The 72,089-nt window shown below is 38.7% G+C and overlaps 1 protein-coding gene and 1 pseudogene across 1 annotated transcript; both read left to right on the top strand.

The window, feature by feature from the left end:
- The first annotated feature begins 16,624 nt into the window (after window positions 1-16,624).
- On the top strand, window positions 16,625-48,538 carry LOC149161941 (uncharacterized; annotated as a pseudogene).
- A 106-nt stretch (window positions 48,539-48,644) lies between these two features.
- On the top strand, window positions 48,645-51,676 carry LOC149161940 (uncharacterized). The gene is made up of 4 exons (XM_089435049.1): window positions 48,645-50,071; window positions 50,258-51,068; window positions 51,322-51,501; window positions 51,635-51,676. The coding sequence occupies exons 1-4, from the start codon at window positions 48,645-48,647 to the stop codon at window positions 51,674-51,676; spliced, it is 2,460 nt and encodes an 819-aa protein (XP_089291175.1).
- Window positions 51,677-72,089: the final 20,413 nt, after the last annotated feature.

Raw genomic sequence — 72,089 nt, 5'->3', positions numbered from 1 at the left:
TAACTGACCTTTTCACTTTTTAAAACAATTATTAGTATAATATTATTTAATAAAACTCAAAAACCTCTTCTTAGTTCCAATACCAATTCCTTAATTCCTAACGTTGGTATTATCGTAATAAGTGTTAGAAAAATAAATTAATATAAATGAATGTTACACAATAAAGGATTCCCAATGTATTATCATAGCCCTTTAAAAAGGGAAGCTCCTTTATAAAGGGATGCTAACCTTCTAAAAGCGAGAGTATTTAAGTAGGCGTCGTCAGTCTCTACATAATATTATAAAAATCGTAGGAAATGCATGGTTTATAAACATATTGTCTCACATAAGCATCCTACAAATGGAAGGGAACACGTGTTTCGTAAACACGGAAAATGCGGTAAAATGGAACTAGAGTATTTAAAATTAGGAAATTGCTAATTTTAACTTTTTCAAAGTCTCTTTTTTTATATGAATTCGTATTTAATGGCCTGGAGTATGCCGTAAAATTGCTTTTGTTTGGTTAAGAGTTTGTCTTCCTCGGACGTAAGGAAATAGGTTAACGACCCAAGATCCAGAGGCATTTAGTAGGAGTGAGAGCCTGCTCCCCTACAGACCACCAGCAGGGTTAATACATGTGGCATAGTTTTCCTATTTAACAGTGATGAGTCAACCAGCATTCGCGGATAGCAACCAGAGATGGTTGTCCTCACTGTTGGTTTGACCCCTGAGTTGATAGGTTTTTCCACTCTCGTGTAACAAAAAAAAAAAAAAAGAATTTGCATTTATAATATATATTTTTATTTTTTTATTATTTTAAGTTAAGTTTAGGTTGGGATTAGTTTATAGGTTGGATTGAAGAATTATTTGTCTAACAACGATATGATATTAACAAGATTGTAAGATTTGTATGAAATTGGGTTAAGATGTTCCTTGAGACAATATAACCCCACAATTGGCTTTCATTTTCAATCATCCCCACAAGATTTGAACCTAAAACTTAATAGAGATTAAACCCTAATAAGACTAACTAGTTTACACCTCCTAAGTTTTTAATTTTATTTTCTTACATACAAGTCCATTCAAGTATTTGTAGTCTAATTGAAGCAAATATTTGATTCAATTACTTGTAGCCACAACATTTGGAGTAAATTTTCACAAAGGTGAACTTTCTTCTATGGTCCTCTTAAGTATCGAGTTGAGGTAATTTCAATTTATTTTTTTGCAACTTATTTATAAGTAAGCTATCTCTCAAAGCAATTATGGAATGCCATCACTTTCATTATTGTAGTGATCACTACCCTACGATGAAGACTTTTCCATTGTTGTGTTAGTCAACACAACTTTTGTTGTTGTGGTGTGAACCTTATGCTATATGCCACACTTGCACACAATAGGGATTTATATGGTGACGATCTAGTTTTGGGATTTTATTTATGGTGAAAACCTCCCCCATTCTAATCGTTTGTCCAAGGTGGCATCATTAATAGTGAAACATTGGGGATTAGTTTACCTTTTTTATTGCATAAATTTTCCTTCAAAAAATATGTGCTTGATTTTGTTGTCTATTTTTTAAGAGGGGGTTTCTTCCATGACTTACATGAATATATAAGTTTGCTGCTAGTTTTACATTTTTTATAGTATTAAGTTAAAAAAACATAAAATCTACGAACCAAGGCATTAATTAAGCTTACAGGTCTTTCTCTCTTTTTGCAATAGGTTGAGGATGACCTATTTTCTGTTTTGTATGTCCTTTGCTTGGGCTATGCAATAAGAGCATTTCAAAATTTAAATAAGAAAAAAGAAAATGCCATATAGGATCAATTGTGCTTAGGTCCTTAGCAATTAAGGGTTTGTTGGGGGCAATGATGTTAGGTTTTGGGGATGAGATAAAAACAAAGTTATAATATATCATGAGATTTTCTTTTTAACTAATCTTTATATAAATGATTGTATTTTTAATTTAATGGAGGTGGATAAATTCAGTGGAGCCTAGAATGAATGAGAGATGAGATATAAAGCTTCGCAATAGAGGATTAATTTTCTATAGGCCCTCTTTCCTCTTCCCTATTTGGTGGAATGATAGACCATGTTAGATATATGGAATCATTGCATTGATAGTAGTGAGGTAATGTACAACCTAGTATGACATGGTTGTTGTCACATACATAGGTATGCAACAACATTTAAAAAAAAACCAATGCAAATACATCTTATACCTGGATTTATCAAGCACCAAGAAGGATCACATTTATTGAGATCTAAATTTTTGTATCATTTAAATTTGAAGGAATACGTGATATAGATTTAAATGAGATACAATTCTACACCCTAAGAGATTTAATCCCTCTTGGTGCTTGATAAATCCTAGTTTAAGATGGATTTACACTAGTGTTTACATATATTTCAGATCATTGTAGCAAGTCGACTATACGGTCTATATAAATTTATTCACGACATTGAAATGCCTCACAATTTACTGGCTAGGCCTTAGCCTTAGCCCCTTAGTAGGAATCTATACAAACATATTTACCTCATTTATGTATGGAGTCATGTCAAATGCTAAGCATTATATTATAATTCACCATAAGTATACTAATGATCAAAATGGAAACGAATCCATAAATTATGAATAAGACTTGGGGAACAAAAATTGCTTAGAGTTTGGTATTGAGTAATTTTCAAAAGTATTTTTTTAATGGAGACTAAAGAAGAATCCTTTATATAAAAGCATAAGAAAACCATCTTGCTAATTTATATCTATGTTTTTGTAGAAAAATAAATAAATAAATAAATTTAGACCTCTTAGCAAGAGGAAAATCCTTTGGTTCTCTTTATAACTCCATAGAAAAGGAAATCCTTTAGATCTCTTTTTTACTTGCCATATTACAAGGAACTAATGGACAATTTCCTTAATAAGGTAATTGCAGTCAATGCCTTGTGCAATCTACTATAGTTGTTTCCTTGTGAAATTTGCATAGCTCAAGAAGTGTCATCAATGTGGCAATATGCATGCACACCTCTTTACGCTCCTCCACCTACTTCACTAATCTAACACCATTTTCATTCCTTGACTTGAAACTCATACCCACATCTAACAACAAATCCCAATAGTGTTAGAGATACAAATAACAGTCAGGAGGATAGACAGATAAAATATTGTCACTGATTCCTTGCTACCACTCTCATCCAAAAGGTCATCAACTCTTGCACCACATAGGAGCACATCAATAATTAGAGATACACTTGTATGAGTCTAATTTAGCTAGCTAGAGAGTTATGAGTTCTCCCAAATTCCCTACTTGGCTTAGTCATAGTAGGAGCATTATGAAATATAAAGGGATTTAAGTAATAGAGATGCTAAGGATGTATAAATATAAAATAATCACCTAAAAGAAGAAGAAGATAAAAATGAGCGCATAGGGGGGCATAAATACCATCTCAATAAAGGCACAAGTGCACCAAAGAATAATATATTTTCCCAAAAATCTGATATGTATATCCTAGAAATGAGTAGGCTTTGAAACCATGCATGCTAACTAAACAACCATTTATTGATTCAAAAATCAAGGAACAAGGGAAAGAGTTATGCAAGAAAAACGTACATATTGAAACCTAGGCTACAATTATAAAACCCCTAGTAGAGAACAATTTTACATAGCTTCATTTCACTCCATCTACTACAACTTCATCCTATAAATCTTATACCTCATTGATCTTCTTCTCACTATATTTTCAACTTTCAATGCCAGAACATTAAGATATTTTTAAGTGATATGGCTCCATTTCTAATTCTCAAGTGAAATTATGCAAGCAAGAACATGTTCCTCCAAACTAAAGCAATCATGATTTGTTAGTGAGGGAGTTATTAGTGTAAAATACTTGTTCATGTCGAGAAAGACAATGAGTGTGTAGGATGAATTCCTAAACATATATAATGTGATTTAAATGAATGATATTGTTTAACAAAAGAGGAGAAAGGAGTATTTTTACCTTTTCCATACACACTCATAGTAAACTAAGTGCTTCATAAAATATTTACTAGGTTAGCAAATTTTGATAAACAAAATGTCAACTAACACTACATACCATAATGCCTTTTTCCTTTAATATCATGTCTTGAAAGAACCCTTGCAAAAACAACTTATCACTTTTTTATTTATACCACAAATATTATGCTCAACTCAAAATATTAGTCATGGTGAAAACGATTCTCTATTGAATTATTGGTCTAATTTGAACACAGATGCGTCAATTTTCAAAATATTAGTTATAGTGAAAACGATTCTTGGCCTAATTTGAACACACATGCCCCAATTTGTTTCACAACAATGGTTTAACGATTCTTGGCCTAATTTGGACACACATGCCCCAATTTGTTTCACAACAATGGTTTAACATCAAATTTGTATTTGAAGACCTTTACTATATAGAAGTGTTGTCTATATCAATGACTCCAAAATATCTCATATTGTGTGTTTACTAAAATGAAGTGTATTTTTGAAATTTTTATTTCAATTTTTTACAATGTTAAAGAGTTTACCTATACCCTCATTATCCCAAGATTACCCTCATCATCAAAGATTCTTTGGAGCCTCCAGCGATTTCTTTTATAAAGCACAGGTCAATTTCCTTCACAACAATGATTTAGTATCCAATCATACAATTTTAGTTTTTCTTGAGATTTTTGCAATTTATCCTTAGGCTGAGGAGTTCGCATATACCCTGACCATCAATTTTTTTTGGATTGCGTGGATATTTGTTTGGGATTGCAAAGGTTAGTAGTTCAAAAGTAATTAAAAAAACTTAAAAGAAAATAGTAATACAAACCTCAGCTAATGTTGAAATATAAAGTTGACAACACACAAGAAATATTGATAGATGAGCACTTTTTAATTATTAAAACCCTTTATATTTTAATGAATTTGGAAAAGGGGAAAAATCAAAAGTGTTTTGAGCCTAACAATATGATACATGAAACAATGGATGAAACTTTTTCGAGAGAAACTCTCACAATGCAGGGGAGGGTGACGTCAACTTATATCACCACTAGCGTGTTGGGCAAGCGTTGTCCGTCAAACCTTGCACTGCATACTTTGCTTAGCACGTAAAATACTAATGCTAATAGAAAAAGAGGCACATCTTCTCTCAAAAACAGAATACGTACGTAGGCGACTTGGGTGCATTGAAAGCTGAGCGCATGACTTCGTATGCCGATTTTGTTGACGGTTTATTAAGTTATTATAGTAATTGATTTGTCTATTGATAATTATTATTTCAGCTTTTATGAATTTAAGTTATATATTGGAAATTTTACTTTTCAAATATTTGATTAGACCATAATGTTGAAGGTATAATTTTTGTGCCATGTAATTTTTTTCCTATAATTTTTGGATGTAATATATTGTTTTTTCTATAATTTTTGGATGTAATATATTGTTATAATTTTTGGATGTAATTATAATATTTATGTTATGATTTTTTAATATTAGTACAATAATTTTTCATTGTTAAAATTTTAGAAAATAACTTATACTTAATTTGAGCAAATATTTTCATAAAAAAAATGAATAAAAATAAAAATAAAATAAATATACTTACAAAATAAATTACCCCACTATTATTTATGTTTTTTCAATACTTTAATGATTAAGAGAGAATGTTGCCTACCAAAAACTGAGAGTGTTGTTCCAATGAGGGCGGCATTTAAAGGATTTGTAAAGGTCAACGGTTGTTTAGCTTTGTGTACAGAGACGACTCCTAGTGGAGGCAATTTTGTTGCGTTTGGCTTCATGTTTGCAAGTTTTTATGCCCTAATGGTTCATAGCCTGAAAGTCCTTCGGTAGGTTTTCTTTTTTTTAACAATGTCGTCTAATCGGGCTTAAACCTACAAAAACTTGGTCATTACTTTTAATTTCACTGGAATTTTAAAGTTAAAAGACTTGTGTTTCCATTGTAGTGTTCATTCAGGTTGTGTTGGCCAATAAAAAGTTTGACACTAATAAATTGTAGTGATTTGGCTTTTTGTTTTTAAAATAAATTTGTTTTTGAAATTGATTTGCAAGTAGTTTTACTCAGGTTCTAAAAATATTGTAATTCACTTTTTTAAAATATTAAATTAAAAGTATTAAATTAATAAATTTTAAATACTTTTAATATATATAGATATATTAAAAAATACACTTTGGATATGGAAAAATCACAATTTTAGTTTAAATTGTACTACTCAATTTCCAAAAACAACCAAAACTTCCCATTAATATAACATTATTTTATAATTATTAAAAAAAATCATTCAAAGTTTTTAAATGGTCAAAACATTATATTTTTTAAACAAATTTTTATTAATTCTAAGTTAACACGATAAATCTATTTCATTTGATGTATGTAAAATGTATATCGTTAATAATAAAAATATTTGTTATTTATATTAATTTGTGATAGATGAAAAGTGAATAGATTTTTAAATAAATATAATAAATATTTTATGAGTAATTCTATTTTATAGAATAGTATAGAAGTTTTATAATAATATTAATAAAAATTAAATCTATATTCATAATAATAAATGCAGATTGAGCATCAACCTCAACTGTATCAATTTTTTTAAGGCCTCCAAAGGGGATATGTAAATTCTAAATAGAGTTTTATTTTCTCATTTTATTTAAAGATTGTAATGGGCCAATTGTCTTGATTCTAGAGAAATCTAGACGGTAAGCTTTTTAAGCAATTTTGAGATGTTTTTGTAAATTTTGACAAATGTTTAGTTTAAGTGTAGATAGTTTTGGACAAGTGTCTAATTTCTTGTTCTGGAGAGATATTTTCCCACCATTAGGAATGGTAGGAATTGTATATGCAGGAAATGTATAGCTGGATAGTTCAAAAAAAGGTTTTTGTAAATGAGAGACTAGGACACAAATCCAAGAAGCTCGAACAGTGAGCCTTTGTATTGTTCCTTTGTAAATATGATTCTTCTGTAATTACACTTTCAAATAAATAGAATTATATTACTGTGTATTATCCCCTGTCTAATTAGATGTTTGATCTCTGACAAAGATAGAACATAACTCTATCTCAATCATCGAAATAAACAATGTTTACTTGAGGGAATTTAGAGGATTTCGTCTCAAGGAGGAATTCAGATTCGAAGGGTAGCCCTTCAATGCTAGTGGAGATATACTTCATGACCGATGAGAAAGAAAAAGTTGTTTGGATTAAGTTTGTATCGTTATTTTTTTTAGTGCATTTAAGTTTTTGTGTATAGTTTTTTTCCAGAGTTTTTGCATCTATAATTGTTTGAATCGACGTTTTGAACCATTCACTGTGGCTCATCATCAAGTCATTTCGAGCAATCCATTGTGGCTCATCATCAAGACGTTTTGAGCAATCCACTGTGGCTCATCATCAGGGTAGATCAGTGGGTGTGTAGGACAGATCTCATCGGAATGAATAAATAGAGTTAAGAGATGGAATGGGAATGGTAGTCGACCCTCCTATGATTCCTGATAATTTACTAATGATATTTAGTAATTTATAATATTTGGAATTAATTTAATTACAGATTAAGAATAAAAATGATTTTAATTAATTTTAATTTTTCTGAAATCTATTGAGAATAAAAATAAAAATAAATTTAAAAGTTTTTATTTTAATTTTAATTGACTTTAATTTATAATTAATTTTAATTTGGAATTGTTCGAATAAATTAATTGGATTGATTTTAATATTAATCTAAATTAATTGGATTTATTTTAATATTAATCTAGAATAAATGATTAAGAATTAATCTCAATATTAATGTTAATTAATCCTAAATTTTAATATTAGTGTTGATCCTAGAAATTTTTAAATAATTTTATTAATTTTTATTTTATTTAAAAACATATGAAAGTTATATATTTTAGGTTGAAATCAATTATGATCTATAAATTAATTTTAATTTTAACTTAGAATCCTATCAATCTTCTTAAAATGAAGTTTTTTAAAAATTCCTCTATTTTAAAATTAATTTTAGAATGAATGTATTTGAATTGGTTTTTAATTCTAATGATTTAAGAATTAATATCCATATTAGTATTATTTGTTAATACTTAAGTCTTGTTGTTTGGAGGAAGTGCATTTACACCTGCCTAGTAGAGTGATGGTCCCTCTACCATATAATCAAATACATCATTGTAGCGAGAAAGGGGACTTAAAGGGTTTGGGTAAAAGTTTGATCCTCCCCTACGTTGACGAGAGCATACGGGTAAGTCATTTTGACATTGTATGTGTTTACTTAAATAGAGAACCATTGGAGAAGTGATCAGAGAATTGAGGGAAGAAATGTTGAAAAATGTGCAACAAGAAATGTTAAATTTAGAATGTGCTAAAAATAGACCTACTAAAAATAGCATGTCTAAAAATAGCAATTTGGCCAATGAGGTCATTGGCCACCTTGGGTGAGAGGTGAAATTGTTAAAAATAGAAAGTTCTAAAAATAGCATTTCTGGGTCCCTTCCTATTTATAGCAGTCTCTAGTCTATCTATAGGAAGTAAAATTAATTTTGGTCTTAACTGCAGTTTAAAATATTAATTAATTACTCTCCATGAGTTAATTAGTTATGGAAAATTAAACTTGAAGTCTTTGTGAGATCATGCAATTATTTTCTCTCTTGATTTAGGAATTTATCCCTTGATTAAAGGAGATAAGGTTCAATTCTATATTGAGAGGATCAGTTGACTTAGTTCTAACTAGTCAAGTCCAGTTAGATTATTTAACAAGTTGTTAAATTTTCTATGTTCAGTTTGTTGATGCTTGCATGCATATGACAACTGATAGCTGAGTATTTTCTCATGAATAACTGATGCATGGAAGTTCAGACAAAGACCCAGTTGAGATCAGATGCGGGATAGTGTACTATCAGATGCTAGGATATTTCTAGTAAGTATTCCTTGCATGAGGAAGAAATATATTTTCTTCTATGACTACATAGGTGGACCTGAGGTGACAGCAGGTATGATTAGGCGAATTTTCAGCCTATATAATGAGGCCTAGGTAGCCCATGATTTTCATCTTCTAATTGAAGATCATTAGAGTACAGAGAGAGCAGGATAGCTATTGAGCTGATTCTTTTTGTATGTTGAAGAGGATTTCCACTTGATTGATAATACAGTGTTGGGGTTTTATCCTGGTGCTTTCCCCAGTGATATATTCTGTGTTATGTGTGATTGATTTCTCTTGATCAGTTATGCATGTTTCTACTTGATGTTGCTCATGAATTCGATTATGCTTCCGCTTAATGTTTTGTAGAAGTAGAACAAGTATTATGCTTTAGGACATTGCATATATCGGTTTTTTCTACAGGTGAAATTTCTACAAGAAAAAGGTGAAAAGAGTAGGGACCTGGAACTCGACTAGCTCTCTCAAAGGGGAACATGATGTCGACCTTGGTGGGACCAATTATTTAGTCGACATTTGGACAAGTCAGAGGTGCGTAAGAAATTGTAATAGAGGAATAAAGATCGACCCCAACCTCGCATTGTGGGCCATTTGTTAGTCATTGTATTTGGCATAAGTCCCAGTCGAATAGAGAGAGGCAACCATGACCTTTTGTCAGGTCCGACCACTTGATTTGGTTCCAAAAACATAGAAGTCAGGTGACACAATTCTAGTGGATAATAACAAGGCCCTATACCTCGACATGGTTATGACCTCCACCTATCAAATTAGCAGCAAAAGAAGTTGGTTGGTGGGCCAATGTGCCATTGAGGTTGTCAAGGTGGATGTGGATCAGTATAGCAAATTAACGCGTGAAAAAAATTTACCACTATAGAGTTCATTGGGATAAATATCATGATAGAGAGGCAAGAGTTATAAGGTGAAGACCACCCTCGAGCAGTCACTTCGATTTTTAGGGAGAGCGCCGAAAATTGAAGATGGGCTAGGGTGTAGTTTATTGAGAAGATAAAAGGTGTGGAAAGAATAGAGAAGGCCATTAGAGTGCCCGTTATCATTTTGGTAACAGAGCATTAAATATTTCAGCTAGCAACAGAATGCACTAGATCGAAGTGGTAATAATTTCTCTATTTATTTTAATGGTGACTCACAGTTTAATAATTTTGTAAAGATGGGATTGAGAAGGCAGGGTATAGAAGTGAGACAAAGGGGCAAAAGATAGGAAAAGGAAGTTGCCCAAGAGGAGGAACACAGTACCCGATTCTAAAAATGAATGAACCTGGGAGCAGATACCAAGAGAACTGCTCAAATGAGGAAGTAGCATAGAGGAAGAAATTTCCAGCAAGGAGAAGAGCTGGAAGGACTGGAAGAAGACCCTAGCCAAGTGAAGGACTAGAAGATATATTGAGGAAAAACCCTGATAGGTAAATCGTATGTTATTTCATTTAAATTTTCACAAGCAAATAATTACAAGTAGCAATAGTTGTGGATAATGTAATTATAGCCAATAGTGATCCATAAAGAGTTAACAGAGTTTTCAGAAGAGTAGCAAAGAACCCTTGTAGCAAGAGGTGATGCTAAAGAAGAAAACCCAATTGTTGTTGGAGAGTAAAAGGGACAAAGGAGGTCCTCAAGAGAAGAGAACCAGAGGAGTTCTCCAAACATGAGCAAGGTGTAATAGAAGTTAGAGAAGAGAAAGGAGTGCTCAAGAGGTTCTAGAGGGGGGAACCAAGAGACACCAATAGCTAGGAGGATGCAAGGTGTTCAAGTAACATGCAATGGAGAAGACCTATTACAGGGGCTTGTCTACAACTCATAGTGTGTAGGTGAAATCTTACAAGAAGGGAAGAAAAGAGATGGCTACTAATGGCCATCATCACGGTTCAACAAAAAGCCATAGTAGAGGAGAATGAGATGCCAAGAGGAATGGAATGTAGAAGAAATTAAGCCAAGAGGAAATTGATAAGGAGATGGTTGAGCTAAAAGAGAGGCTCAAATTTTTGGAGTTGATGCTGGAACGAGAAGACCAAAGACATAGATTAGACCTCAGGAGGAGGTTCAAGTTTCTTGTCAGATGGAAGGGTTTCAATAAGAAGATCCCTAAAAGACTAGGGAATAAATTGAAGCAATTGTTTAATGTTTCAATAAGAGAGGAAGAGCTCAGAGCTACTGAGATTAAGGCTGGAGCAGTTCATACTTGTGAATGAGTGAGAGGTGACATCCTTAGATAAGAGGGTAATGAAATATTATCTAAAAGTCTCATGGACTACATGCAAATTCAAATGCAGAAAAGGGAGATGCAAAAGGAGGAGGTTGATGAGACACATATCAAATGTGTTAGGGATCATGGACAAAGTCTCATGGAAGAGTTGGTAACATAATTACTAGAGGTGGCTAGATGGCCTTTTGTCTTTAAGGTGGGTGAGTTTTATGTAAATGTAGGGTAGAGGGATGGTGATGCAGGAGCATGAGGCATGGAGGCAAAAGGCTTCGAACCTGTTATCACCTAGAACTACAGTCACATGTATATAATTTTTGTCCAAAGTTCACTGTCAAAAAATGGGTGTCAAATGGTTTTTGTCCTATGTTTCTTACTTAGGGGTCATGTTTCTAAAGGGTTTTGATGTGAATCATTCTCAAATACTGTTGGTCATCCTCCATCATGATTGCATAAGCCATGTCTTATCTTGTACATGTCACTGGTCCTTTCCGTATTTTCGCAGCGCAGTCTTATTGGTTGATTTTGCAGCGCAATTATGTTTTAGCCATTTCGCAGCACGTCAGCATCCAGCCGTTTCGCAGCGCATTTTGCTAATTTATAACTATTTGCGCTACGAAATCGCGGATTCGGGCATTTTGCAGCACAGATTCTTAAAGGGTCACGTCTGGGGGATGAGTCATTGTGTCCGTCCGGTTATTGTCAGTTGGCGTACCTCCCAAACACTTATGAGCCATCACTCCACCAATAGATTCGTAGGCATGCACATAAAAATCATTCAAACGGTTTTATCATGCATGGGTGTTTTATGATGTTTGTTAATGATGCATAAAGTGGCCAGCTTGTGTGAAAAAATATTTGAATTGCAAACGAGCCCGAGTTTCTTTTTCAAGAGAGCCTGATTACAAGCGAGCCTGATTACAAGCAAGCCTGCGTTTTAAAAAAAAATTGAATTTGCCATTTGAGTTGAAGCTGGTGGTGATTCTCTGTGCAAAAAATTTCGAAAGCGGAATGGAGAGGAAGGAGCATCGGTCTGGAAGATGTCAGAGAACAGAGCCTGAAGGATTGGACCTTGCATTGAGAGATGAAGGTGTGAGGAAAGCTTTCAAGGATGCTGGCTGTTGGAATTTCTGTGAGAAGCTGCAGGGTGGCCATGCTCAGGTAACAAAAGAGTTTGCCTTGAACTTTACAGGTTTAAATTCTAAAGTATCTATGTTAGAATTTCAAGTATCTCCAGAGGCAATTGCTAATGTAACTGAGATTCCAAGAGGGGGGCAGGAGTGGTTTAAAAACTTCAAATTTGATATGAACCCCTGCAAAGAGTTCTTGAAAGAGGCATATGTGAATGAAGATCTAACAAAGGCTGTGCCTAGAAATTATGTTAAGGAGCACTATGCCCTTCTTCTTACCTGTATTCAAAAGTATTTAACCTGTGAGGGGAGATATAATAAGGTTTACTCCTATCATTTTAAGTTGTTGTTGCATTTTACGGGTAAGGCATCTATAGATATTCCATTTTACTTGTTTCGTAGTCTCAGCAAGATGTGTGACAAAGTTCAATTAAGGAGGGATGACTGTGAGACATCATTATTTCACCATGGTTTAGTGAAACTGTTAGTGCTGGATGGTCTTCAGAAAATTGGTAGGGATTGGAACTCTTTCATCTTTATGGCTGGTTTCCAGAGTAAAACATGCCTTACTCCACAGCCGGTTAGAGAAAGAGAAGAATCAGTTGAGGAACCCACAATAGCTGAGCTTAGAAAGGAGGCAAGGGATAAAAAGAAGACCAAGTCTAAATTGAAAAAATCAGTGAAGCCCTTGGTTATTAAAGAGCCACCTCAGCCATCATCAAAAGAAGAGGTCAAGCACAAGAAAGATGTACCTGGATCAAGTGGGTCTGAAAAAGTATCAAGAGTTAAGACAAGGAGTCAATTAAGCAAAGAGAAGGGCAAATCAGTAGCTGTTGAGGAAAGTCCAATATCTAAGGCCAGTTTGAGTGATTTTCTTGAGGCAATTGAGTTTGAGCAGGTTGAACCAGTGCATATTGAACCAATGCACATTGATTTGACTCAATCATCACCGGAGAACACTAAAAAGTCCAAAGCTTCAAAGAGACTAAGGTTTGATGAACCTGGTGAGGAATTTATTTTCAAACCACGAAGGCCGGTTACAAGGAAACAAGTAAGGGAAGCTGAGAAGCTGCATAAAGGAGAGAAAGTTATAAAAATGCCCAGAACAGAGGTAGTTGAAGAGCTGTCTAGAATAGAGGAGGCAAAACAAATCAAGCAAAAAGGCAAGAACAGAACAGTCATTATTTCCCAAGGGGGAAATATCATAGCCATAAAGAGCCAGATGGAGACAGCAAAAGATGAAATTGCCAAAGCAAAGAATGTCACTAGGGAGCTTGTAGTCAGGTATGCCAACTATCGAAGAGCTGTGTTAAAAGGTAGTAAAAACCTAGTGAGTCAAGTGGATTCAGTGGCTGATGTGTATACATGGACAGTTCCAGCTCTCAAACAAGCTAAACTCATCAGAAGGATGAATATGCGTTTAAGAGCTGAAAACAAAGCTTTAAGGAGAGAGGTTGCAGATTTAAAAGCACAGCTAGGTTAACTAGCTGCTTATTGATGGTGAGAAAGGTCATATTCTAAATTTTGTCAAATTTTGTTTAAGCTCCATTATTTTGAAGACATATAGATCTCTGCCACCTGTAAAGGAGATTTAAAAAGTTAGAAGTTCAAGCAAAAAATTCCTTAATGCAAATACACTCTGTTTTAGCAAAAAACAGCAGTTTCGTAGCGCGCTACGAAACTGCTGTAGGTATTGTTTTATGATGAAGACAAACAGTTTGATGGTGGGAGCAAGATTAAACTGAAAGGAAACGTCCAAGGAACATAAAGGAAACCACATGAGGCTAGCCTAGCCCTTCAGATAATGACAAGTGTACCTTTTTGTAAAGGTGAAATTTTTTGTCTTAAGTTAAAGCTATGATAAAGGTACTTTATTACCGGTTGTTAGGGTTTTGGAAGGAGATGCATACGAAGAATTTTGGCTTATACACCTGTCCAATCAACAAAGCTTCCAGCACATTTGGGAATATGGTGATGCTCGTCATTTCTGGGGTATTAAAGAGCTGGGAACATGCTGCTTAATTTTTGAAGAATGGTGGGAGACAAGGACCGGAAAAACAGGGGTTTTATCCTTATGATTAATGAACCATCAGCGCATTCAGTATCCAAAGCTAGCTTGTTCATTGCATCCTTCTCTCAGCTATCTCGGCCAAACTGAAAGGAGACAGGTGTCAAGGATCGAGAAAGAATCATGCTACGAGGAGAATAGAATCAGAGTTTTAGTTTAGTTAGGACTCTTTGTAATTACAGCTCAGCACTCAATGTATTTAATGAGTTAGTTAAATGGTAGATAGGGGTAATTAGTAGCAGTCATCGAGCTCCCCTCATGCTGGAGGAGGAAGCTCAAATTAGTTAAGGGTGTATCTCTATATATAGATCAAACTTTGATGTAATGAGGGTTGGATGTTTTGGAGAAGACTGTTTTGGTTTATGTATAAACAGATTTCAGTAATGCAAATGACTGTTTTTTCTTCTCAGGATTCACAATGGATCTTCTTGTTCAAATGTGTGATGGTATATTTTCTTTAATGTTTGTTTACAGTTTTGTTAATGCATAATCACTCAGAACTCATGGATCATGCTCTGACTTCCTGTATGCCTTGGCAAACTGTGGTTTCAAAGTTATGTTTGAACATTTAGATGTTAAGTGCCCTGATTTCTATGAAAAGATAGTGTTGTTGTTTACTGAGATATGAGTGACTCCATAAGCCCAATGGGAATCAATTCAATGTTGTCTAGCCAGCATACTTGTTCATGTGTCTTATAAGAGTTAGCCATCTTGTCATTAGTCAACATTCATAACCTTTGAGAGAGCCCTCTCAGACTAAGGAGGCTAAGCCTTAGTCAAAAGCCTGGTTTGAAGTAGTTACACAGAGTCTTACTGATTGGCAGCCTTCAGTGCTTGATTTTGTGATAACAGAACCTATTCCAAAAATACAAAAAATGTTTACATGCAAAGGAGTGGGATCCTTTAGCTGTCAATTTACAAGCTTTCTAGGTAGGATTGAGCTAGAATTTAGGGATTGAATGATTTTGTCATTAATTTAAGTAGTTCAGACTTAGTTGAGATTCTCAAGGAGAAGATCAAGTAGTTTAGGTAGTCATCTAGGATTGGATAGATTCGATCCATAGATTGAGGATCGAAATTCTGGATGTAAAGTATTTATGAAAGTTTTGAACAATTGTAAGGGGATTTGGACCCTTAATATTTGATTAAAAAAAAGAGAAGAGGATTTTGATTTCAGAGTTTGAAATTCTCTGTATCTCTGTTTTCTTGTAAAATTGGTCAATCCCGGAGGTATTGTGTCCCTCTGAAGTCTCTCTGTGTATCATTGAATTTCAGGTTTGCTTAAATATCAGAGTCCTATTTGATTTAGATGAGTTTGCATTTAATTCCTTTCCACTTTATTTAGCTACTGCGGGGGTTGAAAGGTACGGATTCCTTATTCGGGGTTGAAGCACCACACTTATTCTTAGCCGTTGATTTCACTTTCAACGCTTTGAGTCTTAGACAACTGCGAGGGTTGGCTTGTTATTAAACTGTGTGTCGATAGGAAGTCTCATGAGCCGTAGATCAAATGAACCCTGTCATCCAACGAATATCGGGTCATTAAGTGTTCGGACTTTAACTCCAAAACCGGACCCGAATTATTATAGATTGGAGATTTATATTTTCCATCGGCTCCGTCCAAAGGGAATAAGCACGTGCAAAAATCCGGACCCAAACTTTTATAAACCAAGGGCTTATAAACTTCATCGGCTCCGTAAAAGGCGATTAAACATCGTGCAAGTGACTAGGCCTATATCACTGTCAGCCATCGGATTCAATGGGTGATGATCAACGGTGGAGGATCATCGATCAGTTTTGTTGATCGGGTGAATTCACAACTGTCGGATTAAAGATCAGATCAATGGCGGAAAGTTAGGTCGATAGTATTTGGGAAAAAGACAGACATGATAAGGATATAAACCAAAGTTTTGAATTCCTTTCGATTCCACGGCATTTGAAAGGTTTGCCATACTCCGATAAAAATTAGCAGTTCGGCTAATTTAGAGAAGAACAAAATTTGGAGGTTGATGACTGATACTCCAAAGGAGATTGAAGAGGAACTTCCACCTGAACTGGAGGCAATTGTATCAGGTTTTGAACGATTGTCCATTACGCCTGCACCCACACCACCATTTGTGGTATCAGAGCAACCTACTAACATTGAACAAGATCTCAAGGATTAGAAAAATAAATCCAACATGGCTTTCAGAGTTGGAGGAAGAGGTGGTGGTCGAAGAAGAGGAAGACCAGTTGCAAATGCTAAAGTGTTGGAAGCTATGCAATGGATGCAAGCTAGATTGGAAGCAGTAGAAATGGGAAGAGATGCAGATGTTGGAGATGTCAGTGAACCTGAAACTGAAGCTGCAGAAGCAGAACCTGCAGATGTAACTCCTGAAATGAGATTCTTTAGGTCAGAATTGAGATCCACATCCAAGCCTAGACTTGAAGTCTCAATCTACACAGGAAGCTTAAGCCCTGAGGAATTAATAGATTGGATAAATGATATGGAGAAATTCTTTGATTATGAAGAAACAAATGAAGGAAAGAAGGTGAAGTTTGTTGTCACAAAACTGAAAGGACATGCAACACTTTGGTGGGATGGAGTGCAAGCAGAAAGAAGAAGACTTGGTAAACAACCAATCAAGAATTGGAATAGAATGGTGGCAAAACTAAAAGGTAAGTTTTTGCCAAGTGATTATCAGCAGACATTGTTTAAACAGATGTAGAATCTTAGATAGAGGTATATGACAGTGAAAGAATACACAGAGGAATTCTACAAAGTGAGTATAAGAGCAAGACAAATCCAAAATATAGATGAGAAGGTTGCAAGATATGTAAATGGACTCAGAATGGAGATCCAATATGAGATAAGTGTACTGTCTCCTAAAACAGTAGAAGAAGCTTATCAGATGGTACTGAAGGTTGAAGAAAAACTCATGAGGAATCAGTGAGGTACTTTCGAAGGAAGGGGAAGAAAAAGTGGTAGAGGAAGATCTACAACTCCTGGAGATGGAGTTAGCAGTAGCTAAAATCAACATGCACACATAGGAGGTGATGCAAGTGGCAGAGGGAGTTTTTCTAGAGGAAGAGGAGGTAGAGGTAGAGGAAGAGAAGTCAGATGTTACAGATGTAACAAGTTGGGACACAGAGCCTATGAGTGCCCAGAAAACATAGGAATGAATTAGAGGAATGCAATTGTTACTAAGACTGAAGAGGAAGCAGCAAAGGTGCCAGAGGAAGAAAATGTACCAGAGAAAGGTGAGTCTTTAGCAGTTAACAAAGTTTTACTAAAGCCAACTAAGGAAATTGTTGAACCAACATAGAGGAAGACCTTGTTCAGGACTACGTGCAAGGTTCAAGGAAAGTGTTGTCAGATGATAATTGATAGTGGTAGTACAGACAATTTGGTCTCCACAGAAGTGGTGGAGAAGTTGAAATTGAAGACCAAGAAACACCCAACACCTTATAAGGTGTCATGGCTTCAAAAGGGATATCAGTTGATAGTGAATGAGCAATGTGAAGTGGAGTTGCAGTTGGGCAAACATAGTGACAAAATTTTGTGTGATGTGATGCTTATGGATGTGTGTCACATATTGCTGGGAAGACCTTAGCAGTATGACAGAGGAGTTATGCATGATGGAAAGAAGAACATATACAAATTTAACAAAGATGGTGTCAATCATACATTGCTGCCAATAGAAGAAGAAGATACATCAAAGAAACCTGATCCCAAAACCATTTTGTTGAGTAGAAAGGAGTACTTGCAGCAGATGGAGGAAGATGAGGTAATTTATGCGTTGGTTTGCAAACCCAAGGTAATAATTACTTCTACAAAAGTTTTTGATTTACCAATTGAAATTCAAGAGATGTTAGACAGTTATTGTGATATCATTGTAGATGATTTACCTGATGAGTTACCACCCATTAGAAAAATCAGTCATCCAATAGATTTGGTTCCGGGATCAAATCTACCTAATAAAGCAGCTTACAGGATGACTCCCACAGAGAATGAATAGATCAAGAAACAAGTTCAGGAACTGTTAGATAAGGGACTGGTTAGAGAGAGCTTGAGTCCTTGTGCAGTGCCAATAGTGTTGAGCTCAAAGAAAGATGGAGGTTGGATAATGTGTACTGATTCAAGAGCAATCAATAAGATAACAATCAGGTACATATTTCCTTTACCTAGAATTAAAGATTTGATGGATTGTTTGAGTGTGTTAACACTCAGGTTGTCCATTGGCTCCTTAAGGGATATGGCCGAGGTAACCACAAACCAATCTTTGGACTGCAGGTTCTAGCCCACCTGCAATCAGAGAGGGCTCTCTCTTTATAATATAGCTTTGTTTAAGGGTGATTTTAGGCTAGTTATGGTGTTCTTTGGGTTTTGTTTTGATTTTGGTGGGAAGGATGATGCTTTCAAGCAGAGTTGGGATGCATAGTGTGAGAAGTTCAAACCATTGGGCATGGAGTCATGGTAGGGGCTGCTGGTGCGTTTTCTTGGTCACAAGAGGAATACAGAGCAGGATAGCTACACATAGAACAATATCAAGCTGAAATAAGGGTGAAATGGAAGTCAGAGATGAAAGGCAACTAAGAATCTTTCATCTAACTAACAGAGGGAAGGTGAATGAAATTTATCTAGGAGCAGTCAAGAATTCCTAAATAACAGTCATACATGGATGAAATAGAGCAAATATGAGCCATGAGGTATTCATATTTATGCCTAAATCAGAAGAAAACATATAGAAATCACAGAAACTGAGCATAGAGTGCTGCTAAGCAAATTCTAAGCTAGTCTTTCTTTCTGCAACTTGGATCATGACATATAGATGATATAAACATATATAAATTGAAAACAGAGACATGAAAGACTTATTGAGCCATGTAGAGGCACGAGAATTCCATAATCAGCTCTTTGGCCATCAAGTTCACAACCAGCAGTTCATAACCATGCTTCCCAGCAATCTTTGATTATATGAGCTCCCAAAAATACAACGCAAGTCTAGAGTAATGCAAATCAACCAACCAACCCTTTAAACAATGAACAAGGTGGTTTATATAGGAAAAATATCTACAATAAACAGATCTGAGACAGATCTCATGGAATAAGTGTCTTTAACCTAAATTTGCTTGAAATAAATGCAAATATCTATCTAAGCGGTGCGCTGGAGGCAACCGCATCAAGAAATGAGGCTCTCGGGCGTTCCTTGAGCCATGTGATGGCCATTTATCATAACTGCGCTTTGGGCTTTGCAGCGCTGCCCTCATATGGCTTAAATGCCCCTTAACTGTGTTCTGGTGAGCTTTAATGGCTCAATACTGCTTCATTGACTTCGTTGGGGGCCTTTCAATGCTCATTTGCCTTGGAAATAAAGATTTCCACTGATATTTTTATCTGATACACTTTGTCGCACCCCTGATACTCTTTCACTGAATCTGGGCTCTCCTTTATTTCCAAAACACTTTAAACTGTCAAATCGCTCCTTTTCTTTTAACTGATACACTTCAATACCAAAATCGCCCCTACCTAGCCGCTGTTCGGCCAAAAGAACTGTTGTAGGGCCATAGGAATGCTATCGGTGCTTGACCGATCGAAAATAGCTTTTAAAATGATGGGATCACTGCAAACTGGCGGAAGATTGCGGACTGGAGGATTGCCGGGGCCAAATCCTGCTGTTTGGAGCAATTTCGGGCCTTGGAGCGATGAAACATAGGCCAAGAAATGATCCACTTCCCTTTGCTAAGGGCACGCACATGCGCCGAACTAATACATGTGAAATATCCCCTTTTCCTTTTATAAGGAACAAACGCCTTAAAACATGAAATTTCATCAAAAATGGGGCGAGAGCGATCACTGTGGCTGCGAATAGATCCTGGCCGTTGGATCGCCCTAAGGCAGATCCAACGGTTAAGAATAGATCGCAATATCGCTATCGGGGGATTCAATGGGGCAGAGGTTTTATTAACATATATGCGAGCAATGGATCGATCGCCGATATCGCATCAGTGATCGGTTATCAGGAGGAGCAATGGAGCGAAGCGATATATGATACAAGCGATGCGATATATGGGGCCGCGACTTAATGAGGACCGTTGATCTGAGGGCCCGAACGGACGGCTGCCAATAAATCAGCATATCGCGTCGGGGAGGGTCTATGGGTGCGGCGGCCTTTTAATGATGCGAATGTCGACAGCGATATTGCGATATAGGTGTATTGCGATGAAAACATGCATTTGCGGCAAAACAAAGTGTTTTGCGCTAAACATGGATTAATGCCCAAAGCGGAGGATTATGGGCAAAGCAGGAGGATGCGATAACAATATATTGCGATAGCGATATCGCTGTCGGGTGCGACGGCGATATCGCATCGGCGGAGGGGTCGGGGACATATATATATAGGCACAAACTCTTGCGATAGCCGATTTCTGACTCGCGATCGGAGGGATGATATCGGAGCATGCATAAAAAGGGCCAACAATGTTATTGCCACCTCCGACAGCGATATCGCGTCGGAGGGGGGGGAAACTTGATCGGAAGCATGTTTAATGAATCATCAATGGGTTTTTGCAATCGGACAAGGGTCTTTTGTGATCGGAAGGTGGTGGGCTCCAGTATTGTAGCAATAATGCTACAACTCCTGGAACTCCCTTCTTTAATTTTATCAACCCGGTAGTTCGTAACAAACTTGGAAGCGACGGTGATGTATGCACAAGTACTAGCTCTTGCCGCAGCTGTCACTTGGTCAGCTAGCACAAGTCCACTAGGAGCTTAAGCCAACTTCTATGAGCTCTTAGAAGAAGCTTTTTAATTGATGGATGAAAGCTAACTCGAAGGAAGCTAATCTAATTGCGAAAAGAAACTGAAAGCCAAAAAGAAACACAAACCCTAGCAAACCCTAATTCTACCAGCTAGTCCTATTGACGCAAAGGAGAGCATGAAAACTACTGAAAGAGATGCCATTACTTCTATGAAGGTAAAATGCATGTGTCTAAGTTATCACTATCTAAAGAAAACATCTTTTTGTATTTTTGATTAAGTTGTTGGAATTATCATGCATGTGCTTCTAACTATTTTTGACTGTGCAGAGGTGGATCAAGGAGGCGAAATGCTTGGGAAAGGTTGGGAAGGTTCAGAGAGGGTCTAAGGGGTCCCTAACACCCTTCCAGAGAGTCTCACAAAGTTTGGCTGCCAAGAAACCGTGTTTATGAGCTTCTACAGGAAGTCTGCAGGGGTTCTACAAGATGTTCAGGATTTCTACAGGATGTTCTGTAATTCTTCTACAGGATGTTTCGAAATGGGATTTTGGAGCATGGATGGAGGGAAAAAGATGGAGGAATGAGTATGGAGGTGAAATAGGGGTGTGAAGAGGTCTAGGACTTGGGGAATGGAGTTGAGGAGAAGGTGTAGATGGTGAGATTTGTTCAAGGAGGGATGAGATGATGATGCCCAAGAAGATGAGAATCATGGCAAAGTAAGCGAATGAGGTAAATGTAAGGTAAGGGTTCTGAGTGAAGGATGAAACAGGTAGGTTGGATGGGGTATGTGCAGGTAAGGAAGGGTAATAGGTACTCTGCAAGTGGTATTTCAAACTGAACACACAAACACTTATAAAACCTATGACCTAGTTACTTTACTCTATTCTGGCCTAAGTAACAACAAAAGGAAATGAACAGCAGTTTATTCGAAATGAAATGCATGAACGAACTTATGCCACTAAGAAATCATCAATTGAAGCATTTAAATACTACTAATATCAGCATCTACAAAAGAGGATTCCAACACTAAGAATTGCATGGCAAAGCAAAACAACGTTTTTGTTGGCAGCAAAGTCACATTGGTCCCAGCTCATGATTCCACTGAGGGGGAGGTGAGATCCAAGGTGTTTGGTAGCCTTTTTCTTGTTATTATCCTACCAATCTATTCTAACCATGAGAAGCTACTTTAACCATCAAAATAAATCTAAATAACAAAGCAAGATTTAAATACAAATAGCAGATTTTATTCTAAGAATGCAGCAAACACACATAAAGATAAACAAAGGAGGTATTGGGCGCTTGAGATGGGCCCAACCCCAAGAGCTACAGCCTCCTAAGAGAGATTTAGAGCTGGTGCAAAGCTGGATTCATCTTTATTGATCAAGAAATGAAGAGTTACATCAAAACTGTCCACAAGGAGAGCTTGAGAATGAGCTGAAAGAAAAGCTAATCTATTGCCTAAAAATCGAACTACAAAATGACTACAACAAGACTATGAAATGACTAACTACTAGCTACAAAATGACTAACCACTAGCTAACCAAAATGATGCCCTAAGCCTTCTTATTTATACAAATTGAGGACCCCAACATTCCTCCTAAAATTTAGGGACTCGGCTGCCCAAAACTTGTAGTTAACAGCAGTCCTACTTGACTTTCTTGGCTGCCCTTGTGCTAATTGATTTGGTGGCCTTTGAACTCCGAGCTGATGGTGGAGAATTCGAGGTAAGGGCCCATAAATGAAGGGGACACCTTCCTACAAATCCTCTCCCTTGTTCTCCCACGATTTGGCTGCCAAGTGCTCATTAAGACCTTCAATTTTGTCTCCAAATTGACCAAAAAGGCTACACAAAGCACCCATTAGACTTGTTGGCATAATGACTAACCAAATTCACTCTATTAGCATAAATATAATAAAAAACATGCAATAAACTAATGAGAATGGTGGATTAAGTCAAATTAGGAGGTTGAATGAGCCCAAATAATTATCCATTTTTGGGGCTCATCATCACCCCCCTACTGAAAGTGTTGCTCATCCTCTGAGCAACCAATCTCTCTCCTCATCTTTGATGGCCTTGGTGGCCTCCTTGTCATGCCAAGCTTCTGAATTGATGTCCTCTTTTCTGTCATGAAACCATGCTTCTTTGCTTCTTTCCACTGCATGTTCCTTTTCCTAGTGAATTCTCAGCCTTGGTATGAGTGTGCAAGTATATTCAATCTGATGGCAACAATGGTGGCGAAAGGAGATGAAACCAGTGGAGGATGGAAGAAAAGAGTGGTTGCATGTCTCCTCAACAGTCTTCAAGCTTCAAATCCTTCTCCATAATTGATTCTAGCCTACCCAAAGGCTTCTACAGGATGTTTCTAGTAAAAATACAAAACTTCCTGTAGAAAGTTGAACCATGACTAAATTGTGTCCGAACCCTGAAAAGAATGAGTGTTCATAGAGGGGATGGATGTGCTTAGGGTGGCCAACACAGGTGCTGCCTCCTTAGCTAAAATCTCGACCGATTTCTCCTTTTGCTGCCCTTTTTCCAAACTTCCTGTAGAAAGTCCTGTAGTGGTTGTTTTCTGTCTTCCTGTAGAAACAGTCTTCACTGTTTTGGCCTGCTTGGCTGAGGGTGCCTTCTCCTTGACTGTGCTGTGGTTGCCTTGGGTGTGTCCCTACTTGTTTTGACATTTTTAGTCCTCTCTGCCCGTGTTTGAAACCATTTCTCCCTTGGTGTTTGTGCCTTCGTTCCTCCCACAGTTTTGGCCTCAACAATTTGGCCTTTGCTCCTTTTCTTCTCTGTTCTTGCCTTCCCTGAATGTCTTGCATTTCTTCATCATTGGTTTTCTCATATTTTTCAATGTGTTTTTCTTCCTTGCGATCCTTTATTTTTCTTCAGCACCTCCACTAACTCATCAACATTAGTTCTTTGAGTATCCAGCCTTGTCCTCCCCCTCTCGCTTTTATTTGGCTCCTTGTATTTCTCTTGATCATGTAAAAGATCCCACCTATTCATTGTATGACTGTACTATGACAAGACGCAAACTTGTTGTTCTTGGTTGGTTAATTACATGTCTTGAATGGTCCAACCTATGATTGATTTCCACCTTCCACTTATTTCATCTCATTAGTCTTATGGTCAACTTTAAGTCGCACCAATGTTTGTTAACTCTTCATTTGTGCAATTTTGGCCACCTTCAATTAATCCTTCTTGCTGTAACTGGTTGTTAGCTGCCAAACCTGATCTGTCACAGTAAATAAATTTTTCATTCCCAGCCTGATCGCTTTTATAAGCACTCTCAAAGTAGTGTTCCCCTGTTCTCGATTTAGACAGCTCCAAACTAGCTTGGATCTGTGACATAATCCCTTTACAATCCTGGATCACCTGCATAAAATTCTGATATGATACCTTACTCTGTTTTAACAAATATGTTCATGCATGCAAAAGACCCTAACCAAGTTTTTTCTTCGGTTCTCTTCTTTTTTTGGTAGAAAGAGATCTCAAGGACATTAAAAATTCTTCAGCTATCTGGTTATGAGAGGAAGAGTTTTGCTTCTATAGATAGAGGATAGAGACCAAATTTTCTTCTCAGGACACATTCAGATATGCAAATTTTAAAATTTTCATCCACAGGCTGGCTCTCACAGCTGCATATGCCTTCCTTATAAGAGAATTTTAGACCAGAAACGTGGAGAGATGCAGAAAAACTGAGAAATTCCATGCAACACACAATCACACTGCTATTTTTGACTTACAGGCAAACTGGTCTCTAATTCTCCTGCTCCAGATAGTTCAATTCACCACCTTTCAAAATATATATCATGCATGGAAGAGTGTTTTCGAGCCTACCCTTCTTGGAACTCCAAATCTGATGAGGGAAAGCTCAGGTTTCTTTGTTCCAAAACGTTGTGTCGTACTTCTTGTAGAAGACCCACCCGTTTCCTGTAGAACGCCCTTGCATAGGTGGGTTTAAAAAATGGCCGAGAAAGCTTGGTTTGCTGCTATGGGGCTGGTATGGAGCTTGTTGCAGCTGCAAGGAATGTGATAAACTGGAAACAACAGCGGTGAGAGTTCGATGGGTTGTTTATGAAGATTTCCGTTGATGGAGGGTGAGCTGGCCAACTGCACATTGGCCCCATGCAGACCGTTGGTCACCACTGTAGTGTAATTATGAACTGTAGTCCTCTGTCTGTAATCACTTACCATTAGTTGCACTGGAGTTTGGAATATCCACAACTGTCTGTGTTTTTTCAAATTTCACATGAATGACCATACACGTATGCTGCGTGATTTTTGGTTGATTGCTAGAGAATTGGAAAAGGAACTTATCGACTCAATCTTGCTATATTCGTGCTTTAATTCCACCATTCCATTTGTTTAATCATTTCTTCAATTAGATTCATGCAACAGAGGAACAAGTTTTAGTCACGTACCTGAAGTCGTGCATGGTTGCTGTGAAGCTGAGATCTTTCATTCGCTGCATGCATTTGTTTTTGTGATTTCATGTGGCTTGGCTGTTGATTTTTTGGTTGTTTTCCTTGTGCAGGTGTCCTCTGGCCAGATGCATGTTGCAGGAGTTCATTTCCAAGCTCAGATCTGCACCTTGAAGCTGCTGCTGCTGAATTTTCACATGACCAGAACTTGTTTTCGCCATTGCTCCCAAACGGTAAATTGGATCGATCTGAAAATTGTTGAGCATGTTCCTATCATCATGATGCACCTCCCATATCAAAATCATGATCACTGGATGCATGGATTTCGAGAAAAATGGAAAATGGCTGAAGATTTCATAGATCGATTTCTCGGAAACCGTGCATCGGAATCAGCTGAAACTACTTGGATAGGTTACCATCACTCATATGCATATCCCCATGAAACAGGTTTTGAAACGGATGCACGGATATGGATAAAATGCAAAAATGGTTGATGGTGATGGAGGCTGATTTCTTGGAAACCGTGCACCGGAATGGCCTGAAACTGCTCGAGCATGTTGCCATCATCCCTATACAATTCTCTGTAAAATGGTTTTTCAAATGGATGCATGGTTTTCAAGTTATGGCAAAAACAAATTTTGTTTTATGTATTTTCTCTTCAAAGCATTTTGCAAGTTTTTGCATGGAAAGAAAAACTGAGCTTGGGCTGTGATGCAGGTATGGAGATGATGGAGGAGGAGTTTGAAGATTGCAGGAGGACTTCTGAACCCTTGAGGAAGCTACCATGTTCGCCAAACCACCTCTTTGGAATCCATTTCTAGCTTCGTACAATTTCTACAGGAACTTGCTGTAGAAGCACAATGAAGAAGCACAATGAGGTGGAAAAGGTGATGGAAAAGGGTGAGGAATGGGAACATGGATGCTTCCAAGCATAACCAATGGATTCCAAGCTTTAGATCCCCTTCCAAAATTGAATCTGGCTCGCTTGAAGGTTCTACAGGATGTTTCCTGTAGAAATATAGAACTTCCTGTAGAAGGCACAAAAATTCCTTTGACCTGGTTTTGAGTGATCCTCCTGACCTGAAATGTCCTTCTTGCAACTTGCAATTAGCCAATTGAAATTAGTTTTATTTTTCTTTTTCTCTTTCTCTTTTTTTTTGAAAAACAACTAGGGCACCTCATGGAGGTTTTCACCCTAATTTCCTGCCCTGGGCGCCTCCAAGGTAGGTTTTCACCCAGAGATCTTATTCTCTTTTCTCTTTTTTCCAACCCATTGGCCGCCTCATGGAGGTTTTCAATCAATGAGCCAGTCTAAGGCGCCTCCGAGGAGGTTTTCACCTTAGATTTTTATTTTTCTCTTTTTTCATTTTTTCTTTTTCGTTTTTCTCTTTTTTTTTTTTTTTCTACCCTACCCTACTTGAAAAACAAAATCGTTCTCAAGTATAAGAATACTTCCAATGGAGCCATGTGCACATCGAGATTAGAGATAAACTGATGTGGAGGCTTGAAATGCATGCTTGGACAACTATCCGGACTTTAGAGACAAAATGATCTGACTTTGAAGGGATCACACATAGCTGAGGAAGAGAGTACCGCTGCAACTTAGTCACCTTCTGAAACCATATCTCAATATAGATTTGATATCCTTGGTCCTTTTGTTGATCTGGATCATTCTTCATGTCACCTTCTATCATGACCTTCTCATCTTCCTCTTTTTGATGATCTTTCTCTTGAGTACATGGAGGATTTGATGGTAACCATGAAGGAACTCTCTCGATCTCTGATTCTGATCTCTTCTCTTCATCAAGTGCAGCCCATGGTTCTTTGATCTCCTCTTTGGAATCTTCTTTTTCCTTCGGTCCTTCAATGTTGTCAATATAATCTCTGTTTTGCAACACTCTTCCTGAGCTTTGGTGAACATCATTGAGCTCAAAAGGAGTCATTTGCACATGTTGTGCCTCAGCTTTGCAATTGGGTTGAGCTACTCCATTGTATGGTTTTGGAAATGGTGGTACGGGTAGCTGAGTGGGGGTGTATATTTGAGATGGATGTGGATGGGGTTGTGGTTGAGCAGGCATTTGGGGTTGCCTTGGTGGAGCAGGAGGCGATGGTTGCGGATGAGCAGGTGGTGGAGGAAAAGAAGCGAGAGGAGTGTTGTATTGGGGCCTCCACCCCTGATGAGGTGCATTCCATTGAGGTTGTGGCTGAGCATAAGAGTGAAATGAATGAGCAGCTGGTTGGGCATAATATGGATCTATGAAGGAACAAGGAGGAGGTGTGAACCAGGAAGGATGAGCAGGGGGACCCCAAGAAGGCATGAAAGTGGCTTGATAAGGGTCATAATAGGTCTCGGATGTCCCTTGCAGTTCCTGCTGGTAAGATCTAGGTCCAGGCGGCTTCCTTTGGTTCATATGATAGAGTGGTTCAGTGGCTCCTTTAATTCTTTGATATGCAACTTTAAGTCTGGGCAAGGAAGGGCACTGATTCGTAGGATGGTATTCTTCACAGACAAAACACACTTCTAGGGAGTGCATTGGACATTTGTTCCTAGGATGCTTTCTAGTGCACCTAGGACAAAAGATGAACAAAGCCCTCTTGGCTTCCTCTTGCTTCTTTTGGATCCACAGGGTATCCAATTGCATGGCAAGAAACTGCCTCATATCACTCTTGAAATCTTCTATCTGATCTTCAAATTCGTCTTTGGACAAGGGACTGCTCCCAACATATCTGCTTGTAGCCATTTGCTCCAAAGGAATGGTTTCTTCTTCTTCTCCCCTTGAGGTTCTTCAAATATGTCTTGCTGTCCACCTAAGGGTTCTTTAATCACAGCCATCAAAGAAGAGAGAGAAGGTTGGCTGTGTGAAGCAGTGGGGGTGTTGTGAAATCATTTTTCTAACTTATCTCTACTCCTACAAGGCATGAAATGGAAAGACTTTTGATTGCTTTTGTTTTTTTTTTCTAGTACCCGCAAAACTAAAATAGATTGAACTGCAACTAACTATCTTGCTGAAATGAAAATGTGGAATTGAAATGAAAGCAGGAGGGGACTAATCTATTTTGCTCAAATGAAATTGCCGGAATGAAATGCTAGGCTATGCTTGCGAAATTGAAATGCTAATCTACGCTTGCAGAAATGAAATTACGGAATTGAAATGCTAATCTATGAAAGCAGGAAAGGCTAATCTACTTTTGCATAAATGAAATTGCATAATGGAAATGAAATAAACTACTTAGCAGAAGATTATAGTGGAAAATAGAAGAAAAGCAACAATCACCAATACTCTGACGCTTCCCCGGCAACGGCGCCAAAAAGATGGTGGGCTCCAGTATTGTAGCAATAATGCTACAACTCCTGGAACTCCCTTCTTTAATTTTATCAACCCAGTAGTTCGTAACAAACTTGGAAGCGACAGTGTTATATGCACAAGTACTAGCTCTTGCCGCAGCTGTCACTTGGTCAGCTGGCACAAGTCCACTAGGAGCTTAAGTCAACTTCTATGAGCTCTTAGAAGAAGCTTTTTAATTGATGGATGAAAGCTAACTCGAAGGAAGCTAATCTAATTGCGAAAAGAAACTGAAAGCCAAAAAGAAACACAAACCCTAGCAAACCCTAATTCTACCAGCTAGTCCTATTGACGCAAAGGAGAGCATAAAAACTACTGAAAGAGATGCCATTACTTCTATGAAGGTAAAATGCATGTGTCTAAGTTATCACTATCTGAAGAAAACATCTTTTTGTGTTTTTGATTAAGTTGTTGGAATTAGCATGCATGTGCTTCTAACTATTTTTAACTGTGCAGAGGTGGATCAAGGAGGAGAAATGCTTGGGAAAGGTTGGGAAGGTTCAGAGAGGGTCTAAGGGGTCCCTAACACCCTTCCAGAGAGTCTCACAAAGTTTGGCTGCCAAGAAACCGTGTTTATGAGCTTCTACAGGAAGTTTGCAGGGGTTCTACAGGATGTTCAGGATTTCTACAGGATGTTCTGTAATTCTTCTACAGGATGTTTCGAAATGGGATTTTGGAGCATGGATGGAGGGAAAAAGATGGAGGAATGAGTATGGAGGTGAAATAGGGGTGTGAAGAGGTCTAGGACTTGGGGAATGGAGTTGAGGAGAAGGTGTAGATGGTGAGATTTGTTCAAGGAGGGATGAGACGATGTTGCCCAAGAAGATGAGAATCATGGCAAAGTAAGCGAATGAGGTAAATGTAAGGTAAGGGTTCTGAGTGAAGGATGAAACAGGTAGGTTGGATGGGGTATGTGTAGGTAAGGAAGGATAATAGGTACTCTGCAAGTGGTATTTCAAACTGAACACACAAACACTTATAAAACCTATGACCTAGTTACTTTACTCTATTCTGACCTAAGTAACAACAAAAGGAAATGAACAGCAATTTATTCGAAATGAAATGCATGAAATAACTTATGCCACTAAGAAATCATCAACTGAAGCATTTAAATACTACTAATATCAGCATCTACAAAAGAGGATTCCAACACTAAGAATTGCATGGCAAAGCAAAACAGCGTTTTTGTTGGCAGCAAAGTCACATTGGTCCCAGCTCATGATTCCACTGAGGGGGAGGTGAGATCCAAGGTGTTTGGTAGCCTTTTTCTTGTTATTATCCTACCAATCTATTCTAACCATGAGAAGCTACTTTAACCATCAAAAGAAATCTAAATAACAAAGCAAGATTTAAATACAAATAGCAGATTTTATTCTAAGAATGCAGCAAACACACATAAAGATAAACAAAGGAGGTACTGGGCGCTTGAGATGGGCCCAACCCCAAGAGCTACAGCCTCCTAAGAGATATTTAGAGCTGGTGCAAAGATGGATTCATCTTTATTGATCAAGAAATGAAGAGTTACATCAAAACTGTCCACAAGGAGAGCTTGATAATGAGCTGAAAGCAAAGCTAATCTATTGCCTAAAAATCGAACTACAAAATGACTACAACAAGACTATGAAATGACTAACTACCAGCTACAAAATGACTAACCACTAGCTAACCAAAATGAGGCCCTAAGCCTTCTTATTTATACAAATTGAGGACCCCAACAGTCCTCCTAAAATTTAGGGACTCGACTACCCAAAACTTGTAGTTAACAGCAGTCCTACTTGACTTGCTTGGCTGCCCTTGTGCTAATTGATTTGGTGGCCTTTGAACTCCGAGCTGATGGTGGAGAATTCGAGGTAAGGGCCCATAAATGAAGGGGACACCTTCCTACAAATCCTCTCCCTTGTTCTCCCACAAATTTGGCTGCCAAGTGCTCATTAAGACCTTCAATTTTGTCTCCAAATTGACCAAAAAGGCTACACAAAGCACCCATTAGACTTGTTGGCATAATGACTAACCAAATTCACTCTATTAGCATAAATATAATCAAAAACATGCAATAAACTAATGAGAATGGTGGATTAAGTCAAATTAGGAGGTTGAATGAGCCCAAATAATTATCCATTTTTGGGGCTCATCAGAAGGGTTGAATAATGTTTAAAGGATGGTTTTTATACATCGAAAGGGTATTTTATACCTTGGAAGAGGTGGAATGAAATCAGAGGAAGGATTTAGTGCATCGGGAGGGATTCTTGAGGCCTCGGAAGGGGTCCAATAGCACACAAGAGGGTTTTGAGCCTTGAAAAAGGTAAAAACAAGGTTAATGAAGGGTTTTTATAGATCAAAGGAGGGATTTTATGCATAGGAAGGAGTCCTTTGCTTTGGAAGATAGTTTGAGAGGCAAGATGAGGGTTCTTACTAAGTTTCAAGTAAACTTAGTAATTCCCAAGGGATATTTATGGTTATTTTTCAACCAAAGGGATGGGATATGTATATAAGGGAGCTACTTAACATATTTTAGTAGGGGGAGGGGAAATAGATAGGGATTTACATAGTAGAGTTAGGAATTAACATGAAATTGTGAAGAAAGCGCTAAGTTTAGAAATCTTAGGCTTAAAAGGGGAAATAGAACTTGTAGAGTGAATAAGAGCACTCCTAAGAAAAGTAGAGTTTCACTTAGGCAAAAGTTATGGAATATGATGATTTTGAGAGATATCAAGCAGATCTTGACATCTTTAGGGGAAGTTAGTGAATGTTTTGGGGAAGAGAAAGAAGGGGGAGTTAGACATGCCTCTCTTGAGTTGCTCCAAATGTATTTTTGCCTTGCAATTGTGATTTGAATAAATATAACACTTGAAAACATGAAATGGATCACAAATCATCCTTCTGCCACCTCAGAACTACCTACCCGGTCTACTTTACCTAGCATTTTTTCTTCTTTTTGGTTTGGGTGCACTTGAACTAGCAAACCCAGCTTTTCAACTTTTCTTTTGGCTATCCTCCTATCTAAATCGATCTTTATTTCTTCCGGGGCTCAAATTACGCTGTTGAGCACCCAAGATTCTCTACCTATCTACAAATCTGCCAAGATTAAACAGTTTGGATAGATGTTTATTCTCTATATTCTAAAACAAGAAATTGAAACCTAGGGAGGTCAAGATTAAGCTGTTTGGCCCTCCCTTAACTGTGACAAAATTACTGATTGCAAGATTTTGAAATTTCTTCAAATATGGAACTTTTGCAGCATGGAAAAGATGAACATATTTGGCACTTCCACTGTCAATCATGAAATATGAAACCTATTGCAATAGGAGGCTAACAGGGGCTCCACTTTGGGATGGCTTTTCCTTGTGAAAAGTCAAGAACAGCAGGTCAGTTGGCCTTGATCTTCAATGGTTGCTGTAGACTGAAATTCCTTTGCTGGCTGCTTTATTGTATGTATCACAGCACACTTGTGGAGCTTAGGGCCTTCTCTTCGGGCTTCAACTGCAACAAGTTACTGTCCATGCTATACTAAACTACATTTTTTCATTTTTTCTTCCTTCTTGACTCCTTCTTGAGCACTCTGTGTCTTGGGCACAACAATGAGATCTGGCCTGACAAAAGGTGCTGCATTCTTCAAAGCAGATTAGTAAATCATCAAAATCTTGGATTCAAACATTTAAGGATTTATTTTGTAATCTATTGAAAAATGAAATAAATTAAACTAAAATCCTACCTACCTACTCTAATTTTTTGAAACCATGCTGAATTAAACAACACTAAAGTGCCGATGAAGCCAATCAAGCAACTGTAAAAGCAAATGAACTGCTTGACTAACAGTGAGTGACATTAGAAGCATTATTCGATCATGTGCCCTCATAAACAAAATTGTGACATAGCAAGGCCACTGCTGATGTATTTGGTCCTCATAGAGACAACATGTGAAAGATTTTGAGTTGAAAAGAACCTCCATGTAATCTGCTATAGGATCAACAAAAGCATCATGTGGGATAGTTTCTCCTGGGCCTTCTTGGTTTAACTGGATAGCTATATCCTCAGTAATAAACCCTGCACTTAATTTTTCAGTCTTTCCCTTGAAAGCATGATTATCCTCAATCTGTAAATCAGAAGGTAGTACAATTTCCTCATGACTTGGAGAAGGAAGATTATGTAAGAATTCCTTAGGATCGCGAAAATCATATGACTGAATCTGAGAATGCAAGAGTTCAATTTCATTTTCATATTTTTCAACAACTAAGTTAAGAAAATACATTTTGATTTTATGAGGCTGTTCTGTTGCTTTGACTGCTAAAAACACCACTTTAAAAAATTCTTCATCAAGCTAAAATTTTGATAAGTCCTCCCTGGATTCATCTAAAGCTTCATCAATTGAAAGATCTTCCACAAACCCGGTCATCCTGTCTGATTATTAATGCTTTGGAATATGGATTATTTGATTGTAGAATTGCTGTGAAATTTAGAGACTTTCTCTTTCAGGTTCGCTCCTCCAGTGGAGTCTTGATTGCAAAAATGAAGTGGAGTCGCCAGGTGGATAAATTAATTTTGAAGGGTCTGATCTCTGTCCACCAACACAGATCAGATCTAAAGGTGAAAATAGTTCTGAAGAAAAGGAGCACTTTCTCCAAAAAACGAGATTTTTTGAGATTTTTGAGATTATTTTGATTTTTTTGGGATTTTTCAAAACAACTTAAAGATTTATTAAAAAGGCAGACTGATCAAATACTGGATTTACAGAAATAAACAGAGATTCAGAGTTCCCCAGCGGAGTCGCCAATATGTTAACACTCAGGTTGTCCCTTGGCTCCTTAAGGGATACAGCCGAGGTAACCATAAACCAATCTTTGGAATGCAGGTTCTAGCCCACCTGCAATCAGAGAGGGCTCTCTCTTTATAATATAACTTTGTTTAAGGGTGATTTTAGGCTAGTTATGGTGTTCTTTGGGTTTTGTTTTGATTTTGGTGGGAAGGATGATGCTTTCAAGCAGAGTTGGGATGCATAGTGTGAGAAGTTCAAACCATTGGGCATGGAGTCATGGTAGGGGCTGCTGGTGCGTTCTCTTGGTCACAAGAGGAATACAGAGCATGATAGCTACACATAGAACAATATCAAGCTGAAATAAGGGTGAAATGGAAGTCAGAGATGAAAGGAAACTAAGAATCTTTCATCTAACTAATAGAGGGAAGGTGAATGAAATTTATCTAGGAGCAGTCAAGAATTCCTAACAGTTATACATGGATGAAATAGAGCAAATATGAGCCATGAGGTATTCATATTTATGCCTAAATCAGAATAAAACATATAGAAATCACATAAACTGAGCATAGAGTGCTTCTAAGCAAATTCTAAGCTAGTCTTTCTTTCTGCAACTTGGATTATGACATATAGATGATATAAACATATATAAATTGAAAACAGAGACATGAAAGGCTTATTGAGCCATGTAGAGGCACGATAATTTCATAATCAGCTCTTTGGCCATCAAGTTCACAACCAGCAGTTCATAACCATGCTTCCCAACAATGTTTGATTATATGAGCTCCCAAAAATACAGCGCAAGTCTACAGTAATGAAAATCAACCAACCAACCCATTAAACAATGAACAGGGTGGTTTATATAGGACAAATATCTACAATAAACAGATTTGAGACAGATCTCATGAAATAAGTGTCTTTAACCTAAATTTGCTTGAAATAAATGCAAATATCTATCTAAGCGGTGCGCTGGAGGCAACCGCATCAAGAAATGAGGCTCTCGGGCGTCCCTTGAGCCATGCGCTAGCCATTTATCATAACTGTGCTTTGGGCTTTGCAGCGTCGCCCTCATATGGCTTAAATGACCCTTAACTATGTTCTGGTGAGCTTTAATGGCTCAATACTGCTTCATTGACTTCGTTGGGGGCCTTTCAATGCTCATCTGCCTTGGAAATAAATATTTCCACTGATATTTTTATCTGATACACTTTGCCGCACCCCTGATACTCTTTCAATGAATCTGGGCTCTCCTTTATTGCCAAAACACTTTAAACTGTCAAATCGCCCCTTTTCTTTTAACTGATACACTTCAATACCAAAATCGCCCCTGCCTAGCCGCTGTTCGGCCAAAAGAACTGCTGCGGGGCCTTCTGTGGGCCTTAGGAATACTATCGGCGCTTGGCCGATCAAAAATAGCTTTTAAAATGATGGGATCACTGCAAACTAGTGGAAAATTGCGGACTGGAGGATTGTCGGGCCAAATCCTGCTGTTTGGAGCAATTTCGGGCCTTGGAGCGATGAAACATAGGCCAAGAAATGATCTGCTTCCCTTTGCTAAGGGCGCGCACAGGCGCCGAACTAATACATGTGAAATAGCCCCTTTTCCTTTTATAAGGCAATAACGCCTTAAAACATGAAATTTCATCAAAAATGGGGCGGGAGCGATCATTGTGGCTACGAACAGATCCTGGCCATTGGATCGCGCTAAGGCAAATCCAACGGTTAAGAATAGATCGCAATATCGCTATCGGGGGATTCAATGGGTCGGAGGTTTTATTAACATATATGCGAGCAATGGAGCGATCGCCGATATCGCATCGGCAATCGGCTATCGGGAGGAGCAATGGAGCGAAGCGATATATGATACAAACGATGCGATATATGGGGCCGCGACTTAATGAGGACCGTTGATCTGAGGGCCCGAACGGACGGCTGCCAACAAATCAGCATATCGCGTCGGGGAGGGTCTATGGGTGCGGCGGCCTTTGTATGATGCGAATGTCGACGGCGATATTGTGATATAGGTGTATTGGGATGAAAACATGCATTTGCGGCAAAACAAAGGGTTTTGCGCTAAACATGGATTAATGCCCAAAGCGGAGGATTATGGGTAAAGCGGGAGGATGCGATAACAATATATTGTGATAGCGATATCGCTGTCGGGTGCGACGGCGATATCGCATCGGCGGAGGGGTCGGGGGCATATATATATAGGCACAAACTCTTGCGATAGCCGATTGCCGACTCGCGATCGGAGGGATGATATCGGAGCATGCATAAAAAGGGCCAACAATGTTATTACCACCTCCGACAGGGATATCACGTCGGAGCGGGGGGAACTGATCAGAAGCATGTTTAATGAATCATCAATGGGTTTTTGCAATCGGACAAGGGTCTTTTGTGATCGGAAGGGTTGAATAATGTTAAAGGATGGTTTTTATACATCGGAAGGGGTATTTTATACCTTGGAAGAGGTGGAATGAAATCAGAGGAAGGATTTAGTGCATCGGAAGGGATTCTTGAGGCCTCGGAAGGGGTCCAATAGCACAAAAGAGGGTTTTGAGCCTTGAAAAAGGTAAAAGCAAGGTTAATGAAGGGTTTTTATAGATCGAAGGAGGGATTTTATGCATAGGAAGGAGTCCTTTGCATTGGAAGATAGTTTGAGAGGCAAGATGAGGGTTCTTACTAAGTTTCAAGTAAACTTAGTAATTCCCAAGGGATATTTATGGTTATTTTTCAACCAAAGGGAGGGGATATGTATATAAGGGAGCTACTTAACATATTTTAGTAGGGGGAGGGGAAATAGATAGGGATTTACATAGTAGAGTTAGGAATTAACATGAAATTGTGAAGAAAGTGCTAAGTTTAGAAATCTTAGGGTTAAAAGGGGAAATAGAACTTGTAGAATGAATAAGAGCACTCCTAAGCAAAGTAGAGTTTCACTTAGGAAAAGGTTATGGAATATGATGATTTTGAGAGATATCAAGCAGATCTTGACCTCTTTAGGGGAAGTTAGTGAATGTTTTGGGGAAGAGAAAGAAGGGGGAGTTAGACATGCCTCTCTTGAGTTGCTCCAAATGGATTTTTGCCTTGCAATTGTGATTTGAATAAATATAACACTTGAAAACATGAAATGGATCACAAATCATCCTTCTGCCACCTCAGAACTACCTACCCGGTCTACTTTACCTAGCATTTTTTCTTGTTTTTGGTTTGGGTGCACTTGAACTAGCAAACCCAGCTTTTCAACTTTTCTTTTGGCTATCCTCCTATCTAAATCGATCCTTATTTCTTCCGAGGCTCAGATTAAGCTGTTGAGCGCCCAAGATTCTCTACCTATCTACAAATCTGCCAAGATTAAACAGTTTGGACAGATGTTTATTCTCTATATTCTAAAACAAGAAATTGAAACCTAGGGAGGCCAAGATTAAGTTGTTTGGCCCTCCGTTAACTGTGACAAAATCACTGATTGCAAGATTTTGAAATTTTTTCAAATATGGAACTTTTGCAGCATGGAAAAGATGAACATATTTGGCACTTCCACTGTCAATCATGAAATATGAAACCTATTGCAATAGGAGGCTAACAGAGTGGAGCAAGATATTTTACAAAGTTAGATTTAAAAATTGGTTATCATCAAATCCGAATTAGAGAGGGAGATGAGTGGAAAACTGCTTTTAAAACCAATGAAGGATTATATGAGTGGATGGTAATGCCTTTTGGATTGTCAAATGCACCTAGTACATTTATGAGGCTCATGAATGAAGTTTGGAAAGAATTTATAGGCAAATTTGTAATAATATATCTTGATGATATATTAGTTTACATTGAGTCAAAAGAGGAGCATGTGAGACATCTGAATTATGTCTTACAAATACTACACGAGAAGTTACTGTTAAATTGAAAGAAATGTTCATTCAAGAAAGAGGAGTTGGTGTATTTGAGTTTTGTTGTTTCTGCTGATGGATTCAGGATGGATCCTGAGAAGATTAAGGCAATTATGGAGTGGCATTCGCCAAAAATTGTCTTTGAGGTAAGAAGTTTTCATGGACTTGCTAGTTTTTACAGGAAATTCATAAGGAATTTTAGCAGGATTAATGCTTCAATTATTGATACAATAAAGAAGGACAAACAACCATTTAAATGGACTGCTGAAGCAGAAAGGAACTTCCAGCTGTGGAAGAGGAAGATTACTGAGAAACCTGTTTTGATTTTGCCTGATTTTAATAAACCTTTTCAAGTGAAGTGTGATGCCAGTGGAGAGGCCATTGGAATTGTTTTAAGTCAGGAGGACAAACCTATAGCATATTTTAGTGAAAAGTTGAATGAGTCAAAGAAGAAATATTCTTCTTATGACAAGGAGTTTTATGCAGTGGTGCAGTCTTTGAAGAAGTGGAGACATTACTTGATGTCTAAGGATTTCATATTGTATTCAGACAACCATGCATTACAGTACATTATGCAACAGCCAAAGCTTAACCAGAAGCATGCAAAATGGGTAGAATACCTTCAAGGTTTTAATTTTGTATTAAAACATATAACTGGTTAGTCAAACAAAGTAGCAGATGCCTTAAGTAGGAAAAGCATTTTAGTGCAAGAAACTCAAATTCAAGTGTTGGGTTTTGATTTTCTTAAAGAGTTATATGAAAAAGATCTAGATTTTAAAGAGGCATTTGAAGCTTGTAAGAACCCTGTTTTGTTAGACAGAAGCAAGTGGCTGGATTATTTCTTGTAGGAAGGACTGTTATTCAAAAGGAATCAGCTGTGCATACCAAATTGTTCTATGAGAGAAAATTTGATCAAAGAGAAACATAGTGGAGGACTTGGAGGACATTTTGGTGTAGACAAGACTTATGAGCAGTTGAACCGGTTTTATTTTTGGCCGCAGATGAGAGCTGAAGTAGAAAAGCATGTGAAAAATTGTAAAATTTGTCAGTATGCAAAGGGAAGGAGTCAAAACACAGGTTTGTATGTTCCATTACCTATTCTAGATAGGCCTTAGGATATGGTAAGTATGGAATTTGTTTTGGGTTTACCAAAAACTCAAAGAGGACATGATTCAATTTATGTAGTACTTGACAGATTTTCAAAAATGGCACATTTTATTCCATGTTATAAAACCAGTGATGCTACTCATGTTGCTAACTTGTTTTTTAAAGAGATTGTAAGATTGCATGGGTTGCCAAAGAGTATTGTTTCAGACAGAGACTCCAGGTTTATTGGACATTTATGGAGAACCTTGTGGAAGAAGCTTGGAACTAAACTGAGTTTCAATTATACTTATCATCCTCAGACTGATGGACAGATTGAAGTTGTAAATAGAAGTTTGGGAAATCTTTTGAGAAGTCTTGCAGGTGAACATCCAAAGCAGTGGGATCAAGTATTGGCACATGATGAGTATTCTTATGATGATTCTCCTAATAGGAGCACAGGGCAAAGTCCATTCCATATAGTTTATGGAATGCACCCAAGGGGGGTATTTGAATTGAGAGATTTAGGTAAAGCTGAAATGAGGAGTGCTCTAAGAGAAGACTTTGCTTTAGAGATTCAAGCAGTTCATGAACAGGTAAAACAACAGCTACAGGACAACAACACAAAGTACAAGAACAGAGCAGACTTGAGGAAGAAGGAAGTAAATTTTGAAGTTGGAGATTTGGTTTTGGCACACCTAAGGAAGGATGGATTTCCAAAAAGGGAGTATAATAAACTGAAGTCTAAGAAAATTGGTCCATGCAAAGTTTTAAGGAAATTTTCAGCAAATGCATATGAAATTGAGTTACCCCGTGATATTGGAATATCTCTAATTTTTAATGTTGCAGACTTATACAGGTATGAAAAGGAACAGGCAGATGACACAACAGAGGATAAAAAAGAACAAGAAGTTGATTGGGTAAAACAGTTACCTATAGCAAAAGAATTGCAGCCAGAGAGGATTTTGGACAAGAAATTATTGAAGAAGACAAGAGGACAGGAGTACTTTCAGTATTTGGTCAAATGGAAGGATCAACCAATTGCTAAAGCTACTTGGATGACAGATGCCATGTTACAGAAGTTGGGCAGTTCTGTAGAAGAGCTCATGGATAGGAGCCCATGAAGAATTTTGTCCTCAGAAGTCTGATGGAGGAGCATGAGGCTTGGAGGCAAAATGCTTCGAATTTATTCCAAAAATACAAAAAATGTTTACAAGCAAAGGAGTGGGATCCTTTCGCTGTCAATTTACAAGCTTGCTAGATAGGATTGAGCTAGAATTTAGGGATTGAGTGCTTTTGTGTTTAATTTAAGTAGTTCAGACTTAGTTGAGATTCTCGAGGAGAAGATCAAGCAATTTAGGTAGTCATCTAGGATTAGATAGATTCGATCCATAGATTGAGGATCGAAATTCTGGATGTAAAGTATTTATGAAAGTTTTGAACAATTGTAAGGGGATTTGGATCCTTAATATTTGATTAAAAAAAAGAAGAGAAAAGGATTTTGATTTCAGAGTTTGAAATTCTCTGTATCTCTGTTTTCTTGTAAAATTGGTCAATCCCGAAGGTATTGTGTCCCTCCGAAGTCTCTCTGTGTATCATTGAATTTTAGGTTAGCTTAAATATCAGAGTCCTATTTGATTTAGATGAGTTTGCATTTAATTCCTTTCCACTGTATTTAGCTACTGCGGGGGTTGAAAGGTACAGATTCCTTATTCGGGGTTGAAGCGCTGCACTTATTCTTAGCCGTTGATTTCACTTTCAATGCTTTGAGTCTCAGTCAACTGTGGGGTTTGGCTTGTTATTAAACTGTGTGTCGATAGGAAGTCCCGCGAGTCATAGATCAAATGAACCTTGTGATCCAATGGATATCGGGTCATTAAGTGTTCGGACTTTAACTCCAAAAACGGGCCCAAATTATTATAGATCAGAGACTTATATTTTCCATCGGTTCCGTCCAAAGAGAATAAGAACGTGCAAAAAGTTGGACATGAACTTTTATAAACCAAGGGCTTATAAAATTCATCGACTCCATAAAAGGCGATTAAATGTCGTGCAAGTAACCTGGCCGATATCGCTGTCAGCTGTCAGATTCAGTGGGTGATGATCAACGGTGGAGGATCGTCGATCAGTTTTGTTGATCGGGTGAATTCACAACTGTCGGATTAAAGATCAGATCAACAGCGAAAAATTAGGCCGATGGTGTTTGGGAAAAAGACAGATGCGATAAGGATATAAACCAAAGTTTTGAATTCCTTTCGATTCTGTGGCATTTGAAAGGTTTGACATACTCCGATAAAAATTAGCAGTTCAGCTAATTTAGAGAAGAACCAAATTTGGAGGTTGATGACTGATACTCCAAAGGAGATTGAAGAGTAACTTCCACTTGAACTGGAGGCAATTGTATCAGGTTTTGAATGATTGTCCATTACACCTGCACCCAGGCCACCAAATGGATAGAATGTCCAATGGTGAGAAGAAGGCATAAGGACTATCTCTCAAATGCAGGAATAGGCAGAGAAAGAATCTTGCAAACAGTTGCTAGGGACTATCATTATTGTAGATGAGAACAATGATTTTGAGGGAAAAGAGAAACCCTCAAAATATATTATGCAAAGGATTAAAGGTGACGATGAGGATGAAGAGAAGAGATTGGCCAACGTCTCATGGACTATGAAGAATACCCATAACAACAAATGGCACTAGGAGCATCTATAGAGGCTCAAAAGTTTCACGTTTTTTAAACTAATGTGTTATGTCCATGTGTAGGTCATGGAGGCCATGAAATAAGAAGAGTGAATGTTTCCCACCAATGATCTGGATCTCTTCAGCTACTGAAATTAACTAAGATCTTTTACTTTTGCGATGTTAGTAGAATTGCACGTAAAAGAGTATTGAACAACCACATGTGCATGCTTCAAGGAAGATAAAATAATAACAACCATCAAATCAATGAACACAAACACATTGATAACGGAGTTCATCCAGTGTGGGTTACATCTCTGGGCCTGGTGTCAAGAGTGTGGAGGCTGCTTCATTGAATGCTACAAATTATGATGATGTACATGGTATGTTCTTTGTGATTACAAGGATGAATACCCTCAATCAGAGTGGCATGTCTCTCCACGAGACGTTGTCCCTACAGGAACTCTCACTCAAATGGGTCCTCCTTCAGCATGACAAGGTAAAAAAAATATCACATAATGTGGCAATAAGTATCCCTCAATATAATGGTAATCAGGGATCTCAACAATAAAGACATCATCTCTACAAATCAATAAGAAAGACATGGCATAACTGCATCATATACCTCCACTTTCGAAGATGGCTGGAAAATGCAAAGCTCAATTGCTGAAATGCACTGCACCAGTGAATTCCTAGCGATGAGTGGTGTAAATTTTGACTGTGAAGTTGTCCGATTCTGACACCGTCAACTTTTGGACCCTGGGGAATGTTAAAGATTCTCCTAAAGATTCCTTCCTGAAGATGCTCAGAAAATCCACTGCTCAGATGAAGATTGTTGAATTGAGACTTCTGTGATCCATAACAGTTGTAAGAAGAGCTTCGGCGTAAATCACATATTGAAAGATCTTTGTCGACGCGTTTCGAACCAGCAAGTGTGGCTCATCGTCAGGACAAGTTGAAGAAACAGATCCAGCTTTGCATGATAAATAGTCTGAGCAGGGCCTCCAACAGCTATCTAGATCAACGGCTAGCTATGACTTAGGGACAGTCAAAAAGTCAAATTGAATATTTAAAGGGAAGATAGTTAATGACCATACCTATATATAAATATATAATTATATAAATGAAATAATATTAGAAGGGGTTTACATTATTAATTAGTAAAAAATGAATAATTTAATAATTAAAAATTTACTTAAATGGGAATTAGTTAAATTGGAGACCTCACTTTTATATAAATAAGGTAAATGTAAGATGATAGTTAAATAAAATAAATAATAAAAATAAGCAAATAAATAAATAATAATAATATATATTCGTTAATAGATAAATAAATAGATTAAAATATATACAAAAATAAATAATAATAATATATATAAATTAGTTACGAAAGAAATAATAAAATAAATAAATAATAATAAGAAAATAAAATGATAATAATACTAATATATATTCGTTAATAAATAAATTATAAAATAAAAATAATAACAATAATAAAATAGATAATAATAATAATAATATATATTCGTTAATATACAAATAAATTAATAAGCCCACGGGGCTTTGGATTGACGGTGAATGGGTGCGCTGTTAAGGCACTCCTTGCGATAGGTCACCGGTTCAAATCCCCCGTGGGTACTTAGGTTAGTCTTAAACTAGAAAAAAAAAATATACAAATAAATTAATTAATTAAAAATATATATAATAAAATATATATATATATAATAATAATAATATATATAACTTAAATTAAAAAATAATAATAATAAATTAATTAATAAATTAATAAATAAAAATAAAAATAAAATAAAATAAAAATAAAAATAAAAATAAAAATAAAAATAAAAATAAATATAAATAGTAATAATAATAATAATAATAAAATAAGTAAATAAATATTTGTTAGGACTATAAATACTAATATCAGTCAGGGAAAAGGGGACGACTCAAAGAAATAAGCAAATAAATAAATAATAATAATAATAATAATAATAATAATAATAAATATTCGTTAATAGATAAATAAATAAATAAATTAAAATATATATAAAAATAATATAAAATAGATAAATAAATAAATAATAATAGTAAATAAATACTCGCTATGGTTATAAATACCAATATTAAACAGGGAAAAAGGAGCGACACAAAATAAAAAGGAGAAGGACTGGAAAGAGTCCAGAGCAAGAAGGATAAACCATAGGAGACAGGAAGGCTCCAGGGGAACGACGAAAGCGAAAAAAGATGAAAGAGGGGGGGGAGAGACTAAGATGAAAGGGCAGGGATCCAACATCTACTGATCTTCCAGCCGTCATCTCTATTGAGATTGTTAGGCCTTCTTTCAATCTCAATAGCTTCCCTGAGTTTACGATGATGGAACTGGGCAACTTTGGCAACAACCTTAGCCTCCTCAATACAAACGTGATGCTTGGTCTTAACCACATGCTCAGCGAGCGCTGAAGACTTGGTTCTCCCATGTCTTAGGTCAGCTGCATGTTCGTTGATCCTCCAATGGATGGAGCACCCCGTTTCCCCGATGTAGGGGTTCCCACAAGAACAAGGGATCAAATAGACACCCTTCATGTCCTTGGGGTTAACGGGATCTTTTACCGATCGGAGAATTTCAATATGTGATTTACGTCGAAGCTCTTCTTACAATCAGATGAAGATTCTGAGCATACCACTGTGCTCCTTTCAAAATTCTGTGAAAAATGACTATAAAGTTGACAACATTCTGCCTCAGTAAAAAATCAATCTCCAAGGGAATCTTTAAGATTCCACAAAACTTGCATTTTTGCTGCTGAGATAGAGATTTTGACTACGTTGTTGGACACCTGATAAGAAAAAATGCAAAAATAAATATCCACTTGTCAAATTCTATCACTAGCATCTCTAACCCTCACAGTAATATTTTTAACATCTAGATAGATTCTTCCTCATAATTCCATTCTTCCTCATAATTCCACGTCCTTGCAAATCATGGTTCCACCCCTAGTTCCGCTGGTCCGAACTTTGCTCCTCCATGGATGTCGTTGAATGGCAAATATATGGTTTTTATATGTTATAGTTGGCGGACTTATCAACAAATAGTCTTGTCGTAGTCCCTTGGTCTAGCCGTAGCTTGGCAAATTAGGTGGTTAGTGGGTCTGGTTCTAAAAAAGCCCATCCCCGTTTTATACAACGGTTCAGGCAGTGTGTTAACTTGGCATATAACCATTGCATTATTTTGGTGTGTTGACCATTCAACGGTTATGGCGCGTTCACATTTGGTATTGTGTTGTGTTGATTGTTACGAACCGAACCTTAACCATTTAATAATATGCTCAGTAATAAAACATATTCGTTGGTGTTTAATAATATGCCCATTAATAAAACATATTTCGTTGGTGTTTTGTTTTGATATTTCCATACGTTAATATATATTATCTTTGGTGTTTTGTTTTGATATTTCCATATGACTTTTGTGATATGGTTATTAAAATAACCAATTTTTTTATATTAAAAATATGTTTTTGCTTTATATGGTTTATGTTTATATATATATTAGTGTTTTTGTGCAGGGTTAGGAGAAAATGCTAGCACATCATGTGTCAATGGTTTAGTGGTTATTTGGTTGCCACATATGCAGAGTGAGTCTCACATATTTATGTTATTTAAAAGCTTCTGTCATAATAAATTGGTCATACAGGCTTAGATTTGAGTGTCGTTTGTATTGACAAGTTCTTCAACTTGGTATTGGTTTGGCCACATTTTGAATACTTTGATTTTTGAGTTATTCTGAGCTTTCTTTGACTTCTGAGTGTCTCTATAGCCACTTGAATCAACCAAGCATGGAAAGCGTTGATGGAATGAGGGTAACATTTAAAAGATCTGTAAAGATTAGCAATTGTTTTAGCTTTGTCTACGGAGACAACACCCTTTCAGTTAGCTTTTGAGATCAGAATCAATGGCGGTTTACTTCGTGGAGCCAATTTTGTTGCGTTTGGCTTGACTTTTGCTAGTTTTTCATAAAATGCTTTTACAGAAAAAATTGAATAATCTAAATTTTATTAAAAGTTTTCCATGAGGTTTATTAAAAGTTTGCCATGTTAACCTCTTGACATTGCCAATAAAAGCTTCATAAGGGAGTCCCTACCGGGCCTATTGCTTTCACCTTCTTTTGTTGATCGCTAGCGCTTTCCCCATATATAGAGGGAGAGCCTTGGTAGATCATGACTTACCTTATCGGAACCTCTCCCTCACCATATGAATAGTGAGTCCCTACCGGGCCTAAGGTCGAGCGATGGCGGCCTTTTAGTCAAGCCATCTTGATCTCTCCAAACCTAACGTGATGGTTAGTTTACCATCATGAGGCTCTCTATCTATAAACCCGGACAGCCGGCAGATTCGCTCTGTGCGAGCCAGAGTAAGCCCCTACCTAGACTCCCCGTAATATCGTATACAAATAGATCTAATTATATATGTAATTATGCATTTCTTCCCCTCAACCCTGGGCGAGCCCTGCTGCCCGATCCTCGGTCTGTCGTCCTCCTCATTATAGTCGATCCGCTTCATTTGCCTATCGTCGCCACATATTTCTGATCTAGAAACACTAATTTCTCTCGTCTCGTTGGGGTCTGTTCACACCATATTTCCATATTACCTCAGATAGTGGGGGGAAGTCATTTACGACGGCTTTTTCTGGGCTTTTCTTTGAGGTAAAGAGCTGGTAGGGGAGGAGGCGCCGGCTTAGAGGTCTCGGTCAGTGTGGCGTGACTATAGAATCCATCTTTCCTTCATTCATCTAAGTGGGCAAGAAAGCGAGTGAGTTTATCGCCATCTTCCATTTCACCGAGCGAACGTCTCTAAATGAGCTTAGTATCGGCGGAGAAGGAAGCATGAAGAAATCCCGCTCGAGAAACTTCGGGAGGTGATCACATATTCTGTGTTCGACTTCCAGATAAGCTGATGATCATTCCCAGTTGGTATAGTCTCGGGCCTTGTTTTTGTTTGTCTAAGTTCCGCTGCGAGTTTCGGAATATTCCGTCGTGCTAAGAGTTTACTAATTTTCAACCAGCGGATTCATGTGGGTATTCAAACTGGACATAACAGTTCTTCTAGTATTTCCCATCAATGTGACTACAGAATCCGAGCCAACAAGCGTCCGAGAAAGAATGATTTAGTGGCCAACTATTCCTCTTGGTCCACCAATTAAGGATTGGATCGAGAGCACTTTGCTGGTCCGGGCATAATGAGCGAATACTTTTTAGTAGTTGTGGTCTAATATCTCCGCTGATTGAGGCATCGAACCCACATATTAGCCCACGGAATCCTTGGTGCAAGATGGTTGAGCTAAGTGTTCCATGAATCCGCAGCAAACCAAAAAGGTTGGAGAATTGCCCCCCACCCAATAAGTAAATTGAACCGGCAGGGTGCGTAAGCACGCTCGACTGTTAAGGCCGCCATCGATGGAGTCACTCACTCATTCCGATGCCCACCACCCAATAAGCATCAAGGAAAGCACACTCGACTGTCAAGGACCCGACAGGGGGCTCGACTGATAAGGAGAGGAAAGGCCGCTCGACCATGGCAAACAAGCCGGATTGGGATGGGCTTCATCTACACCGGTCAAATCAAAGTGTATTCTGGATCCTCCAATAGCTCCAGACGCAGAAAGGGCGGAGAACACTTTGAAATGGTGATAGACATCCCTAAAGGCATATGCAGGCAGCTATGACACATTCAAGCATCTATACTATGGAGGTAGCCGGAAGAGACAAAACAGTTGAAGGCACAGCAGCAGAAGGAATTCAATGAACAGCTTCAGGCTATTCACATCCCCCCTCTGAGCTCATTGGAGGGAGAACAGAGCAGGTCTGTATTAAGTGGCTTTTCTATAGATTTTGTAGACTGCTATCTCTACTAGCCGATGCATTACGGGACAAGGAGAAAATAGAAGATGTGGAAGATATTGGAAGAGAAAGAAGGGCACAGTCTTCTACCCCGTATTCTACCTTTACTAATTGAGTTAAGGGGCGCCCCTCTGCGGAAGGATACCTCCGAGTAACAGGAAGGCAGGACCTTTCTGTAAAAGAACTGCTGCTGATCCGCGATGCAAGGAAGGCCACGCCCCATGCATGCCGTTACCACAGCAGTGCTAATGTTGGAAGGCGTATTAATCTACGTGGGCGTTCTAAGATTCGCTTGCCTGCCGTATTGCCAGAGAGCACTTGCTTGAGGGTGCCTCGCTGGGATTTATTTAGGGTGCGTTAGCACGCTCGACTAATAAGGCCGCCATCGCCCCTACTCCTTTATAGGGGTCGCTCGACCAACGGGCCGCCATCGATTTCTTTAGGTTATTTCTTTAGTTAAGAAAGAAAGACTGGTAGGGGATTTCATTCCATTCAATAAAGGTATAACCTATTGATAAGTGGCTGGCTGTTTTCAAATTCTTATTCTTATATAGGCTGTCAATATTATATCAGATGCAGTTGGAACTCGAACCGAGCCGACCACAAGCTGCTTCTGGTCGTCGTACGTAGCAATGAATGGAACGCAGTAGCACTAGAAGCAGCAGTTTCAGAAGAAGCCAGCCGTTGTTTCACCTTTCTTTCCCTTGACTAAATACCGGAACTTTCTTGAAATAAAGAAATCAATACCTCTCCGTCCCCCGTAAGTGGTGATTCTTCTCCATCTCCAAGGGGTAGGGTGTGGAGTTCACTGCACCGACCCATTCCCCATCCGGGTCTCCCGCACTGCTCAAGTGTGCGACTCCGTATGAGGACCTCCTTCCCTTCTGCCCACTCTCCGTTCACACGGTTTCCAAAGCGGAAGGGTAGGCAGCAGGTACCACGAGCCCTCTGTCCCACACATCTATCCGGAAGCAAGTGTAGTTCACCGGTTCCACCGAATGCTCCTATCTCTCGGCAAAGATCGTGTGAGTGTGCAGTTATGCCTCAGATGCTTCGCCATAGAATATATAAACCTAGTTCCCGTTCCTCTCTGGTGCACTCGCTCTAGATCTCCGACACACAAGGGAGGACGCGGTAGGCCCTAGCCCCTGCACGCACGTCTGGCCGATCATTCCGCTGGCATCTCGCATTCACGATACCCGTTTCACTGCCGCTCGAGGATGTAGTTGTAGATACGTCGAGCCAAGGGTGGCTCCATATCTCCTTCTACGACATGCTGTTGTCGTCGCCATATTCTATGTGTCACTTGGTAATCTCTTCCTCGCTGCGGGTCTCTGCAGCACCTACCTCCGGAAGAAACGGAGGACTTCATTCAGTGACTCCGCGATCGCCCTCTAAACGATCAAAATAAGGTAGAGCTTGAAGATACGTTTTGTATTCCATTAGTTTCTCTGTGCCTCTAGCCGGGTGGGCGCCGGTCTTTTCCCCCTAAGAACCGTACGTGCGAGTATCCCCGCATGCGGCTCACGCCATTTTTTACTTACAAGGTAGGTGGGTGGCCATTGGTGAAATGTCCCCTGTCTCCTGTGCGCGTGCTTGTTGTAACCTTGGAAGCAAATTGGCGTGCTGTCTGTTGTACCGTAAACCTGCTCTATCTATTCATTGATCCATTTATAGGGATTTATCGCTCGACCCTCGGGGGGAGAGGGCCATGCTCTATTGAGATGAAGTGTCGTATTAGGATTCTGGAGAAGGAGAAACTCAGTCTGCTGCAACAGGAGGAAGCTAGATGGAGGCTCAAAAGCAGAGCTTTGTGGATACAGGAAGGTGATAAAAACACCAAGTTTTTCCATAAATATGCAAATGCAAGGAGAGCTAGGAATTTCATATGGAAAATAAAGGACGACAAGGGTGGGTTTGCTGTCTCCCAGGAGGACATTACAAAGCAGGCTATCTGTTTCTTCAAGAAACAATATTGTAGAAGTGCAGACATTGTTTTCAGCGACATTAGATGGAGCATTGACTTGATGCCAGAAATGTTTGACCAAGAAAAGAATGAAGCTCTGTTTAGACCAGTTTCTGAAAATGAACTTCTTGAAGTTATGAAATCCTTTAAGAGGGACAAATCCCCTGGTCCTGACGGATGGACAATAGATTTTCTGATCCATTTCTTCGACCTTTTCAAAATGGATCTGCTCAGCATGGTGGAAGCATCCAGACTATCGGGCAATATCCACAGCCATACCACTTCCACTCTCATTGCTCTTATTCCTAAGAAGGGAGAGCCCGAATCTTTTCTGGACTTCAGGCCGATTTCCCTATGCAACATAACATTCAAGATCATTACAAAGATTATAGCAGAAAGAATTAAAGGGACTTTGGCATCCTGTCTCTCTCCTAATCAACATGCTTTTTTAAAAGGCCGTAATATTCTAGATGCCGTCGCCAGTACACAAGAATGCTTACACTCTATGTCTGTGCATAAAACTGATGCTGCTATCATGAAAATCGACCTTCAGAAAGCATATGATGTACTGGACTGGGGATATATGCAAAGTCTCCTGGTAAAAATCGGTCTGAATCCTGGCCCTATTCGATGGATTATGGCTTGTATCGAAAATGTTAACTATGTTGTTTTAGTAAATGGCATTCCCTCTCCATTCTTTCGGGCAGAAAGGGGCCTTCGACAGGGCTGTCCACTGTCGCCTCTCCTATTCATATTGGCCATAAATGCATTGAGCTTGCACATCAACCGCGCAGTGGAGGAAAAAGCTTATGCTCCGGTCAAGATCTGCAAACAAATATATATTTCTCATAATCTGTTTGTAGACGATGTATTGTTATTTGCTATGCTATCTAAAGCATCCTGGATGTGTATTAAGTCTATTCTTGACCGCTTTCAGAGGGCCTCTGGGCTTGCTATCAACAAGGCCAAATCGATCCTGTATCATAATTAAATAGAGGAGATCACGACATCATGGATTTCCCAGCTCTTTGGAATCGACTCTAGACCTTTGTCTGAAGGTATCAAGTATCTGGGTTTTCACCTAAAAGCAAAGGCTTATTCAAAAGATGATTGGAGATGGTTTGTTGAAAGATTTTTTAGTAAGATATCGCTATGGGAATACAGATCTTTATCTTTGTGTGGCAGAGTCGTCCTTACTCAAGCAGTCTTGATGCAGATGTCGGTATACTGGGCACACCTTTATCTGCTCCCGACCAGTATTATCCAGGCTATGAACAAGATTTCTGCCAATTTTATTTGGGGGACAAAAGTTGAACGAGGTAAAATCCATCTATCAAAATTGAATCACTTAAATATGCCAAAAAAATTTGGGGGTTGGGGTCTGATGGATGTAAGGATATTTGGAAAAGCTCTTGTCTGCAAATCCTTATGGAGAGACATCTTTGATTCAAATCCATGGAGTGCTATTATTCACCAAAAGTATCAAAAAGGAAGAAGCCTGGAGTTCTGGTTCAGGTTTGGCTCCATTGGAATCAAACAGGGTTCTGCTATTTGGCTAAGCTTCAGGAGAATTGAGAAATACTTCCTTAACAATCTCAAATGGAGGATCTTCTCTGGAAGGAAAATCTTCATCGGCTTCGACTCCTTTGCTGGTTTCAGGGGTAATCTACAGGTTCCAGCTCCTCTTCTCTTTTTCCTTCACAGATCGGGGATTTTTACTTGGAACAGGGTTATTGAGGAGTGGAGGGGGCTCTCTCCTACGCTCAAGACTGCAGCTGATATTGGCCTCCCACAGGCCTTGTCTCTTCTTTGGGATAACTTTAAGATCGCTCTTGTTCAAGGAGGCATGAAGCGGGCTGAGACTGATGATCATGTGGTGTGGTCTTTATCTCTCTCTCATTCCAGAGCGACTGTAAATGATATCTACTCTGATCTCATATCCAAAAAAATTATGCCTGCTAGACAGATTTTTCCGGTGCTCTGGTGGAAACTTGGATGCCCCCTCAAAGTGATTATCTTCTCTTGGTTAGTCTTTTACAATAAGAATTTAACTTGGGAAAACTTGAGGAAGCGGTCTTGGCACGGTCCCAGCAGATGCGTGTTATGCAAAGCGGAGGAGGAATCAAACTATCATTTGTTCTTCAAATGCACGGTCTCCCAACAAATCTGGTATGAATTAGCTTCTTATTTTTCTTTTCCTCACCTCAATTTCATTTCTGTTAATGCAGCTTTTGCCTGGTGGGGAAGACAAGAAGCTTCCAAGCGCCCAATCCTTCCCATCACAATATGGTGTCTTTGGAAGTGGAGGAATTCAAAAATCTTTGAAGATTCAAACAGTTCCTTCAAATATGTTCTGTCTTCTTTCTCAGCTCTCTATCTTTCCATCCGAAGATAGGTCGAAGGCTGCAGTATGTCTGACGTTCAAGTTTCGTTTTTGTGCCATGGATAGATCTCTGCCTGCTTTTGGGGGCTTCCATTCGGATGCTATGGGATCCCCTCTTTGTACATGTGGTTTCTTTTTGTCTTTTGCCATATCTGTAGCACATTTTGGCAATGTTGGTGCTAATGGTTTTCATCTTGTGATCCTATGTGGTGCTCCATGTTTTTATTGTATGCCCCTCAGCTATTTGTCTTCTTATATCTGTTCTCAGATGTGGTCTCTTTTCATGAGATCCATTCCTCCTTCTGTTCTCACAAAATATGTTGTATATATTGCCTCAATATAATATATCGCTTTTCTTTCTGGAAAAAAAAAAAAAGGGAAAGTTTTTAGTTAAAGCTTTATATATCATCAGGCCATGTAGAATCTTTTAATTTTTTTTATTTCATAAAACGATTTAATGGGCTAAATTTCTTAGAATCTCTTAAAATTGAAAATAAAGACTGAAATAACACTGATCAAAAGCCAAAATTGTATATAATTTGAATTAAGAGATTAAATATTTCTTATTCAGATAGACATTTGCTCAGTGTTAATATTTACGTATAACATATTTTAAATTTCTATGCACATTGCAAACATGCGACGAACTTCATGGAACGAGTCTAAGAAGATTCAATTTGAGCGGAATGATGAAAAGAAGTCGGCAATAACAAATTAGCGGAATGCAAATGAAAATTTAAAGGAATCTATGTCCACTTCTTAGCTTTACAGTGTACATAAAGTCCTTTGGTAGACTTATTTTTCATAACTTGGTCATTCCTTTTAATTTTGTTGGAATTTCAAAGTTAAACACTTATGTTTCCATTATAATGTTTAGTCAGAATGTGTTGGCCAATAAAGAGTTAAACACTAGTAATTTGAAGTGGTTTTGCTTTTTTTTTTGCTATATAATATGTTTTTCTTAAAATATTTTAAATAAATTTTAGAATATTAAATTTGAATGGTGTAATAAGTAAATTTTAAGTTCTCTCTCACTCTACAGAAATGAACTTTAAATATTGAAAATTTCGCAATTTTGCTTTTAATTGTAATGTTTAATTTCAAAAAAAAAAAAAAAATTATTATAACTTCATTTCAAATGGTTAAAACATTATAATTTATAAATAAAATTTTATTAATTTTAAGTGTTTACTCAATTTAATGTTCTTAAATTGCTTACATAAATTATCGACTAGTGCTGGTAAACTTGTGAAGTGCAAGTGCACCATATATGCTAGAAGCCTTTTTTAGTTTATTAAGATGATGATTGTGTTTGTTTTAAGGATTGTCTTTATTCCTATGTTCCTAATGAAATTGAAGATTTACAATTAAGTTCCTACAATCAACTCTTGAAAAGGAAAGTAAGACAAGCTATCATGATCCTATTTAACTGATTATTTTTATTTCAAAAGAATTACTATGCAAGGTGATTGAAAAGAAAAACTACTTTGTAAATTCTATGAAAACTTCTTTAAGATAAATTGTGTTTTTGAAAAGAACTAAAAAGAAAGTTATTCTAGAATCTATGAATAAACTACTTATGTTCTAGAAAGACAATTATTTATGCTCTAAAAATAATCACTTCTATTTGAGAATAAATTTATAAAGCAATCTATGTTAAAATATACACACATTGCATTTAACAATTCTACTTAAAATAATAAAACAAAAACAGAAGGAATGCGATCTAATCAAACATATTTTTTATGAAAAGAAGGGGATTATGTACATAGTTCTATTTTGGAAAGCATACAAATGATTTGAAATTGACAGAAAACAAACGAAAGACTGTAAACAAATAATTACAAAGAAATTGAAGTTGCGATAATGCAATTCTGGAAATAACAAAAATGAAATGAACTGAGCTAAAAATGAAAGAAAGAATGTCGACTGTCTGTAGGGGCCCTCCACAAAATAGCAGGTTTTAAGACTTTAATTCAACAACTAACTGCTCATGAGATTGACGTGAATACTTCTTCAATTAAAAAGAACAGTCATGAAACTTCAAATTGTCAATTAATGATTACATATGTGTCATGGCTATCTGTTTACAGATTTATATATATAGAATTTGTTCTCAACAAATTCAAACTTCTATGCCTTAAAAACTTAAAACAATCCTAATCTGAATTCTAATATTATAACAGAGAAATAACGTTTCTCCACGATTTTCTATTTGGAAAGCAAATCAGAGAGTCCTAATATATTTTAACTCCCGTTGCTCTGTTTATCCATGTATTGACCGGCTTCTTTGACTGCGCTACTCGCGGATTTCCTTGATGATTTGGCTCGGGAGAATCCCCATCTGCCCATGTGCTTCTTTGCTCGACTGGCGTACTAGAATCCGACAATGATCCCACTGATCTAGATTTAAATAGGAACGCAACAAATTACAGAGATAACCATAAACACAAAGCTACAGTGGAAATAATACTTCATTTCATTAATGTAAAATACTGAAATATGCTTACAAACAGACATGGAAATAAATATCTAGGGCAATGGTAGCTTATCTCTGAGAAGAGATGTGGTGGCTACATGTCTCTAAATTGTGTTACAATGAGGCTCGAAGGCTTATTTATTGTTGAGAAACAATGGAAAACCCTAACCATCCAAAAACCTAACCCTAGAAAATGAACCGCCAAACTGTGGGCCCCGTTTGGGTAAATTGGTACATCATCTTTCCGGGGTCGTAACTTTGGCATACGATCTCCATTTGACGCGCACAATATCTCGTTAGAAGGATCTATCCGAGAAATACATGTTATGAAACCAGCTCAAGAAAAGATAGAAAAGATAGATCAACGCCTTAGAATTCAGCCTCTTTGAGGGGGCAACCTCCTTTACATTACATAAATGAACAATTCTTGGATGCTACAAATGAAAAGACCTCCTTTCTATATAGAGGAGTCTAAGGGCTCATAACATAATGAGAGCCTACATAATAATAATGTAAGGGCACAATAATAACAATAGTGGGCTTCTATGGGGTGCCATAGTAACAATATGGGCATTACATGGGTACATCAATATAATAAGTGGGTTCTACTAATAAAATAAGGGGTTATATTAATAATATAGGGGCCTAACATGCCCCTTTCCTTCAGAAAGCGTTGTCCTCAACGCTTGAGTAGTTCTTGATGCTTCTGTACAAAATTCTTGTCCTCCCATGTGGAATCTTCAATAGCTAAGTTCTTCCACTTGATGAGATACTCTGAAGTTGATTGATTTCGTAGCTGTCGGGTTCTTATTTCTGTGACTGCTCCAGGTTCCAATATGATTTTTCCTTCCTCTTCAATTTCTGGCAATATTGGGATCTTTTGCAACTTTTGAATAAGTGGTCATACTTCTTCATCCTTCTTCCATTTATCCTTTGCTTGTTTTATCCAATCTGGTGGGATAATAGAAATAGCACAAAACAATGCTTTGATATCCTCATCCTTGAAGAGTCTTCCCAGTCGGTAAGGTCGCCAATTTTTAAGTGAATGTAGTATTGCCAACATTTCCTTCTCGTAAATAGCTTGCTTGAGATGTAGCAGTAAAAATACCCAATCAAAACATTTTTCACTACAATGTTGATCTACCTGTTGTTTCATTTGATTTTGCACTGAAGTGTCGTTATCCTTTAAAATTTGGAGAACTTGTTGTTGATGCTTGATGTGATCTTTCACTGCTTGAACCTTTTTCTTCTTGATATGTCCTTCTATCTCTAGAGTTTGAGGAGTGGTAATTTCTTCCAATCCTTTACAAGATATGGTCGGATTCATTTCTTGATGCTCGATGTGATCTTTCACTTCTTGAACATTTCTCTTTTTGATATGTCCTTCTATCTTGATAGTTTGAGGAGTAGTAATTTTGACCAATGAATTACAAGATATGGTTGGATTCATTTCTTCTTTCTCGGTGTGATATTTCACTTCTTGCACCCTTTTCTTCTTGATATGTCCTTCTATCTTGAGAGTTTGAGGAGTGGTAATTCTTGCCAATGCTTCACAAGATATGGTCTGATTCATTGCTTCTTTCTCTGTAGTGGGGTCCTGGGGTATATCTTCTTCTTTTGATGTTTCTTGATCCTTTTCTTCCTCCTCTTCATATTCTATGTAAAATAATTTCTTCTCAGCACACTTATGACCCTTAGTGCATTTGCTATCACAATTGTAACAAAGCCCTTTTTCTCTTTTTTCTTCCAATTGTTGTGGCGTAACCCTTGTAGGTTGTGGAAGGCTAGGAGAAACAATACTTCCATCTTTATATTTGTGAGGGGTATGCTTCCTGGTTTCCATAATTTTGCTTTCCACTATGTCACAAAGCCCTTTTACACTTTCCAATTGTTGTGGTGTTGCTCTAAAGAAGGTGTTGCTCTCTGTATCCTCATAATGTGCTATCATTTCCTCCGTGAAAATTGACCACGTAACAAGTTTTTTACGAGAACAAAGCCCTTTGTACCATAAAAATTGATCTGGTTCTAAATATGAAGATGCAATACATACCTTTTATAACAGTTGTACACCATGTATATGAAAATATTGCTCCATCTGAAGTATCCAATTTACCGGATCCTTGCCATCAAACTTCCTCATCTTGCTTTTTCTTGATTTTAGGAGCTCTACCTTGAAACGCCTGTAACTTTGTGCTTGCAGATCTTTAAGTTCTGAAATTCTAGCCTATAGTAGCCCTCTGTGTCCTCTTTCCAATGCCACAAATCTGATCCAAATTGGATTCTCCAAGAAAGAGTTATGCACAATCTCCCAAGATGACCTGATTATAGACTAGTTCAGTAGAGCGAACTTGTACGACGTACCACGAGTCACTGTTTCAACCTTTGACTCTGAAAAATATATAAAAGAAAACTACAGTCCGTCCTCTTTCTGTACCTTCTTACGAAATTTCAATCCGATGCTCAGAAAGAAAGTTATGACAATTTTCCCCAGGTCACCTGTTTTGAGTGTAATTCAGGAGTCTACAAAATGACCAACTTCCTCAGATCATATCTCCGCAAATATCGCGCGAAACGCTCTGAAATTTGGACACAAGGTTCAGCGCCAATTCTTCTCCAATGGGTTTTTTTTTTTGCGACTTCTGAAACGTCACAGAAAAAAAGTTATAGCGAAAATGCCACGATGACCTGTTTGGAGCAGCGAAACCCTAGAATCCCAAAGCTGTGATACCAAATGTTATGAAACCATCTCAAGAAAAGATAGAAAAGATAGATCAACGCCTTAGAATTCAGCCTCTTCGAGGGGGCAACCTCCTTTACATTACATAAATGAACAATTCTTGGATGCTACAAATGAAAAGACCTCCTTTCTATATAGAGGAGTCTAAGGGCTCATAACATAATGAGAGCCTACATAATAATAATGTAAGGGCACAATAATAACAATAGTGGGCTTCTATGGGGTGCCATAGTAACAATATGGGCATTACATGGGTACATCAATATAATAAGTGGGTTCTACTAATAAAATAAGGGGTTATATTAATAATATAGGGGCCTAACAATACATCTTTGGGAAGAGCAACATCGGTCCATGGACCCATGTTACTCCCAGGTTTCCCAAAAAACGTCGTTTAGGGCCTCAAAACGGCTCTGGAAGTTCAGGACTCGAAAAACTGCTAAAAATAGTAAACTGTGCTACAATTAAGGAAACAGAAAAGCTGAAAGAAACAATGGTCGGGGTCCAAGTGGACTTGGCAGGTGGCCACCAATATCCACCTGGATCATTCCTCCCCCCGTAGGAAGCAATGGTCTCCATTGCGTTGAGTTCCTCCATGAGATTAAGAAACTTTTGCTGAACTTGGTCCCCAGTGAGCCACTTGCCCTGGTGAAGGAGTTGGCTTGCTTTGACAACTCGATACAGTTGGATATTCTGCTGGCGAGTGTGCTTGGTCTTCGTGTCCATGATCTGATCAATTGCAACTTATTCCATGCAATTTGGATTTAACTATGTGGGTGTGAGTTGTTCTGCAATGTCGGATGTGTCTAGTAATGGTGGAAAGTATGGCCGAAGGCGGTCCACATTGAACACTGGGTGCAGTGCAAGGAATGGGGGAATGCTGAGCTCAAATGCATTATCTCCCACAACCTTGGTAATGGTGTAAGGACCATATCGAAGTGGTATGAGTTTCCAATAGGCTCCGCTAAGGCGTTCCTTTTGCAAATGTAACCAGACTTTGTCACCCACCTAAAACTTGTGTGGCACCCAATGTTGATCATGTCACTTGGCATTTGATTTCTCTAGAATGTCATGGTCCTGCTGGCGAATATGTTAGATGTGCTCAATGAAGTTGTTTGCCTTATTTGTTTCAGACTAGACATGAGCCGAATCTGTGTGAGTAGCTGCAAATGGCATGGCCACATCAATGGGACATAGTGGCTGGAATCCCAAGGCCACCTGAAAAGGTTTGTGGCTAGTCAAGCTGTGGAGAGCCTGGTTGTAGTTGTGCTGAACATAGGGGAGGCTCTCGTCCCATGTGCGTGGATGCTTTGAGTTGTACATGCGAAAAATGTGTACAATCATCTTGTTGACAAGCTTTGTTTGGCCATCAGTTTGAGGATGGAAGGCTGTGGACTTAGTGAGTTTGGTGTCCAGCATCAACCAGAGACTGGACCAAAATGTACTGAGGAACTTGCTCTCCTGATCTAATATGATAGACTGTGGGATCCCAAAGTGTACCCACACTCGTTCAAAGAAGAGTTTAGCAGTGGCTTCTGCTGTGAAATTCTTCTTGCAAGCCACCATAATGGCCATCTTCGAGAACCTATCGACGACCACAAAAGCACAGTCATTTCCATTCTTAGTGGAAGGAAGGCCTGACATGTAATCCATGGAGATGGATTCCCAAGGTCAACTAGGGGTACGCAGTCGGGTATAGATGCCTTGCTTCTTGATGGTCGGTTTGGCAATGGCGCAAGCAGTACATGATCTGATATACTTCCCGACATCCTGTCGTAGATTCGGCCAATAGAAATACTTCTGCAGTACTACCACCATTTTCTCGACCCCGAAATTCCCAACAACCTGACTATAGTGTGCTTCCCAAATCATCTTGGCACGTTCGCTTGAAGGAACACAAAGGTGACCCAGGTGGCATAACAGGGCATCCTAGAGGTGAAAATTTGGAACATGCTAACCCTCCAAGAGTGTCTGGTTTGTGTGGCCGAATTCTGGGTCTCTTTTGTAGAGAAGTGACCAATCATAAGTCTCGTGCCCACAAGAGTTGAGCACGGTGGTTAATGCCATGATCGGTGGTCGACTGAGGCAATATGCAACATTATTGGTGTTTCCCTTCTTATACTTGATATTCAAATGGAATTGTTGTAGGTATGTGGACCACTTCTGATGGTGATCATTTTGCAATTTCCCTTGGGTCTGTATGAACTACAAGGGTCGGTGGTTTGTGTGGATGACCGTTTCCTTCCCCAAAATGTAATGCTTCCATTGTCGACAGGCTTGCACAATGGAATACATCTCTTTTTCATAAGTGGGATACTTTCGGAATTTGTCTAAAACTGTCTCACTGTGATATGCCACTGGATGCCCGTGTTGAGTAGGGACTGCCCCAATAGCATAGTCAGAGGCATCTATCTTGACCTCACATGGTTGTTGCAAGTTTGGTAATGCGAGCACTGGTGCTGAGCAGAGGCGATATTTCAACTCTAGGAATGCCTTCTGTTGAGATTCAGACCAAAAGAATTTTTCTTTCGCTCCTCCCTTGGTGACTTGACTCAAGGGCCAAGTGATATGAGAAAATCCCAACACTAACCTACGATAGAAGTTAGCAAGACCTAGAAAGCTGCGAAGCTCTGTCAGAGTGGTTGGAGATGGCCAATCCCGAATGAATTAGATCTTTGCTGGATCCATATGCACCCCCTGTTCATCAATAATGTATCCCAGATACTGAACCTGGGTCATTCCAAAAGTACATTTCTCTAAATGGGCACATAACTTGTGTTGCCGCAGTGTTTGGAGAACCTGTTGAATGTGGTGGAGGTGCTCTTCCCAACTCTCACTGAAGATCAGGATGTCATCCGAGTATACCAATACAAATGAGTTTGTGAATGGCCGCAAGATGTCATACATAAGCCTCATGGAGGTTGCAGGAGCATTCGTCAATCTGAAAGGCATAATCAATCATTCAAAAAGGCCCTCCTTGGATTTGAAGGCAATCTTCCACACATCAGAGGGTTCGATTGGTACCTGGTGGTATCCTGACTTCAAATCAATCTTGCTAAAATATTTTCCCCCCTTCAGTTGGTCCAGGAGGTCATTAATTCATGGGATCGGGTACCTATTATGGACAATGATCTTGTTCAATGCCTGATAGTCAATACAGAGTCTCCAAGTCCCATCCTTCTTCTGTACCAACATGATCGGGCTCCCATAGGGTGATGAACTCAGACAGATGTGACCTTTCTGCAGCAGCTCCTGAATCCACCTCTTGATTTCATCGTTCTCTAGAACGGAGTGTCGATAGACTGGTCCATTGGGCAGCGTCACACCTAGGGTCAGATCGATGGAGTGCTTAACCTGATAGTGTAGAGGAACCCCTGTGGGGGAGGTGAAGATGTCCTCGTACTCCTCCACGACCTTGTCCATCTATATTTTTCGTGCAGAGGGGCCCTGTCTGGAGGTCGTGGCCACCGTCTTCTTCTTTCCTTGAGGGCGTATCATCAAGAAAACAAATTTCTCAGTTTTTGAAATGAGCTTACTGCATTGTTTTGTAGTAACCAAAGAGATGGTGGTAGGTGGTGCTACCTCTGGTATCATGTAAAACTTATTTCCCAAAGTAACAATAATAGCACAGGGCCTTGATTCATACACAACATGTTGCTTCCACAAGTATGGTTGTCCTAATAATACATCACAAACTTCAAGGGGAGAAATGTCACACGATACCTCATCCGTGAAGGGCTTGATGTTGTATGGAAGGTAACATTGCTGGCTCACGCGAAGATCCCGTCCTTGGTGAAGCCACCAGAGGGTGTATGGTTGTGGATGTGTTGTGGTCGGTAAGCCTAACCACTTCACGACCTTTGCCTAAATGAGGTTCTTTTGGCTCCCGCTGTCGACAATGATCTGTAGCGGGGAGCCCTTTACCCACATCTAGGAGTGGAAGAGACGCTCCTCCTCCTCTAGATCTTCGAGTTCCTCCTTCTGGATCTTTGTGGTGGCAACGGTGGCGTTGGGCTCCACATCAATAATTTGCTTCTCTTTGTCATTCCCCTTGTCAGGTTCTAACTCAGAGTCGGAACATGCATCTGATTCTAAAACCTTTAGCTCAGCCACCAGTGACTGCTTGCCCTGACACTCACTTGTGTTGTGAGTGGAGCTCTTATGAAACTCACACCACTTTCCCATGTCCTTTTTCAACTTTGCGACGCTATTCTTTGCTTTCAGCTTTGGTGGGTTGTCTTGGGTCACCCCGCCTTAGCTTTGTCCTTTGTTCTGCGGTTTGGGGGCACCTTTCCCTTGCTTTCAATTCACAGATCCAAAGTCCTGCTTCTTCTGTTTAAACTTTTGCTCAAACTTGACGGCATATCGGTATGTCGTGCCGAGCGAGGAGATGTTTAGGAATTCTATTTCTTCCTGGATGTACTTGTGTAGGCAGCCACGGTATTTGAGTACCAAATGCTGCTTCGAATCCTTAATACCCAACTTTGTGCGAAGGTTATGGAAAATATTAGTAAAATCTGGCATGTATTGGTCCATTCCTTGCCGCAGCGTGGTCCACTTTATGTATTGATCCTCATAGCTTCCGACAGGGTAGTACTACTCCTTGATGGCATCCCGGAATGAATTCCAAATGGGTGCAGTTGAAAATAGTGAGCCTGTACTTTCATCCTTCTACTCACAGTAGGTTTCCCACCAGTCCTTGACGTGGGGGGCTAGTTTGAGAAGAGCGAAAATAATCTTTTCCTGACTGGAAAAATCATGAACAAAAAAATAACCCTCTAGCAGATTTAACCATTTATTGACGACATTTGCATCTATCTGACCCTCAAATATGGGGATTTCAAAATTAACTTGTACCTTAAACAGTGTGGCGTTTCTAGAGTAGTTGTTGGAAGTCGATGTGTTGCCCCTGGGTAGTCGCTGAAGGATCTGGGCAAAGTTGTCCATCATCGCGTTCCTTTGTCACTCAAGGGCTTCTTTGCACAATATTTTGATAAGATCTCCTGCCCGCTCGTCCTTCTTTTCATCTTCCATGGGAGGCCGTCAGGATTTGTGAGGCTGGTATTGCAAAGGTTCGACCAATTCAAACCCTAACTCCTTATATCCCGACCTCATTGGGGACATGCAAAGAAAAACAGAGAAAAAAATAGACCTCTCTGATACCACTGATCCCACTGATCCGGATTTAAACAGGAACGCAACAAATTACAGAGATAAGCATAAACACAAAGATGCAGTGGAAATAATACTTCATTTCATCAATGTAAATTACTAAAATATGCTTACAAACAAAAATGGAAATAAACAGCTAGGGCGATGGTAGCTTATCTCTAAGAATAGATATGACAGCTACATGCCTTTGAATTGTGTTACAATGAGGCTCGAAGGCCTATTTATTGTTGAGAAACAATGGAAAACCCTAACCATTGAAAAAGCTAACCCTAGAAGATGAAACGCCAAACTATGGGCCCCGTTTGGGTAAATTGGTACATCAACTTCCCGGGGTCGTAACTTTGGCATACGATCTCCGTTTGACGCACACAATATCTCGTTAGAAAGATCTATTCGAGAACTACAACTTTGAAAAGAGAAACATTGATCCATGGACCCATGTTTCTCCCAGGTTTCCCAAAAAACATCGCTTAGGGCCTCAAAACGGCTCCGGAAGTTTAGGACCCGAAAAACTGCTAAAAATAGTAAACTGTGCTACAATTAAGGAAACTGAAAAGCTGAAAGAAACAATGGTTCCAGTGCAGAGTAATGTGCTCTTCCAATCCCTCCCTAGTATCAAGATGAACTAGAATCCTTGTGTACGCCATGATGCCCGAGGACAAGTATGAGTATTCATGCTCCAAATAGGTTCCCAGAGCATTCCCAATGCACCTAAAAATGTCTTCCGACCAGAAGTGAAGAGGAAAACTTGGTAATCCGAACCAAAATGGTCCTGTGCCCAACTCCTCTCTCTCAGGGTCGAAGAGAGGGTTCCATCATTTTAGGAGCACAGGGGTTTGTTCAATGTGCTAGAAGCTAGATAATACCCAGGTGGTATGTTCGACTCTAGCAAAACACAGCGTAAACCATCCCGGCACGAAGGTTTGAACAAAAGGTAGTCCAGTCATGTAGTGTGCCCAAATCTCTATAGTCCATTGCCTGAGCCTAGCCGTGGTGTAGCTCCTCCCTCGAACCCTACCCACCAAAAACCTATCAGCAGTGTCCATGGCTTCGCCCCACTGGATATCCTCACCCAAACGCAGAGCAATATTCTGGGTCCTGGCCTTAACACACTTCGTCTTTTTCTCGAGCCTATGATCCTTGCCAAGTTCTTCAGCCTGATGTGCTCATTGGGGTGATTATTTAAGTCCGGTCCAAGCACTGTGGGGTGTGCTTCCAGGTCCGGAGGAAAGCCTGCAAAACAACCAGAGGAGGGAGGCATCAAATGCTGAGGAAAAGGGGTTCCTTGAGGTAGTACCGAGGGTCCTCCTGTAAGGGAAGATGAAGTGAAATGAGGAACATCAAACTGTGGGTGAGATGAGTAACCCAAGGGGTCAATGGAATGGTCAGGTCCTATGTAGCTAGCCATGAACTATAGGGATGTTGGCGATGGCGGGGGAGTAGTGGAAACCAACTAGGGGAGGGGGTCTTCAAGCAGGGAAACAACCAAACAGGAGGGACCCGAAAGCGATGGCAAGGGCACAAGGACATTTGGCAGGTTATCGTTTTGATTGAACAACCCTTCCGAAATTGGGGGAGGATACGTCCAGATGGAAAAATTGGCATATGGGTCATCGGAGTAATCAACCTGGTCAAGCTCTATGCCTAATCATCTGAAAATGACGTGCCAGTTATCACCAGGAACCACAATCCGTTGTCTTTGTAACTACACCCCCTGTGGAGGGTAAACATGACCAGGAATTAGTTCACGAGCATAAGGAGGGAATGACAACGGGAAGCAGAAGAGTTGGTACCGTTAAGGATGGTTAGGCACGAGCAGGAGTGCAAGTTCTTCAGGGAATAAAATATTCCAAACCTTAGCCTGTATCAGGCTCCGACCGAGGGGTTTTCCGTAGCTCCATCCTTCTTTTGGTCTATGTGACCCACTTTTATAAATAAGTGAAAGTCACTCTTACAATGGTACTTTATGAACTACCCACTAAATTGTAACTTGAATAAAATATAAAGTGACTTCAGAATTATAAGTGACTCACTTTTTGTAATGGGTGAGAACACTTTTACATAAAGTAACTTTAAAACATAAGTTACATGTGGTTTTTGAAAAAATAACTCAATAAAAAGAATGACTTGAACCCAAGACCTCTATTCTCATAAAGTAACTTTGGACCAAGTGAGCTAGTTTAAAAGGTTAGTAATTTTTGGAGAGGAAGGGTTTTTTTTTTTGGCTCATTGAAGCTTTGGAGTGTGTGCTTACTTGAAAAACCTCTTTTTCCCTACAAAAAAAAACCACACAACCCAAAACGAACATGCAAAAGAAATCCAAGCCCTACGACTTAAAATTAGATTTGGCCAGAATCTAAATATTTTCCTCAATGTTTCTGATTTTCCGAGATCACACTAAGGCACAGCAGAAAAGAGCATACGCATGAGAAAAATCCTTTCTTTCTATTTCTGGTTTGCCCAGATCGCACAGAGTCACAGGGCAAAGAGAATACACAAAAATGAAAGGTATAGATCTGGTAATAAAAAAAAGTATAGAGGACTATAAACCGAAATAAACATAGAGATAAATAACTGTAACTCCAAATAAAGATTGTATACCTCCAAATCTTAAAAATGACGTAGCTAGGGCTATCAAAAACCTTTTCGCGTGAAACAAAAGGGGTTCCTCACTGGAACAGATGCTCCTAACACAATAGAGCAGTCCTCTCAGCCCAAAAGAGATCAGAAATAATAGATCTAGGAATAGACAGTCGGATGCAGTTGTATTGACTTCGGATTTGGATCACCAACGGATGCGACCCTCGAATAGCTCTGATACCATGTAGGAATTTACAGGGTAAGTTTCTTAGAACACCAAAGGACATCGCTCACAAATAGATCAGAGATCAGTACACCAATATTCTTGATGTGGTTAAAACCCTCAAAGTGGGAAAGAGTCCACGGCCTGAGCCAACGCGGCCACTTCAGGCAATTTATTAATGTAAAAGAAAGAAAATTTACATAAGCTTCTCTCATGAATGGTCACCTTACAAATGATCCTCCCTGCTCTTTAAATAGAGATTATGGACCGATCTAGTGTTAAGCCATGAATCAAGTGTCAGTAATACTGAGGAGAGAATGAACCATCAGATCACTTCATGTCTAGAGCATATCGTGACCGTCAGGTTGTAAGTTAAAAAAGGTACATATTAAAGAAATACATTTTACCTAACTATACACTAGACCACGTTAGACTTAACTATTTCCTATGTGTCGTAATATCCTAACAAAGATGCCCCAACTTGTCGCACCAGTCTATGTGGAGGACCCTCAGACGTTTCAGTTTAGTTATCCTCTAAGGAAGGCACCGTAATTGACGACACCAACTAACATTCAAGAATTGTAGCTCATTCAGGTCGCCAATAGCTTCCGACAATTCACAGATGCCTGTGTAGTGTAGTTGGAGGGAGGCCAGGTGTTTCAGATTCCCAATACAAGGCGAAAAACACGTTATGCCAGTTTGAATAAGATCGAGGACCTTCAGTGAGGACAAGTTGCATAAGAACCTTTCTGGAACTTCTTTAATACCACCATTCTCGTTTAATATGAGAACCAAGAGGGATAAGCATGGAAACGTTGTGGGCAGGGACCATAGATCATTTATCATCAATGACAATTTTACATCGTCCTTGCTGATGACTTCCTTAAAATTAAAACTTTTCAAGCTCTGTCTGGCTTTAAAGAAAAACCTCTTCTCTTTCTCCGCAGCAATGTAGATTACCAAATCAGGAAGGATATCGTGTATTTTAACACACTAAATATTTCCGCCACTACCATGACTTACCACCTTAAATAGACAACGACCCACTAGGTGTTTGATATAGTTGTTCCCAATTTCATGCAAGTAGTTGTCTCCACTTTCTTCCACCAGGCCTTTAGAGATCCACATGTCTATGACTTCTAATATCTTGATTACTTTATCTTCGAGATAAGCTACAAAATATAAAATACAAGTCTTTAAACGAACTGGTAGAACATTGTAGCTCCATATAAGACATTGAATAGGCATACACATAGAGAATGTATCTTGATTGGTTATTGCAGTAAAGCTGGAAAGAAGAAATATAAGAAAGAAACTCAGTGCATAGTGTTGGATAGGCACAAAATACTATGCACTAAATCCCAGTAGAATCATGAAAAGATAAAGGAAACATTAGGGAAATTTTAAGGTCTAAAATGGGTTTCTTATGAAAATTATAAAATAATTATGGAAATAATAAAATAAGATAAGAATACATCATCAAATTTTAGAGGGAAAAATGAAAAAAAAAAACTATTTTTTCAACTCGTATTTTCGACTTATATCCTTATGGGTTTACTCAAATTTTGAGCGGCAACACTCGTTGGATGCAGAAGTTGATTCCTCATCCAAGGAGTACCCATGTTGCATACTTTCGATGGACCTTGCTACAAAAAAAATGAAAAATACATGAAAAATGTGATTGCAATAATGTGCTTTAATGTATTTCTCATTTTTCGTGTAACAGGGTCCATCGTAAGTATGCAACATGGGTACTCGTTGGATGAGGAATTCAATTTTGCATCCAATGATTACTCCCACTCAAAATTTGAGTAAAATCTTAGGGAGATAATTTAAAATACGAGTTGAAAAAGTAGTTTTATTATTTTATTATTTTTTATTATTTTTATTTTTTGACTCCAAAAATGGTGAATCGTCCCCGTGGTTGACATCATCATATTGAATCCTATTGGTTCTTATAACGTCTATTTTTGTTGTACATTTTTCTTAGGGGGGCCATTTTAGACCTCAAAATTCCCCTGATGTGAGGTGTAGAAATTATGGAGCACATTTTAAGGCTTTCAACTTAATATCTCACAGGTACTATTTGTTATATCATAACATAGCTAAATATGAAATCTCACAGGTACCATCTGCTATCACATAACATAAGTAAATATGTGACTTAAGAGTGAATCCAACAATTACAATTACACAATTTATGAAGAAGAAAAATACACATGAAATGACACACAGAGGTAGAACGCATACTACATATCCCAATGCTTGGAATCACCAAAAACTTCTCCATTAATATTCAAGAATGAAATAAATCTCACAAGCCCAAACTTGTGAAATTTGCAAAAAAATTACAACCTTCGAAATAGGAAATTGAACCCCTACTACTGAGTTCCTGTTCCCTTTTATAGGGAGAGAGTCCAAACAAACAGTTACAAAAATACCCTGAATACTACAATTGTCTAAACTTCCCAACTATTTGAGCATGTGAATAGCCTAGTTGTCCTAATGGTTACCTAGCATATTTTGATTCCTTATTGAAATTAAATATTTGCAAAAGATGAAAAACATGAGGTGTCATAATTGATAAAACAAAATATCTCCATTGATGATTCCTCTGATTTCCTAAGGTGGACTCAGGCTCCATTATCTGGGTCTGTTGTGTGTTGATGATCTGGCCACGCCTCTGCCATTGTATTCCTCCCATGGTTACCTACCAATTCACATATCGTTTTCTCCCTCTAACTGCTTAAATTGCCCCATTTTTGGAATTGGCCCTTCTTCTATGGCATTACCTTTCACCCATCAGGATCGGAAGACGTGATTCAGTGTGGTGGCATTGGAATTTCTCTACACTGGTTGATGGTTGAATGGAGTCGAACACAGTATGTGTGATAGAGGAAACCATTGAAACAAATTAAAATTTGAACACTAACGACAAGCATGTATTGACTATCTCTATTTTTGAAGTTCAAGAAGCTAGTAATAAAGTTGATGAAGACTCTCTGATTTATGATTCATAATATTTAAAGGAGGACAATATTGTTTCATATTTTCAAAAGGATTTTCTTACAAGAAAGTGGGGAGAAGATTACCAGCAACAAATCTTTCAAGAAGAGCCTAAAGTTGAAGAGCCAAGTAATGTTTGTCACTGCCTTATACAAAAACATTCATGTCAAAAACTGTTCAAGAAGATGAAGTAGCCAAATTTTTCTCCCATCTATTTTATGACCCAATAGCTGCCTACATGGCATCTTTCTTTGGTCAACAACATACATCAGTTCCGAGGTATGTGCCAATTTTTTCAGAGGTTTCCATGTGGTGCATTCATGTTTTAATTATTGACTTCCAAGAGCATAGTGGCATAATGTTCAATACTCGGATGTTGGGATGGTATCATTGGAAGGTTGACTTCACTAGAGTGGATTAACCCCTGTACATGAGTAGGAGAAGTAGGAGTTGTACATAAATAATCTCACTATGTGAGCATTTAATTTCTAGTTTTTAGAATTTATAGTTTTGCGTTTCAGTTTTTATAAGCAGAATACTTCTAGAAAATAAAGTTTTGAGGAGGTTTTCTAGTTTTACAGATAATATATTTTTGAATCCATGCCCAAGAAGGATACTAGTTTGCAAGTTCTCAGTGCCTTGTCAGCAAGGCATTGTCCCTAGTTGGAGCCGACGTTGTACCTTCCCCATCCTCCCTTTTATTCTTTCATATAATAGAGGATATTTTTTCTTATATGTAGGGAGGGAGTGAAAACTCCATAAAAAACAAAATGGGATTGAAAAATGCAAAGCAAGGTCGAGGCATATTCAAGGGGGAATTTAAAGAAGAGATCAAGAGGACTAGTACAAATAATAATAGAGTTTGAAGCCATTTTATGGTAGAAGATGAGATCAAATACCACATCAGACTCACTTAGCCAAAAAGTGATATGGAAGATCTTTCCAATGGAATGCAAAAGTTTGAAAATGGCCTCTTAGATCGTGAGATAGAGTCAATCAAAGTTGGTCACCAAAAGTCAAGGCATTGCACGGTTGAAAGGTGTTTGAGTCAGCCTTTGGCACATCACCGAAGTTGGATTAAGTACCAAACTCAGTGGAAAGGCTCGTGGAACCTATAAGCGAAGCTCTGGGCAAATGTGGCTGACATATTAGTAGTGGGAAGCAATTCTATTGGCCACAAGTGGAACCTACCCGGAGGAAGTACCCCGACGAAAGCATTTAAAAGCCCAATTCTATGCGACCAGGAGAGAAGGATCGAGATGACGTCATCCCGACGGACATACCTTGGAGGGTTCACCCCAGATATTTCAATAATGATGCAAGAGTTGTAGCATTAGGATGGAACAGAACGGGTGGAGCCCACCTGATTGTGATAGTTTGAATGTTTACCCCGATGGATTAAAGTTAGCACCCAAAGAAAAGCATGGAGCTATTAACACCAAGATACAACAATTGTAATCCATCCAATGGTAAAATTTAATAGGAGGCCCACTACCACAGCTAAGCCCACAAACGGTGAGCCCAGTAGGAAAATCCAGAAGAAAAATAAAGGCGTAATGGAAGAGAGGCGAGTCATCCTAGAGGATTTTGGCGAAATAACAAAGAAAAAGGATGGTTATGTCAAAAGAAAATTAACAAAGGAAAAGGTTGAAAAACAAGCCTTGAATGACCCTTTCTCTCTCCTCCAATAGAAGACAGGTGGTGGCTCATGATTGGCCCATACAAAAAAGCACTATGATGTTAGCACTAGCCAATAGGAGGTGGACACGTGGCATGAAAATATGGAATTTTTGGGCACCCAAGTGGCCCTTTTCCAAATGTCAAGTGTCACCACTCAAAGGTCGACATGTGGAAGGACTGACACCAAGGTGACGTTATCCCGGAGGAATCATCCTAGAGAATTCAATTAGCGATGATGTTAGGTTGTAGAGTGTCATGAGACTGTGGCAATGGACAGAGTGACAACCAATAAATAGAGGGTCGAACAAGCCTTATCGACTAGTTCATCCCAGTGGGTGGACTCTGAAATATTAGCAATACGACACAAAGGGGATGCGTCAGGTTAAAGGGGGATCCATCCTTAGTGCCAGGCATGGGTTCTAGTGGAGAATTTGAGGCCAGGCAGATGACAACAATAAGGGATCGAACCCCGAAATCCCATAACCTTTAAAGAATTGTAATTAAACAGAAAATCCAAAATCGGGAAGCTCCAACCTTTGGGGTTAGTTTTTGGTAACCTTGCGTAGAGGTGTGACCAATGGTGCAAAACCATTAACATAATAAAAGGGCCCATGTAAGGCTCAAAAGGGATAAGTGCAAAATACATAGGTTATGGTTGCGAAGACCAGTTCTTTGGAAAAAAATAGGTAAAGGCTAAGCAAAAGGAGTCCACCTCTACAATGAATGGAAACAACTAACATACGATCAAATCGTAGGCAGATCACCACTAACTCTAAGACTGCTAGGTCCAGGAAGAGACTTCTAGGGGTAAACTAGCATAATGGATAAGCCAACACTAGCCCCCATAAAGTCAAAGTTAGCAAGCGGAAATAGTCGATCAACAATCAATATTGATTCTTGGGGTGTCAGGCTTCTCTCCCAACATTGTCCATTCACCCCGCCAGAGTAGGGGGAGCACAAATTCTACCAACGTGTCAACACAACAACAATGTCAGCAAGAGAGCATGATTTTTGCAGGGACGAGGGCCTCCCCGCTCCACTTCTCGTGCAACCTCATGGCTGCACATATCCTTCCCAAAATTCTCCACACTTTCTCCCATCCACACGTCATGCCACCATACTCCTTAGTATTTTTATTGAGCATCACCTTATCATGTTGAGATGGTACACTTGCCAATGAAATTCAGTCAAGACAAGGCAGGATCAGTCTTATAATCATCTACTCTACCCCTACCTTTCTCATGAAAGAAGTCGCTTATGATGGGCCTGCGAAAGGACTGAAAGACGAAGGCTTTTTGAGGATGGCGTAGTTAAGGTCAGTAGTGGCTAAGGGAAGGCACCACTTCTCATTAGAACTACACCATGCACTATGAGGAGGGGCTCTTTAGGGTCCAGTGCAGTGGGAAAGTGCAAGAGCCAATGTGATGAGCTTGTTGACTAAAATTGCGTCATGTGCTAGGCTTAAGGGAGTAGGAGACAATGATAGCACAGTTGAGCTTCATAGTGACTAAGGGAGGCCCTGACTAAGGACTAGAACTCCAACATGTGCTTAGGAGGCAGGGAAGGACTCAGTCTTGGTACAGTGAGAGAGTCTAATGGACAAGGTTTGATGGCTTGCTGACTAAAACTGTGACATGCATTATGACTGAGAGTAAGACTCTGGGAAGAGTTAATTTTTATTCAGCAGTGGCTAATTTTCCAATAGAAATGCAACCTACACCAAGGAAGGTAGGCAAAGCAAGTATTGGGTACAGTTAGGGATTGCAGTCAGCAGTGGGAGAAAGACGAGGCACTGCAACTGCACCATGCGTTATACTTAAGAGGGAGGACTACGAGCTAGCACAACTTGCTTCTCCAGTGGCTAACTATCCACTAGAAATTTTCCTTGCACCCTATGCTAACACATTTTGTTTATCTAGTGCTTTAATTTCCACTAGAAACATGCCCTGCACTGAGGAAGGCTCATTGGAAGAGGAGATTGTGCATTTGGCTAAGGTAAGAAAAAGAAGGAGAGGTCTCTTTGCCTTAAAGGTGTTCACTGCATTATAAGGGGGAGAAGGCCTTGTGGCATAGTTTCCTTTTACAGAGGATCACTAGAAATGCTCCATGTTATATACAAGGTAAAATTTCTCATATCTCAGTGTAATGAGTCAGTGCATGTAACAAGGGTTAGGTGACTCTTCTTTGAAGGTCCTCAACTTGCAATTAAAGGAGCTGACATCAAGAGAGGCTTAGTGTGAAAGTATGGGAAGGTGGTATTTCATCAATGAGGTTGGGTTATTCTCATTACCTCACTAAGGATTGATGCTTTCATAACTTTCACTGGGCGGGAGGACGAAGAAGAGCTCCAAAATGGCTAAGTGTGGGACCAATAGAGTAAGAGAAGGAAGAGCATCTGAACGAGACTCAAACATGGATCACACAAAAAATGCCATATATACAAGCTAGGGAAATGCATAGGACTCCTAAAAAACAATCACACCATGAAACGACAACAAAGCGACACTTATTTCTAAGTGCGATAGTTGAAACGCCACATTACGACACTTAGAACACACATTGTGATACAAGGGTCGACTGCGACCAGAAAGTGCACTAAGTTATAGGAATGTGTCTAGCACATATTCTTATGATATATAGGACCATCTAATGTAGAAGATCATGCTAGATTTTCCTATAGTGATGTGCAAAGGTGCGACACATACAGGAGTGAACATAGTTAGAAGCGACACTTGC

Source organism: Pinus tabuliformis, chromosome 5_2, assembly GCF_031772625.1.
Source record: "Pinus tabuliformis cultivar Carrire ecotype Pingquan chromosome 5_2, CPIR1, whole genome shotgun sequence".
Classification (NCBI taxonomy): domain Eukaryota; kingdom Viridiplantae; phylum Streptophyta; class Pinopsida; order Pinales; family Pinaceae; genus Pinus; species Pinus tabuliformis.
Note: the sequence above shows the minus strand (reverse complement) of the source record. Positions and strands in the feature narration are given on the sequence as shown.

What these genes read in the sequence shown, in the direction of transcription:
- LOC149161940 (XM_089435049.1), top strand. Translation starts at nt 48,645, where the DNA reads ATGCGGCTCACGCCATTTTTTACTTACAAGGTAGGTGGGTGGCCATTG. An exon ending in AACAAGGCCAAATCGATCCT is followed by an intron (nt 50,072 to 50,257) that starts GTATCATAATTA and finishes ATGGGAATACAG; the next exon opens with ATCTTTATCTTTGTGTGGCA. An exon ending in AAGATAGGTCGAAGGCTGCA is followed by an intron (nt 51,502 to 51,634) that starts GTATGTCTGACG and finishes CCATATCTGTAG; the next exon opens with CACATTTTGGCAATGTTGGT.